This window comes from Nicotiana attenuata, chromosome 7, assembly GCF_001879085.1.
Source record: "Nicotiana attenuata strain UT chromosome 7, NIATTr2, whole genome shotgun sequence".
Lineage (NCBI taxonomy): Eukaryota > Viridiplantae > Streptophyta > Magnoliopsida > Solanales > Solanaceae > Nicotiana > Nicotiana attenuata.
In genome coordinates, this window is record NC_031995.1 from 28,030,324 (window position 1) to 28,102,412 (window position 72,089).

Genomic DNA, 72,089 nt, shown 5'->3' on the forward strand with positions numbered 1-72,089 from the left:
TTTCAATTTCTGCTCTAATCTTCAAAGCTCTCTGTACTCTTTAAGTTCTCTACCTCAAACCTTCAAGATCCATTGCTAACCCCCTTTTAAAACTCCAGATACCTTAACCCCGTTCTTCTTTGCTCATAAAAATGGGCAAAACATCTAAGAATGTTCCGCAGAAAGAGAAAGCCTCCTCGTCTCAGCCGGCCGGCGAACAACCAACGGTGGAGCCACACCCTGAAGAGTTCGTTCTCGGGGGGTGCGTTATTGACTCTGATTTTAAGGTCGAAAAGACCTCCTCGGTTCCGGGCCGATGCGAGCCCATGTTGAGGTACATATGCACGATCACCGGCAGCCTTCTCAATCAAGTCAAAAAGGACTGCAACTGGGTTGACAAGCACGTGGCGGTGCCCTCGCCTGAGGAGTCAATCACTACTTATGTGGAAGGGTTTCTAAGTGTTTACACTTACCCTTTCACATTGGGTCCCTTTGGACCTGGTTATCGTGGACTTCTGCAAAAAATATGAAGTCACCCTCGGCCAAATACACCCCTCCTTCTGGAGGATAGTGATACTGCTCCGTTATTTCATGAGCCAAGTCGACGGGCTTCCTTTCACCCTCGACCATCTCATACGACTATATAGCCCCCAACTTTATCGAGGGGGGCTAATAAAACTTCGGTGTTGGGCCTCCAAGGCAGCTTTCTCAAGCAGAGACGAGGATAAATATCGGGGCTGGATGGGCCGATTTGTCTGAGTGAAGACCTCGGACCTGATCCTGGCCAAAAATATGCCATTCCGGAGAAATGGAATATGAGGCGTAAGTATAACTCCCCTTTCTAGCTTCTGCTTTATTACCTTCACTTATCTTTTCTTATTAGTGTTTCGTTTGGTGCAGTCGTTGCCTGGATGCCGAGTGCTATTCCCCAGCTTGAGAACTGGGTCAGCAGATTGGTGTCGAAATCGACACATGCTGAGCGCTCATGGCGTGAATTGGCGAGATGCACGAAGCCACTGTAGGTTTTCATACAACTCGATAACTCTGACCATTGCTCGAATCTTTTCTTTTATCTCATTTACCCTTTTCGCAGGTCTTAGGAAGGATGCGCCTATAAGGCCCCCATCTGGCGACGAAGAAGATTCGCTCTCTACCCCGAAGCCGGAAAAGGAAAGCAAGAGGAGAAGGGCTTCGACCTCCAAGGGGCCAGAGCCTAAGAATAAAACAGCTCGAAAGTCCAAGAAGGATGTGACTCCCCTATCTACGAAGTCAGTTCAACTCCTAAGAGAGGATGAGGAAGAGGAAGAAAAGGAGGATGATTCTGGTCTGGTGGCTCGAACACGAGCCAACATCGAGGGTCAAAAGGCCACCAGACCAATCGAAACTGAAAATATTCTGCCTCGATCTAACGAGGCCCAAGAGGGGAATTCAGTTGGAGTCCCTAAGTCAACTAGAGTCCAAGGTACCTCTCCTCGGGGTGAGATGGCATTAGAAATGACTGTGGGCGCCGGTCCTTAGGCTCCTCAAAATGAGGAGAGCGTCTCGAAAGATCCACCTGGGGCAATAGAAATCGAAAACTCCCCATCGCTTTCTTCATTCTCTAAAGAGGAAGTTCGGGAGGCTCGGGCCATGAAGACTCCTCAAGTAGAAGGCGCACTCGGAGGGGAGGACCTTTTCCATAGTTGTTTCGCTGGGGTTGACGATGTCACTAGCTTGAGTGACTTAAAGGTACCGAGGAGGATCTTGGACGAATCTTCCTCGAGTTTCTGATTGACCAACCAATTTTCGGCCCCCGGTGTTAATCCCGAGTGCAAGCAGACAATCATTATTTTGATCCCGGAGGATGCACGAGTTTTTGCCACCCCCGTAAGGGTGCCTTGTTACCTTCGAAGTCTGGTCACCGAGGAAGATCAAGCTCTGATGAACGAGGTGGGAGCACCGTATCTCTTCAATGTGGCCCAGCAAGCTTTGAACCGGGTAAGCCCTAACTTTCTTTGTTAATACTAGTCTCCATACTTGTGTTTGTCTCTCCTTGCCTAATTATTTTCCTACTATTTGTGTAGGACTAGGTTCTTCATCATGAAGCTTTCTTTAGGTCTCGAAAAGAGCTGAGCCGATATGAGGCCGAAATTCAAGGGCTTACCGAGGAGAAATATGCTCTCAAGCTTCTCTGTGAGCAAAAAGAAGAAGAAATCAAGGGCCTCCGAGCTGAGCTGGTCGCGGCTCAGAAAGAATAGAGTGAACTGACCGAGTAGGTAAATAAAGTCTTAGACGCTCATGGCCTCGGTTTGGGAGTGATGGCTAATAATTTGATCTCAATGGTCCAGCGGCTACACGAGACGATCAAGAAACTCTGTGGAGAGGTAGATGAGGTAAAGGCGGAGACCATAGTGTGGAAGCAAAATATGGACCGCCTTGCCTCAGAGAAATAGGCTGTTCAAGATCGTCTATCCTCAACTGAAAGCCAACTCCAAGGTATGAAAGAGAAGAACTTGGCACAAGCCAAGAAAATTGAGGAGCTCCAGGCTCACTTGGACACGGAACTTGCAGTGGTGAAATCTAAGGCTGAGACGGCTAAGGCCGATGCTAAGGCGATCGTGGGCGTCTACCGATCTGACGCTGAAGCCGCTCAAGCTCGAGCAAAAGAAGTTGCCGATACTGCTCAGACTCGAGCATACTGGGTTGTTGAGCATGTCAAGTGCCAGTCTCGAAGATAGACTCTCGAGGAGATTCATGCTCGCGGCTTTGATGTTTTTGCCGAGATAAAAAATGCGAAAGAGCTTGAAGCCGAAGCCAAGGCATTGCTCTCTTCTGATGATGATGATTGCGGGAGCGGAGAAGACCCCGAGGATGAAGATGCTGCTTCTGGAGAAGATTAAGTACTTAGGATCTTTTTTGGATTTTTTGCATAGAATTCCGATCGGGCCATATTGCCCATAAATAACTTTTTACGTATATAAAGGTCTCTCTTTTTGTTTTATGCATTTTCATTTCATTTCTGACCCATGAAATTTTGTTTTTCATTTTATACCTTATGAAATTGTTACTCATAGGCTCAAGGCTTAGGCAATTCGACCGAACTGGCATAGTTTCTACGGTCGAGTGAGTGCCTGCTTGGATTAGAAATAAGGGAACCCTTAGGTTTTATATGAAATTAGGACCTTTTTTGGAACTCGAAAAGCAAAAAACAACCCCTACGCTCATAAACAGTCCCCGAGTGAGGATTTATTCGAACTCGAGTTGAAGTAGCCCTTAGGCTTAATGCTCGAACTCAGAATTAGGTAGCCCTTAGGCTTTCTTGTCAAGTGAGAAGGATCTCTCAGACTTGAAGCGGAAGTATCCCTTAGGCTTTTTGTAAGTTTTGTATTCGGCCGATCTGGCCTTTGTAAAACAATCGTATATATAAGGCTTTATATCCTTTGTGGCTTTTAAGGTTTTCCCTTTGTTTATAATTTTTGTTCAAAAAGTCCATAATGCCTTAGCATGAAATAATGAAGTCATTTTCGAGGCTCGATACTATCGGAGCCCTTTGTAACTTTACTGAGGATAGCCTTTTTAACCGGTTTATGAGAATATTCGAAGGCCTATATTATTATGGAATTCAGACGTCTCCGACCCATGTCAATTTGGCCGTAGCCTTTAGTTTGGGATTTGCCTCTTGGGCTCGTTTTCCCGTTATACTTCGAGCTTGTTCGAAGTGTCAGTCCCCGAGTAGGGTGGTCGTAGCCTATAAAAATTGAGGTTGCCTTTTTAAGGTCTTATAATCTCGATATTTTCATAATTCGATCTCGTCTATTTTTTTGGACAGCAGTACCCGAGTGGGGGTTAATTCTTTGAACTTCGATTGCGAGCGGCCCTTAAGACTGTTTATAGACCGAGTATGAAATTGTGAAGTAGAAACTTTTTCTAAGGCATAAGATATTGGCAAGGAAAAATACTTCTTCCAGTAGATGATTATACATGTGTACATATTTGATGTTAGGGCTCGAGTAACCTATATGGGCACGGTTCATTCGACCGTTTGTCCCTTAGAAAATTTACCTATCGAGACCCCGCTGTTACGAAGTAATTTCCTTGCAACAATGTTAACATTCAAGGGTAATGCCCCCCAGTATTTGAGGTTGATTGTTAAAAAGCCTCGGATACTATTGAATTGTTCTAAGTTAGCACGATCAATGGTTGCCTCGTTAAAAACCTCGCCGGAAAACCCCTTTGGGACAAAACCGGTCTAAGGGGAAAAGAGTGCAACGCGTGCCTTCAGACCTAAAGCCTTCGTGTCGAGGAGTCCATTGCTGTCTCCAGTCGATCACCTGCAAGATTTAGTTTAAAATATAAATGAAAATGGAGAAGGTCGTACCTTAGCAGTAGTATCGTTTCAAGTGCGATATGTTCCAGTTGTTCGGTAGTTGCTCGCCGTTCATTGTACCGAGCTTGTATGACCCTTTTTCGATAATTTCGAGAACCTGGTATGGCCCTTCCCAGTTTGGACCCAACTTCCCTTAAGTTGGATTTCGAGTGTTGAGGGTGACCTTCCTTAGCACCAAGTCCCCGATGTTTAAATGTCGAATACTGGCTCTTCGATTGTAGAACCTTTCGACCCGCTATTTTTGAGCGGCTAATCTGATGAGGGCAGCATCGCGTCTATCGTCCAACAATTCTAAGCTCGTATCATGGCTTCGTTATTTAACTCTTCTGTTGCAAATTGAAACCTGATGCTGGGTTCTCCGACCTCGATCGGGATTAAAGCTTCAGCGCCACAGACTAACAAGAAAGGTGTTGCCCCGGTACTGGATTTCAACATAGTGCGCTATGCCCATAGAACCTCGGGCAATATCTCTTTCCATTTCCCTTTGGCATCGGTCAACCTTTTCTTAAGGTTTTGAATAATGGTTTTGTTGGTCGATTTGGCTTGTCCGTTTCCGCTGGGGTGATAAGGTATCGATAGGATTCTCTTGATCTTGTGATCCTCGAAAAACTTAGTCACTTTGCTGCCGACGAATTGGTTTCCATTATCGCATACGATCTCGGAGGGCATCCCGAATCGACATATGATGTGGTCCCATATGAAGTCTATGACTTCGTTTTCTCTGACTTTCTCGAAAGCCTCTGCTTCAACCTACTTAGAAAAATAATTAGTCATAAATAAAATAAATTGAGCTTTACCTGGGGCTGATGGAAGGGGGCCGATGATATCCTTTCCTCATTTTATGAACGTCCATGGGGATAAGACCAAGTGGAGCTGGTCCCCTGTCTGGTGAATCATCGGCGCATATCTTTGACATTTGTTGCACTTTCGGACGAACTCTATGGTATCCTTTTCCATATCAACCCAATATTATCCCGCTCTGGTAACTTTATGAACCAGTGATTCGGCACCGGAGTGGTTTTCACAAGTGCCTTCATGAATTTCCCGAAGGATGTAGTCGGTGTCTCCTGGTCCCAAACATATCGCCAATGGCCCATGAAACGTCCTCCTGAATAGCGTTCCATCCTTGGCCAAGGTAAACCGTGCCCCGTTCGTGCGCAGAGCTCTCGACTCTTTTGGACATATGGGAGCTTTCCTTTCTTTAAGTACTCTATGTACTTGTTTCTCCAATCCCAAGTCAAACTTGTAACGTTTATCTCGGTATGGCCTTCCTCGATCACTAATCTCGAGAGTTCTACGACAGTCCCCGGGTTAAGTTCGTCATCTTCGACCGATGATCCTAAGCTTGCAAGGGCATCGACCTCACTGTTCTGCTCTCGAAGTACGTATAGTAAGGTCTATTCTTTAAATCGGTGGAAAGTTACCTGTAGCTTATCTAAGTACCTCCGTATTCGATCTTCTCATACTTCGAAAGTTCTGTTGACTTGGTTTACCACAAGTAGGGAATCACATTTGGCCTCGATGACCTCTGCTCCCAAACTTTTAGCTAGCTAGAGACCTGCAAACATGGCCTCATACTCGGCCTCATTGTTAGTTAACTTAGAAGGTTTGATAGATTGCCTTATTATGTTACCCGTGAGAGGCTTCAGAACGATGCCCAGCCCGGACCCTTTCACATTCAAAGTGCCGTCTGTGAAAGGGTCCACACCCCCGATGATATACCTGATTTCAATAATAGTTCCTTTTCGACCTCGCGCACGAGGGCTGGCGTGAAGTAGGCCACGATGTCTACCAAGATTTGAGACTTGATGGCTGTTCAGGATTTATATTCGATATCGTACCTGCTAATCTCGATGATCCATTTGGCTTGTCAACCCGAAAGTTCGGGTTTGTGCAAAATATTATGAAGGGGATAGGTAGTTACAACGCAAATCGAATGACATTGGAAATATGGTTTTAATTTCCTAGAGGCACTTATTAAAGGGAGCGCTAATTTTCCTAAGTGTGGGTATCGGGTCTTGGCCTCACCTAAGGTCCGACTAACATAGTTGACAGGGAATTGCGCACCTTGCTCTTCTCGAACTAGGACCCCACTTACCGCTATCTCCGAGACTACTAAGTAACTAGAGTTGCTCGTCCATTTTAGGGGGTGACGAAATGGCGGGCTCGACAAGTATCGTTTCAGTTCTTCTAAGGCCCGCTGATATTCAGGGGTCCATGCAAAAAATTTCTTCTTCCTAAGCAGCGAGAAGAATCGATGACTCCATTCTGAGGACCTCGAAATGAATCGCCCCAGGGCTTCTATGTGCCCGGTTAGCCTCTGTACGGCCTTTACAGTATCTACGACCTTGATATCCTCAATAGCTTTGATCTTATCGGGGTTGATCTCGGTCCCCTGATTGGACACCATAAAGCCGAGGAACTTGCCTAAGCCGACCCTGAATGCGCACTTTTTTGGGTTGAGCTTCATGTTGTACTTCCTTAATATGTCGAAGGTCTCTTGCAAATGTTTCAAATGGTCCTCTGCTCGCAGGGACTTAACTAGCATGTCATCAATATAAACTTCCATTAATTTTCCTATTTGTTCCTCGAACATTCGATTTACTAGGATTTGATAAGTTGCACCAGCATTTTTTAGTTCGAATGGCATTACGTTGTAATAATAGGTGTTGTACTTAGTGATAAACGAGGTCTTTTGCTGATCCTCTAGGTTTATTTGTATTTGATTGTACCTGGAATAGGCATCGAAAGTTGAGAATCTCGTGTCCAGCCGTAGCATCGATCATGCGATCGATATTCGGCAAAGGAAAAGAATCATTAGGACAGGCCTTGTTCAAATTCTTATAGTCTACGCACATTCTAAGTTTATTTCCCTTCTTAGGGACCACTACTACATTTGCTAACCATTCGGGATATTTTACTTCCTGAATGGATCCTATTTAGTTACCTCGTCCTTGATGAATGCATGCTTAACCTTGAACTAGGGACTTCTCTTTTGTTTTACTGGGCGGAATTTTAGGTCCAAGCTCAGTCGGTGTGTAGTGATCTCCGGTGGGATCCCTGTCATGTCGAGATGGGGCCAAGCAAAGCAATTCATGTTAGCTGTAAGAAAATGAATAAAGTTTTTTTTGAGCTCAGGGGTTAGCCCCGTGCCCAGGTATACCTTTCGTTCTGGCTGGTGTTCGGTCAATGTGATTTGTTCCAGCTCTTCGACATTGATTTGGTGGTGCCGGAGTCGTCGGGAACTACGAAGGATCGAGGTATTCCATAATCGTCGTCCTTATCGATCTCTCGCTTCTCCAGTTGGGTCGAGGCCAGCGTCTGTGGTTGCTATTTAGCCTCTTGCTTTCCCTTCAAACATCTCTTTGGCGGCATGCTGTTCTCCGTACACCGTTTTGACCCCTTCAGATGTCGGGAACTTCAGAACTTGGTAAAGGGTCGAGGGTATTGCCCTTATGTTATGGATCCAAGGCCCTCCGAGCAGGGCGTTGTATCTCATGTCGCCCTTAATCACATGGAATTTGTTTCTTGGATGGTCCCGGCCACGTACATTGGAAAACTAATCTCCCCTTTGGTGGTTTGCTCGCCATGTTGAAACCGTTAAGCACTCGGGTTGCGGGCACAATTTGATCTTGTAGGCCGAGCTGTTCCACGACCCTTGATCGAATAATGTTGACCGAGCTACCTGGATCAGCCTAAACACGTTTAACTTGAATTTCATTCATAAGACAGATATTACCAGTGCGTCATTATGAGGTTGTTCGATCCCTTCCGCATCCTCGTCGTTGAAAGACAAGGTTTCCTCGGGCAAGTAGTCTCGCGTCCGTTTTCCCTTGTGATCGTTACCTTGGTGAGTTTAAATACTGGTCCCTAAGGAATATCGACCCCTCCAATGATCATGTGAATCACGTGCTGTGGCTCTTCCTGCTCGTTTTGTCTGTTCGAATCCCTATTTTTGAAGTGGTTCTTGGCCCGATCACTTATGAATTCTCGAAGATGACCCTCGTTGAACAACCGGGCTACTTCTTCCCTTAGCTGCCTGCAATCTTCTATTTTATGGCCATGGGTACCATGGTACTTGAATATTTGGTTTGGATTTCTCTGGGCCGGATCAATCTGCATAGGTCGAGGCCACCTGGTATCTTTGATACGCCCAATGGCTGATACTATGGCGGAAGTATCCACGTTGAAGTTATATTCCGATAATTGAGGTGCTTCTTTGGTCCCGATATCCCTCTCAAAACCACTTTTGCTCATGAGCCCTTGGGAGTCTATCCTCGATTATTCCTTCTATCATTCCGAACTGGGTTGTGCCCAGGCTGTTATTTCTCCGATCCCTACCATATGGATGATATCGGTCTCTGTTCGACCGTGGTTCCCGGTCGACGTTCCTTTGAACTCTGCCTATAGACCTGTTAGGATAAATCGATCTGATTGGAGCCCCCAGTTGATCATCCTCGACCCTGATCTTCAACCGATATCGATTATGTACATCGGCCCAAGTGACAGCTAGATATTCGATCAAATTCTATTTCAACTGCTGTGAATCTACGAAACTTCAAGCGTTGAGACCTTGAGTAAAAGCTTGAACAACCCAATCATCGGTGACCGGTGGCAAATCCATTCGCTCCATTTGGAATCGGGATACGAATTCCCTTAGCATTTCGTTATCTTTCTGTCTTACCTTGAAGAGGTCCAACTTTCTGGTAGCGACCTTAAAGTCTCTGGCGTGTTCCTTCACGAAAGCATCTTCAAGCATAAAAAATGAATCAATAGAGTTAGGTGGTAAGTTATGGTACCGTATCATAACACCCTTCGATAGAGTCTCCCCGAACTTCTTCAGCAACATGGACTCAATCTCGTCGTCTTCCAAGTCATTTCCCTTAATGGAGCATGTGTACGAGGTGACGTGCTCATTTTGATTTGTTGTCCCGTTATATTTCGGGATCTCGGGCATACGGAACTTTTTGGGAATCGGCTTCGGAGCCACACTCGGGGGGAAAGGCTTTTGGACAAACTTTTTTGAATTATGTCCTTTCAATACTAGTGGTTCCCCCGGGATTTGGTCGACCCTGAAATTATAAGTTTCCACTTTCTTATCAGTTTTCTTGATTTTCTTTTCCCCTGTCTCAATCCGCTTCGTTAGTTCTTCGAGCATCTTTACGATAGTAGGATTGGTCTCCAGTTCTCCTCCATTCGACCTTTTTGGAACCGACTCGGCTCTATGAAAAATTTCTAATGATGGCTCGATCTTGATCCTCTTGGTGCACGATTCTGATTTTGAAACTGTGCTATTGCAGCTTGTTGGGTCTGCAACATTTCAAATATCATTCGAAGATGAATACCACATTCTTCGTCGTCTTGGGCATTCTGATCTGCCGTTTGAGCACCTCCGCAGACGCTATTTTCGGGGTCGACGCCCAAATTCCCATTAATGGCAATATGAGAGCTGACGTCGATTGGATCAACGGCCGAAACACCATCGGGATTTACTGGAGGTACTCTGTTTCCTGGGGTGGCTATTTTATTGTTCTCGCCATAGAGACCGTGGCCATTGTCCGTGTGTAGGTGCTACTTGAGAGTTTGACATGTTGGTCCTGAATCAAAGACACTTAAAAGAACAAGTGTAAACTAGTGTGTGTTATGAAAATAGTACCAGGCAATCACTATTATCCTTAGCCCCACGGTGGGCACTAAATTGTTTACCCTAAAAATTGGATAACAATTAAACTTATAGGTGGTCTTAAGGATATGTAATTTCACCTAGCATCAGTTGATAAATAGGATGATTAATAACAGAAATAAACAACAAAGTAAAGCAGACCAGTATTGAAATGCAATTCAACTCTCGAGCTAGGTCACCCTCGAACTGAGTAAGTTATGGAATAAACTGATGAACAAGACAATATAAGAAAAAGAGTATTGTATTGCTTTGGTATGCGTGAATGTAAGGTCGTTGCAAAATGATTAGAATCCTCTTTATATAGCACAGGAATCCTATCGATGATACAATTCTAATTACAGAAGTAAACCCCATGATTAGCTAAATAACCACCCTTGATTTGATCTGTTCTGAGATTTCCACCATGATCTTCGACTAGTAACGGATATCTCGCCTTTCCATTATTATTCTATCTTCGGTCTTGCTCGATGTCTGTCCGTTCGACCTCGATCATTACTAGTTTCGATCTTGCTAGGTACCTTGAATACTGAACTCGATCCCTTATCCTTACATCTCGGCCAGATGTGCTATGGGGTTGATCCTCGATCCATCCCCTTGGTCTCGGTCAATCAGTAAAATCGGGTGGACCGGATTTTAACCGTATACAAGGATCATAGACAGTGGCGAACGCATGATTTTTCGTAAATAAGTAAATAAATCTATTAAAAAAAGAACTCGCTTTGAGTCATATTAATAACTCGAGCATATTACTACAAATTTTCTTTATAAGTTTTCATTTTTTGAAATGCATTCAAAATATACTCATTAGAATTTTTTTTTTTTTACATAAGGCATCAAACATTCAATTAAAAACTCATCATTCATTTGATATCGCAAATTATTTTTATAAATTTTATGGTCGAGAATTAAACACAAAATTGATAAATATTACTAGTTATTATTAATACATTAAATGAATGCTATGTGCATTAGAACTCACGACCTCATTTCTAAAACTGAAGCCCTTGACCAGACGACCTGCTTGGCTCCTTTTGTCAAGTGGTGTCACTTTATTTTATTTATTACAGTTTTTGTTTCAAAATTTAAATCATATACAAATATTTAGTAAAATTTCCTTACGAAGCGGTGTCACGTGACACCGCTTTGCCTAAGGTAGATCCGCCCCTGATCATAGAGTCAAATTCTCATACAATCGCAGCTCAGTTAGTAATATTAATTAAAATCCACTTGAGGCGAAAAGATTGAAAAAAAATTGTAAAGTGAGATACATTGCCTTGTGTATGGAATGCAGATTACGAGGGCTACACTATTGGTAAGTTAGAAAAATTCACGCAGTAGCAGTTAACATGAAAAACTGCAATATGGATAGATGGGTTTCCCTATTGAAACCAAAAAGTAGGGGTGTTCATGGTTCGGTCTGGTTCGGTTTTTCCCTAAAAAGAAACCAAACCAAGTAGGTCGGTTTTTTAAATATTAGAACCAAACCAAACCAATTAAGTCGGTTTTTTCTCGATTCGGTTTATGTTGGGTTTTGTCGGGTTTTCGGTTTTTTTGGTTATTTGTCGATTTTTTCTTAAATATAAGACATACACTACCAAACACATATTCCGGCGACCACATTTTCAACGTAACACTATCAAATCAATTGCCCTTTGAGAAATCTATTATTTACCAAGATATATTGATGATAATTGAATCAAATACTACTGAATAATTTAAGGACTCAATTAAAAAGATATTATTTTTAACACGAAATGGATTCTTACACTTAACAAAAGAAAACTTCCAATCAAACTAGAATGTAAAGGTAAAGAACTATACTAAAAGTGCAAACTATTAATATTTATCATTAAAATTATCAAACTTTGTACAAAAATATACATATATATAGGTGTAATAATAAATTTGAAATAGCTCCTCCTATAGGCGGTTTGGTTCGGTTTTTTTCTGATTAAAACCAAAACCAAACCATATTTGATCGGTTTTTAAAATTCAAAACCAAAACCAAACCAAACCAAAAAGTATCGATTTTTTTGGACGGTTTGGTTTGATTTTCGGGTTGGTTCAGCTTTTCGGGTTTTTATGAACACCCCTACCAAAGAGTATTCACCGCTAGAAATTCGGTCAAAACCCGGCCAACCGACCTACTTCAGTCGGCCAGAAAATCAACCAAAATAGGTAGGTTTTTCACAATATCTTTTTTAATTATGAAACCGACCAACTTCGAATGATTATTTTTTTTTTTTGCACAGAATTACGGAAAATTATTTTTGCATCCCGCAAAATTTATTTTTCAAGCAATCGACCAACTTTGGTCGATTATTTCTTTAAAATAAATTAAAATTAATATTCAAAAAATCGACCGAATTTTTCGATTATTTCGATTGGTCATCTTAAAAAACCAGCCGATTTCAGTCGGTCATTTTATTTTTTTAATAAAATCGACCGAAATCGGTCGGTTATTTTCACGCGAAAATGCAATTAAAGAGTATAAATAAAATAAAATAAAATCTTAAACTAAAATGCACCAATGATCTAGTGGTATAATAACATCCTGTCACACCCCAGTTCGATTCTTACACAGTGTATTATTTGATTACATAATTAACAATATGGACCGACTTCGGTCGATTTGTTCAGTAGATATTTTTCTGGTCATTTATGAAATTTAATTGGTTGACCGAAATCGGATGGAAATACCAACCAGAGTCGGTCGATTAGCTCTACCGACCACATGATTACCGACTGCCATGAATCGGTAGGTTTTTGGTTGATTTTTACCGGTTACCGACCAATATGATCTGTTTTGACAATCAGTTTTTCCCTTTTCTCAGTAGTGATTACAGTAATTAAATTAGACTTGGAATTAAAATGAACCTTGACTCGTAATCCTCAATAAAACAAATGGGAAAATCATGATCGGAAAGCTATCAATAATATATGACCCATGAAAATTCGTCTTCCATGTTGAAAACTAATTCAATGTTGAAAGTAGGAAAATACTAATTATTTAGAATTTGGTATTTGTTTGTTTCTTTGGTTCTCTGTCTAAATAAGATTTGTCGTCAAAATAATAATGAAATAGATTTTCTAGTTTTAGTTAAAGTAGATTTGATATTATTTAAATTAAGGAGCTACTTGTTTGACTCAAAAGTTGTTGAACACTTTCTAAGCAAATCAATCAATATAGATGAAGGGGTAAATCGTAATCGAAGATAATAAACCCTAGGATGATCTTCGTGACTGGTTCGGATAACAATAATACAAATCGGAGAGAGAGAGAAGATGACAATCTTAGAGAGATTGAGAGAGAGAGACAATGTTAGAGAGATGAGAGAGCAAGAGAGTTTGTATATTTAATCAAAAGATCCCCCCCCCCCCCCCCTACAAAGCTCAACCCCCTCTATATATAAGAAATGATCCCTATTTAAATATTAGAAGACGGAAATAAAGTACATGCTATAGAGGGGCCGACGAGATTATGAAGTCGTCCCTCTTATTATTCCTAAGTCGTCCTTATAGTCGGACTCACATATATTCGGTCGATCGTACTGGCTTAGGGACGTGGTCGGTCAAATTCGACCCCATACAGTTAGTCCCTCCGCTCGTCGGGGTCACCGCGAGATGCGTCCTCGATGGGCGGAATCGGTACCTTCGTTCTGGGAGAGTTTGACTTTGTCAAAAAATTGTGACATGACAGGCAGGAGACAGTAATCATGACTGTCAGAGCGTCGAAGCGAAACGCCTTTCCCCGTGTGACGCCAGCGTTCGTATGCGTCATCATTGCGCGTATTCTCGAGACAGGAAATCAGAAGCCTTTGGCGCTTGGTTTCCCGCGCTGATTCGACGTCTGCCTCTTCGATTCTGGCGCCACCCAACCTTATAAATAGGAGAAGGGTTTAACCTGATTCAAACTTTGGTCATTTGTGAGAACATTCCAACCCTTCAGTGTATATTTTCACATTCTGGTGCATTTTCCTTCGATCGAAAATCTCCTTTTTCTTTGCTGGGTTGTGCACAACTTCTTCCTCACTGAGATCATGCCTAAACCTTACCGAAGCGATGAGAGGGTCCCGGCGGCTGCCCCATTGAACGTGCCGCCCCCTTCTAATGATGGAGAGGGGGAGGAGGAAGAGGACGTCAGTCCTCTTACGGTAGAAGCGTTGCTGCCCAAACGTACCTTATCTCGAAGTGACTTCAGTAAGGACTCTCCCACTCCGGCTCCAGAGTTTTCCGAATCGTTGCAAAATCACTTGGATGACCGCCGCGTGAAATATGGCATACCTGCCCACGTAGAAATGGTTCCGGCGGGGAGGGATCATGTGGATGTTCATAGGCCAGGGTATTGTACTTTTTATGAGTACCCCTTTTTGATTGGTTACAGCCTCCCTCTTTTCCCTTTGGCGGGGGAGTTTTGCCGGTTCTATAATGTGTGTCTGGCTCAACTTACTCCGTATACTCTGAAGGTGCTTCGGCTACTGACCAAGTACGCGGAGTTGGCCGGATGTCAAGTCACGGTCCACCACCTCCTACAACTGTTCAGCGCCTGCTATCTAAGAGGGACCATGGTACATTTGCGAGGCCGTGGTACGAAGGGATTGGTGGTCAAAACCGACGACCGGGCGAGTCGTGGATTCTGGCGCAAATATTTTTTCATTGGGACCGAACACTTGGTCTCTAATCCCGTCGGATTCCCAGAGAGGTGGAATTCGAAACGTAAGTATTGCAATTTGTTAAATTCCTTGTTACTCGTGACTGTTGCAATTCTAACCGTTATATTGCAGCTATGGCTCATCCGCCCCGGCCCGTTGCCAAATCTCAGGAGATGGGTTGCCGGCTTGCTTCCCTACGCCGTAGAGACCCGCACACTTGGCCCGCCTTTATGCAGTGTTATGGCCCCAAAGTCTCTTCAGGTAGATTTCCGATTTTTGCTTTGTAAATTCTGCAACCCTGCTCACTTCTTTTCATGGCGACAGGTCGAGGCGCTTCTAGGAAGAGGGCGCCAGTCACCGCTCTCAAGCGATTCGACGTTGCCTCGGCCGCTCATGATATACTGATCGAGTCTGTCCGAGAGGACCTCCCTCCAGCTCCTTTACAAGGGGCTACATCTACGACCATGGTTATGTGGGAGTCGGCAACGCTGGCGCCGGCTCTGCAACCCTTGGATGAACCCTTTGATGGCGAGGAATCGCTAGAAAGAAAACGGAGGAGACTTGAGAAGGGCAAGGGGGTGGCCACCGAAGCCGGAGGAAGTGAGGTGCCTCGGCCGACGCACAGACCTTCATTCATGGCCGACGCCATTCTTTCTGGGAGGTCGGCTCAACAGAGGAGTGCCGCTCCCAATGTTAGTTCCGCGCGTGCCATCGAGGGAGGGTCATCGACCAACGTCGAGGGACCTGGCGAGGAAGCGGAGAAATCGGACTCCGACGTCGCTCAGGGGGATGTTGACGAGTTTGTTGGTGGCCTTGCCCACGTTGAGATGACGACGGATGGGTCCAACCGTCGTATTACGATTCCGGCGGCTTACAACTTGCTTTTGAACAGCGAGCAGGCTTCTTCGGCCCATACCCTGCTGTGTGCCGCCTCCGAGAGCAAGACGCTCAGTACGATGGATGATGCGGAGCTATCACGAAGGGTTTCCGGCATGGCTTTGCAGGTAATCCTTATTCCCTTTCTCCCTTCTGCGCATTGTAAGGCTGACTTGAGGCGTGCTTATTTCTGCTTTTCTTTTTAGACCCTTGTTTTGGAGGCGGAGAGGGGACGCCGTGAGCAAAAACGGACGGCCCTATACAAGAAGATGCTGAAGAAGCACCGAAAGTACCGCTCTAAGCACCAAGCGGTGGTTGAACGGGGGCAGTCCCAGTTGGACCGCAGGGGAGTTGAGCTGGAGGAGGCGGACAGCCAGCTGATGAAGGTCGTGGCCCGTAACAGCGAGTTAGAGGAGCTCCTTAGGGCGAAAGAGGACAAGCTCGAATTGAGTCATGGGGTGGCAGCGGAGAACGTCGACCTGCAGCGGAGGGTGGCGGATCTGACCGCCGAGCTCGATGCCAGGACGGCGGATATCAATAGACTTTCTCGGCCTTCCTAATCGCATCCCTCGCCTGATCAGAGTACGCGTCGTAGTGCGCATGAAATGTGGATTTTTGCGGAGGCTAAGCTCGACGTGTACAGAGAGCTTCATGCTGCGGACCGGGCGACAGAGGAGGAAGTTCAGGCACGGCGAAGCGAGGCTCGCGCTGCTTGTGAAGCTTGTGGTTATTACCCCGACTCTCCCGATGGGGAGGGGCCTGCTTCCGAAGACGTCAACCGCCTCGACTCCAGTTCCTGGTACGATGACGTTTACCTCCCTGGGGGTGACGGGCAGCTATAAACTTGTAATGTAAATTTTTGGCTTGTATAGTGTATTGGAGCTCGTCCGCGGGGACGAATGTATATATATTTTTGTTGTAATATAAATTTTACTTTTGTTGCTTCGTCCATTTGTTGCCTTCCCCTTCTCGGGTTTTCTTTTGTAATGCTTAGCCTCCGTAGAGGTTGTTTTTCTCGTTCGTCAAAGGGTCGTGCCGTGGTTCGAACGAGGTCGAAACGATGTCGATGGCCTTGGCCATTAGGATGTTGATTCAACTGTCGTCGAAGTAGTATCCGTCGTGGTTCGAACGAGGTCAAACCGATGTCGATGGCCTTGGCCATTAAGATGTTGCTTCGACTGTCGTCGAAGTAGTATCCGTCGTGGTTCGAGCGAGGCCGAACCGATGTCGATGGCCTTGGCCATTAAGATGTTGCTTCGACTGTCGTCGAAGTAGTATCCGTCGTGGTTCGAACGAGGTCAAACCGATGTCGATGGCCTTGGCCATTAAGATGTTGCTTCGACTGTCGTCGAAGTAGTATCCGTCGTGGTTCGAGCGAGGCCGAACCGATGTCGATGGCCTTGGCCATTAAGATGTTGCTTCGACTGTCGTCGAAGTAGTATCCGTCGTGGTTCGAGCGAGGCCGAACCGATGTCGATGGCCTTGGCCATTAAGATGTTGCTTCGACTGTCGTCGAAGTAGTATCCGTCGTGGTTCGAGCGAGGTCGAACCAATGTCGATGGCCTTGGCCATTAAGATGTTGCTTCGACTGTCGTCGAAGTAGTATCCGTCGTGGAATGAGGATTAACTCTTGTTCGTGTAATGGAGATTAACCCTTGCTCGTGTAATGGAGATTAATTCTTATTTCATTCAGTGGAGATTTCTGTTCATTCAATGGAGATTTCTGTTCATTCAATGGAGATTTTTGTACGTACAATGGAGACCTGTTCATACAATGGAGAATAACTAGTGTAGTCCCTTCACTATATTGGCCTGCGGACCGTGTCGATTGGCCGATATGGTGAACTTGTGCTCCTGTTCCACCAGGTATCCCCTTTGCCGCCTCGTTAAAAACCTCCCCGAGAAAACCCAATTGGGACAAAACTCGGGTCAGGGTAAAGAGTACGACTTAGGAGATTCCCTTCAGAAGTGGAAGTATTTGAGGTGGGCGACGTTCCAATTATTTTGGAGCGGTTTTCCCTCCATCGTTTCCAGTTGGAATGCTCCTTTATTCGCCGCTGCTATGATTTTGTATGGTCCGTCCCAGTTGGTCCCCAATTTTCCTTCATTCGGGTCTTCGATGCCAGTGTTTTGGCTTTGAGGACGTAGTCGCCAACTTTGAGCAATTTTACTATGGCTTTCTTGTTGTAATATCTTTCTGCCTGCGGTTTTTGGGCTATCATTCTTATATGGGCCATGTCTCTTCGTTCTTCGGCTTCGTCTAGATCTTGTAACCTGCTTTCGTCGTTGTCTGCTCCGCTGGTATGGGAATATCTCAGGCTTGGTTCTCCGATCTCGACGGGTATGACTGCATCGGTCCCGTAGACCAGTGAGTACGGTGTTTCTCCCGTGCTGGATTTAGGCGTAGTCTGGTATGCCCATAATACTTCAGGTAGTAATTCGGTCCATAGCCCTTTAGCTTCTTCGAGCTTCTTTTTCAATATGTTCAATATTGTTTTGTTGGAAGACTCGGCTTGGCCGTTGGCGGCGGGATGATACGGAGTGGAGAGTATCCGCTTGATGTGCCATTTCTCGAAGAATTCAGTTGTTTTTCTACCAATGAACTGGGGCCCGTTGTCACAGCTGATTTCTTTGTGGATGCCGAAACGGCATATGATATTTTTCCATATAAAGGCGATGACCTCTTGCTCGCGTATTTGTGCGTACGCACCTGCTTCCACCCATTTAGAAAAATAGTCAGTCAAAACTAAAAGAAAGCGTACCTTTCCTCGTCCTGCCGGTAGGGGGCCGATTATATCCATTCCCCACTTTATGAAGGGCCATGGCGAGGTGACTGAATGGAGGAGTTCCCCCGCCTGGTGTATCATGGGGGCGTACTTTTGGCACTGCTCGCATCTTCGAACATAATCTGCTGCCCCTTTTTTCATGATAGGCCAGTAATAACTGGCGCGGATGAGGCATCGGACAAGGGCGCGATTCCCTGTATGGGCGCCACAATGGCCCTCGTGCACCTCTTCTAATACTTGCCTCGTTTGATGTGGCCCGAGGAACTTAGCAAAGGGACCACCAAACGTTCTCTTGTAGAGATCGTGATTTATCAGGCTGTACCGGGCAGCTTGCACCCGGAGTTTCTTGGCTTCTTTTTTGTCGCGTGGGAGTGTTCCGTCCTGCAGGTAGGATACAAATTGGTTGCGCCAGTCCCAAGTCAAGTTTAAAGAGAATACCTCGACGTGGTCGACGGCCGAATGGAGGAGAGTGACCACATTTTCTTTGTTGATATTTTTGGTGGCTGCAGCTAGTTTAGCTAGGCCATCTGCCTCGACTATTTTGTGCCCTGGGGATTTGCTCGAAGCGACATTCGTCGAACTCGGGCATCAGCTTGTGGATTTCTGACTGATATTTTTGTAGCCTTTGCTCTTTGATTTGGTAAGTCCCGGTGACTTGATTTACGACGAGTTGAGAGTCGCAGTGGAGGATGAGTCGACGCGCCCCGTATTTGATGGCTAGTTTCATGCCTGCAATCACAGCCTCATACTCGGCCTCGTTGTTAGTCATCTCGGGGCATCGTATGGACTGGCGAATTATTTCGCCTTTGGGGACTTCGAGGATGAGTCCCAGTCCCGATCCCGAGGCATTCGCAGTGCCGTCAGTGTAGAGGGTCCAGAGGTCGGTGTGAGCAGAGGCGCGGAGGGCCTCTTGTTCCACCTCTGGCAATATCCCTGCACTGAAATCGGCAACTAAGTCAGCGAGTACCTGCGACTTGATGGCGGTTCTCGGGTGGTAGGTTATGTCATGCTCGCTAAGCTCTATGGCCCATTTGGCGAGCCTATCCGAGAGTTCGGGTTTGTGTAGGATGCCTCTTAGGGGGAAGGTTGTTATTACCTTTATGGGATGGCATTGAAAATAAGGTCTGAGCTTTCGTGAAGGTACGACCAGCGCCAGAGCCAGTTTTTCGAGGTGTGGGTATCTCGTCTCGGCATCTACTAAAGTTTTGCTGATATAATAAATAGGGGATTGCGTACCTTTGTTTTCGCGGACCAAGACGGTGCTGACAGCGACTTCGGACACTGCCAGATACACAAGTAGGCACTCGCCTGGGTCTGCTTTGACGAGCAGTGGCGGCGAAGATAGATATGCCTTCAATTTCCTTAGGGCCTCGATGCATTCCTCGTTCCATTGTAGCCCATGATCTTTCCTCAGCACACTGAAGAATTTGTGGCATCTGTCCGAGGACCGCGAGATGAACCTTGATAAGGCGGCTATTCGCCCCGTTAGTTTCTGTACCTGCTTCTTGCTGTTCAGAACCTTGGGTATTGTGTCTATGGCCTTCATCTGGTCTGGGTTGACTTCGATACCTCGTTGTGATACGAGAAAGCCTAGAAATTTTCCCGAGGCCACGCCGAAGGCGCATTTTTCTGGGTTCAACTTCATCCCATACTGCCTCAGTATCTCGAAGGCTTGCTTTAAATGGTCGATATGGTCCTCCTTCTTTACCGATTTTACTAACATGTCGTCGATATAAACCTCCATTATCTTACCGAGCTGTTCCTTGAACATCTTGGTGACCAACCTTTGGTACATTGCACCCGCGTTTTTCAGTCCGAAGGGCATCACTTTATAGCAGTACGTCCCTTGATGAGTGATGAAAGTGGTCTTTTCTTGGTCCTCTTCGGCCATTAGGATTTGGTTGTAGCCAGAGTAGGCTTCCAAGAAACTTAGCAGTTCGTGCCCTGCTGTCGCATCGATCAGCTGGTCGATATGGGGCAAGGGGAATGAGTCCTTTGGGCATGCCTTGTTCAGGTCGGTGAAGTCTACGCACATTCTCCATTTCCCGCTTTTCTTTTTAACCATGACCACGTTGGCGACCCATTGGGGGTATTTCGATTCTCTGATGGAACCGTTGGATAGTAGTTTATCTACCTCTTCGCTGACTGCCTCGTTGATTGCGGCGTTGAATTTCCTCCTTATCTGTCGTACGGGCGGATAAAGTGGGTCGATGTTCAGCTTGTGAGTGACTATGTCTTTTGGGATCCCCGGCATATCTGAATGAGAGAAGGCAAATAAATCTGCATAGTTAGTTAAGAATTCGTGGTACTTACCTGGGTCGGAGAGGTTGTGCTCGATGTAGGCTTTCTTTGAACTGTCGGTACCGTCCAGCTGGACCGGGTCGAGGTTCTCGACTATCACTTTGCAAGCTTCTACGACATCTGGGTCCCTAATGACCTCTGTCGTCGGGTTGACTTTGGTTCCCGACATGGCTGATTGCTATGCTTCCGCGCTTGCTCCCTTCAGCTGTTTGGTATGTGTGCAGTCTTGGGCGATTCGGTAACATTCCTGGGCGGTACGCGGCTCACCTCGAATGTTGAATATTCCCTATGGGGTGGGAATTTTGATTACTTGATAGAAACTCGAGGGGATGGCCCGCATGGCCTGTATCCATGGACGCCCTATGATGACGTTGTAGGCTGTTTCCTGATTCATGATGTGGAATGCGGTTTCCAGCGTGACTCCTCCCGCCAAGACTGGCAGTGATATCTCTCCGGAGGTTCGCTCTACTGCATTGTTAAAACCCGTCAGTGTTATGCAACGCGGTATTATCTTATCTTCGAGCCTCATTTGCATGAGGACTCTTGGGTGGACAATACACGCGCCGCTTCCGTCGTCTACCATGATTATTTTCACATCAGTATCAGCAATACGTAAAGTTATAACTAAAGCATCGTAATGAGGGAAAGACAAACCGTCGGCATCAGACTTATCGAAGGTGATACTATTTTATAAGTCATCATACCGTTTGTGAGCGATCGTGCGCTTCAGCTTGTGTGGTGGTGAACTTACATGGTTGATTGCCGAGTCGTCGCCACCACGGACGATCATCTGTATGGTGCGTGCTGGAGAAGGTGGTTTTGGTGGTCCTTGGGATTGGTCGCATCCTCTGGCGAAATTAGCCCTTCCTTTATCACTGAGCAGCTCCTTCATGTATCCCTGGTTCAGCATTCTGACCACATCCTGTCCTAGACCTATGCAACCTTCGGTCTTGTGTCCTCTTTCCTGATAGAATTCGCACAGGACGTTCGACCTCCTTGCACTAGGATCTGATTTCATTTTTTGTGGCCACTGCACCTTCGTGCCCAGCTTCTCCAGTGCGTACACTATTTCTGAAGGGGAGACACAAAAGTTATGAGCGGATAATAATGCGGGCATACCTCTTTCATTCCGAAGCGGGGCGGCATGTCGCTGCACGACATCTAGATGTCTTGGAGGAGGCGGATTGGGAGTTCTGACGTAAGGCTGATGCCTTTCTCTATTGAAGCGTGGGAGTGGTTCCCGTTGTCCGTCGTTGCGTCGATCCCTCTTTACCTCTGATTGTACTAACGTTAGTCATTGGGTTGGACCGTTAAGATCGTCTTTATCTGCTCTCACTTCGGCGCAATAGGCATTATGAATCTCTTCCCATGTGGTGGGGGGATACTTCATGAGTCGGTTGAGCAGCTTCTTGGTTGCTTTTGATCCGTCTCTATTCAACCCGTTTTGGAAAGCTGCGACCGCCATTGCTTCTGATACGTTTGGCAGTCCCATTCTTACCCTGTTGAATCGAGCCAGGAAGTCCCTAAGTCCTTCACCCGTTGTTTGCCTGATGGCGAAGATATCGTTGAACCTAGCTTCAGCCTTCTTTGCTCCTGCATGAGCGGTGGCGAACTTGTCCGCCATCTCTTCGAACGTCGATATCGATCTGGCTGGCAGTTGAGAGTACCATGTTAGCGCTCCTCCTGTCAAAGTTTCACCAAACTTTTTCAGCAGCACGGATGGCACCTGTTCTTTCGATAGGTCATTGCCTTTTATGGCGGTCACATAATGGATCAGATGGTCTTCCGGATCCGTGGTCCCATCGTATATTTTCAAGTACGGTGGCATCTTGAATGTTTTAGGGATTGGGTGAGGAGCAGCTTCCTCACTATACGGTTGCTCGACGAACCTTCCCACATCGCGTTTCGGTAGTAGCTTAGGGGCGCCAGGTATCTTGTCTACCCTTTCCTGGTGCTCCTTCATTTGATCACGAAGCGCTTTATTCTCGTTCTCCATTTCTTCCATTTTCTTAAGGATGGTTGCGAGCGCGTCTTCGCTTGCATTGGTATCGGTGTGGGCGTTACTTGTTCGTACAACATTAGGCTCACCAGCGGCAACGGCGATTTCTGCCGTTGACGAATCTTTGATATTTCCCTGAGGTGGTTTCTCGAGCATGCTACTTAAAGTGTTCGTCAACCATTCCTCTAGTAGCTTTTTGACTACTGGGGGCGTTTCCTTCGCTGCAGATGTCGAAGTCCCTCTTTCATGCAAAATTGTTAGATCTTCGAGCGAAGAGGGCGAGATCTCCCCCTCCTGTACACCACTTGGTGTTACATTCGTGGTATTTTCTCTACCGGCTTCGTTGAGTGGGCCTATGAGGTTGGTTGAGACATCTGCTATCATCTTCAGCCTTCATTCTTTATCTGCCATTTATTAGTTTCTATGAAGTCTGGAGAACAGTGATTGTTGTTTTCGATATCCTAGATGTGAACTATGATTTCGACTACTGAAATCCCCACAGACGACGCCAAATTATTTGACTCAAAAGTTGTTGAACACTTTCTAAGCAAATCAATCAATATAGATGAAGGGGTAAATCGTAATCGAAGATAATAAACCCTAGGATGATCTTCGTGACTGGTTTGGATAACAATAATACAAATCGGAGAGAGGGAGAAGATGACAATCTTAGAGAAATGAGAGAGAGAGACAATGTTAGAGAGATGAGAGAGCAAGAGAGTTTGTATATTTAATCAAAAGATCCCCGCCTTTACAAAGCTCAACCCCCTCTATATATAAGAAAGGATCCCTATTTAAATATTAAAAGACGGAAATAAAGTACATGCTATAGAGGGGCCGACGTGATTATGAAGTCGTCCCTCTTATTATTCCTAAGTCGTCCTTCTAGCCGGACTCACATATATTCGGTCGGTCGTACTGGCTTAGGGACGTGGTCGGTCAAATTCGACCCCATACACTACTAGAGATCCTTTAAAGTTTGACTAAAAAAAATCGAACATTTGATTTATTATATATTTATATTACAGTAAAAAATAAGAGTTACCAATATCAAGTGGTTCTGATGGCTGTAAAAGATGAGGTAGCAACAGTTTTAGTTTCACAATCAAAATTGAAAGGGACAGTGGGTAGATAGAAGTTGGTGCGGAGAATAATTGTACTTTACTCCTTTCATATTTATTTGATATTATTTGGTTGTGTAAAAAGTTAAAAGTGTTAACATGCCTTATTAAATATAATAAGTAAAAATGAAATATTAAAATAATAGTTAGTTCTTACTACATAAGTTTGATAGACAAACATCATATCATAATTAAAAATTTAAATAATGTAATAAATATAAAAATATAATAGTCTATAAAGTTGTATTCCCCTTATGTGACACTATTACTATTTAGTGAAATAACATTAAACGTGATGCATGTTATAAAGAAAAGAAAATGATAAACATTGGACAATATACTGGACACACAAAACAAAAAGAAAAATATAGAACTTTCAGAATTTAATTAAAAAAAAAAGAAGAAAAACTTAAAGTGGATATTAAATTAGTGAAATTCACGAAACACCTATGAATGCAAATATTTATTTGCACTTTGTGTTTACATTAAATCAAATGATTCAATCTTAACCATTAAAAGTTACAGCATATTCAACTATGGTTAAAGAATGACGGTGTATATGCAAGATAAAATCTTGTATTCATTGGTTTAGTTTAACAATAGAAGTATATCCTAGTAAATATTTACCACCTATGAGTGTAATGAGATGAATGATTAGGATTTCGTCATTCTTGAAACGGAGAACTATTCAATAGGATGAATTTGGGAATGTAATCTTGGGAATTATATACATATTTTTCCAAAATAAAGTTGAAAAATATGTTTTGAAAATGTATGTCCAAACACATTTTCATCTTCAAACCAAACTTCACCAAAATTAGTTTTTTTTAAAAATAAATTTGGGATCTATGGCCAAACGCTAGCTTCTTATGTGGTGAGCAGTTTACTCGAAGTAAGATAGTGCGAAACTAAATTAGTTAAGTCTTAAAACAACTATTGAACACAAAAAAAGTAGGCAAACTAAGGGTGCACTTTAAGGGGTATAATATAGGCAACCTACCTCGATGTCAGGGGTTTTAAAAGGCGTGGACGCAAAGCGAGACGTTTTACATATGCCTCAACGAGGCGTAAGCCCCATGAGTATTTAATTTTTAATATTTTAGAAAATAATATAATTACAATAAATATATTTAAATAGGTAAAATTGCATAGAAAGTGAAGAAACTATAAATAAGTAAAATCTATACATACATATATATATATATATATATATATATATATATATATATATATATGCTCTCGTCCCCACAAAAAAATTAGTTAAAATTATTCATTATCTGCTACTTGCAAGCACAAGTAACTTGAGTTGAAAAGAATAAAGTTTTCTATATGAATGAACAAAAATGATGACTAACTTGCAATTTGAACTTTAAACTTGCTGTCATGTCATGGGGGAGAATGAAGTTTTCTTTGTATTTGTAAAAAAAAAAAAGAAATAAATGTTCATTGCTTTTGGGAGATAGTAGCAGACTAGTGGACAAAATAAAAAAAAATGGGAAAGACCATAAATAAGGGCTTCTAGCCATAAAAAAGGTATTGACTTCTAAATTTAATGTTTCTGTTCCTTTTTAAAACTTTTGAGTAATTACAAGCTGACTTTTGAAAATTAGGGTATTATATTAAGGACTTATTCAACAAATTTTATTTTAATTTAAAAAAGTATGTCGAGCTTACGACTCACTTTAAAAACATGCCTCAACGCTCAGGCGTATGCCCCTTATGACTTTCGCTCCCCACAATTGCCTCAGGGTAATTTTGGTGCGCCTCGCCCCGAAAACACCTTTTAAAATACTGCTCGATGCAAACATCAATGTCTTAATCCACGACTCAAACCAATAACCTATAGATTACATGGAGATAACTTTACCGTTGCTCCGAGGCTCGCCTTCCAACTATCGAACACCTGATAATAAAAAAAAAGTAAATATAAAATTTGAGAATAATATAGCCAATGAAACTTGGAATAGTGGAGGATTAGTTAAATAAAAGAAAAATCAGCAAACTCAACACGCAACCAATATTAGGAGGACTGCAACACACTTCCCGTTATTCAAAGCCGCGTCCCATGTCTTCTTCCTTTCCTCTGTACATACATACGTCTCTATCTCTCTCCTTATAACACACACACACACACACACAATTGCCTAATTATTTTTTCACCAGCCCAAATTTCTTTGATTTGCGGTGCTCGCCATGTTACTAATCTTTGAGGTAATTAACTAGTTTCATCTGGGTTATGTATTCTTATACTTTATACTGTATTGCATATTCTCTAATTGCGTTTTTTTTCTAAATCTCCTTGTTTTTTAATTATTTTTGGGGTTTACTTTAAGTTTTAGGTTAATTTGATTTGGCAACTGTAGCACATCATTTAGATTTGTGTTCTTTTTTGGTTGATTTCATACATTTCTTAGCTAATGGGTGTTTTGGGATTTTTTTTAATCTCTGTGTACCACGTTCATGAAAGCACTGTTGTTTAAGTCTATAATATATTATTCTGCTCAATTTATGTGACGATTGGCCACGGAGTTTAAGAAAAATGAAAAAACTTTTTAAAACTTATGGTGTAAAAAATACATTTTTGTGACTTTAAATAAATTCATTAGGGGTAGAATACGAAGATTTTAGTTAAATTATTTTTGAATATAGAGTAAATTTAAGATTTTAAGTTAGTGGATGCAGATAGCAATTATGCTACTTTTAGGGGTCGTTTGATATGATGGATAAGCAAAAATAGTTCTGGGATAAAAATTTAGTATCGCCTTATCCATTGTTTGGTTGCTAATCTCGGGATAAGTATCTCAGGATTAAAAGTAGTACTGGGATAACTGGCCATCCTTGTTCATAGTGGTTGGGGAGCTCTCTCCAAACTACTAGGTCGAAGGTTCAATGCTGGTAAACGGTTTAAAAAAAGTAGTATTGGGATAACTTATACCTGCCAGAGAGTGGAATAGTAACCACAGATAAGTTATCCTAGGATACAACAACAACAGACCCCGTATATTCCCAAATCCCCACCTGGGAGGGTAGTCTGTACGCAGACCTTACCCTACCACTACCTAATGAAGGTAGCTAATTATCCTAGGATAAAACAGTAAATTTGACTATTCCAGGATTAATACAACATACCGAACAGTCAATAAAAAATGATACCACGATAACAAGTCCCAGCATAACTAATCTTCAAACCAAACGACCCCGTAATGTTTTCCTTTTGCGCTGAATAAGGTTTCAATAGTTTAATGTGGTTAGTATAAATTGGAGTTCACTGAGTTTCCTCTACTTTGCTGAAGTTTATGTGTTGTATTTATATTTTAATCTCAATGACAGTGTCTCTAGAGATGTCATACCAGTGATCATTGTGTTTTGTCTTATTTCCTTTTTGCTAATAAAAGCTTGGAACTTTACTGTGCATACTTGGGTGAAGTCCAGTTTCGCGTATTAAGACCTTTTCTTGAGAAAGAAGATTAAGAAAACCAGATGCAATGAGTTTATGAAATAAAGTTTTTTCTAAAACTGATCTATCAAATGGATATGGGTGAAAGGGGATAAGATTGAAAACAAATGAAGAAATTTTAAAAAGTGGCAAATGTAGTGGAAAGTAGTGTTTCTTGTATGATCATTTATGTGAACTTGATTAAGCTTGCTCCAATGCTTTACTATACTTATGGAAAGAGTGGTGGAAAGAGAGGAAAGTCTGAGCTGAACCATGAATGGAGAAATAGACTCACATGGGTGATTCCAAGTTAATGGATTAAGGTTTAAGTGGTTTAATTTAATTCATGTGGTCATGATAGTTCTATTTAACTGTGTATCTACGTGTGTTTATCTTGTTTACACACTTTAAAAGGTTGTCTTGACATTGGATGGACTTCACAAAAGTTAGGCCTTGGCCTCGGTAGTTTGGATTTTTCATTTATCCCCTATCCCGCATTGTTTTGTCGTTGCTCTTTCCCTCATATTTGGCTTTGGTTTATAAAGCCAAGACTAGAATGGTTAAAAGTTGTTATTAGTTGTTGTTTAGGGTCATGGTCTAACTTTTGTTTGTATCTACTGATTTATAGAAATCATTCTCTAGCTAATTAGAGCTGAAGCAGAGCTTCTGTCAGACAACTAGGAACATCCTGTAATATCTCTGCATATATAATCAAAGCTGAGAACGTTTTCAACTAGAAAGTATAAGAGAATCTATACAGTATTTGTGCGGCGTGGGTGGAAGGTGTGATTGTCTATAATGCATTCTGACTGAGGTAACTGTACTTGTTCTCATTCATAATGGAATCTTAGATGAATATTAGGGATATGTCTATATGTTTGTATGCTTGCAGTCCCATAAGCATAAAATTAACCTCAGCTACATTCTAGTTTTTATAATTTTAGGATTTGTTAGTCATAGCAATGATGTAATCTTAGGTTGTGATATTTTTTCAGTGACAAAGATTGGCATCTTTGCGCGTGTCCCATTCTCTTCTCCAACCCTGTTGAAAAGGTTTACTATTTCAAAATTATACTTGAAAACAATGATGGAGGTTAAGCTATGGAATGACAAGCGTGAAAGGGAAATGTATGACAACTTTGGTGAGCTCTTTGCGATTATCAAAGCGACAGAGAAGCTAGAGAAGGCTTATGTTCGTGACATCGTTTCACCAGCTGTATATGAAACTGAGTGCCAGAAACTGATTGCTCAGTTCAAGACCTTATCTTCTACATTGAAAGATGCTGTACCTAACATTGATCGATTTCATGACACCTACAAAATGGATTGCCCTGCTGCACTAAACCGGCTTGTGACCTCTGGTGTGCCAGCTACTGTAGAGCACCGAGCTGCTGCTTCAATGTCAGCTGTAACTTCAGCTGCTGTTGTGGCCGAGTGTGTGCAGAATTTCATCACTGCAATGGACTCGTTGAAGTTGAACATGGTTGCAGTTGACCAGGTCCATCCCCTGTTGTCAGAGCTCTCATCTTCCCTCAATAAGCTGTCGATTCTGCCGGTGGATTTTGAGGGAAAGACAAAGATGAGAGAGTGGCTTTCAAGGTTGTCGAAGATGGGGGCTGCAGATGAGTTGACAGAACAGCAGGCTCGTCAACTCCACTTTGATCTGGAATCCTCATACAATTCTTTCATGGCAGCACTGCCCACTGATGGAACTTAGTTGACTATTTCAATAGGTGGTATGTTTGTATATAAGAGTGTTGTTTCATTTAGCAAGCTCTTAACACACATGATTCTATCTTTGATTGGAGTGCTGGTGACTATCTGAGTAGAATAGCCATCTATATTTTGGGACTTCCATACTTGTTAGATAATTGTTAGACTGGTGGTGGTACCATTTTGGATACTATGAACTCATTATGGATCGCTCTTATATCAGTCTATATGCTGCTTGTGCTAGTTTAGTTATATTCTTGGATTCGAGAGAGCTTTATGCTTTTGTATATTAATGGTAAACTCTCTCTTTTTATGTTTTGGGTGGTGATATTGACTTTGCACGAGGCTTGCAAAAACTAGTTTGCTCTTGAATTGTTAAATGATACTTGCATTGCTGCAGTCCCACTGGGTTGGTGAGTTGATAGTTTTCTGATTTATTGTCGTTACTAGAGCTTAAGTTTCTCAGTTACAACACAAAAACTTCAGCTCTAGAGCTGAAGTTTCCCAGTTATAACACAAAAACTTTAGTTCTAGAGCTGAACTTCAGGCCCGGCTACTAGAATGCTGAAGTTTTGCATGATTGTCTTTGCTACTTCAGCCCCGTGTGCTGAAGTTATGCGAAAAAGCGGGTACACTTGCAACTTTTTTTTTTGCAAAGCGGGCAAAAGTTAAAATGTGGCACAAAAAGCGGGTATAGATGCAAATGCCCCATAAAAGACGGCTAGTAGACATTTATCTAAGAAATAACATATAGTAGACATACTTTCATAAACTGTTGAATGAGGAGGGGGATAGACGCATTGTGCTGGGTGAGTTGGAGCACTCCGAGAGTCGGCGGGATTTTGGGTACTGTAGGCGGATTACGGTAGAGGAGGTGGAAGGAGCGATGCGTAAGATGTGCAGGGGCAGAGCGACGGGGCCAGATGAAATCCCGATGGAATTCTGGAAGAGTGCGGGGCGGGCAGGTTTGGAGTGGCTCACTGGGCTGTTTAATGTTATTTTTAAGACAAAGAAAATTCCCGAAGAATGGAGGTGGAGTACGATGGTTCCGCTTTACAAGAACAAGGGTAATATCCAAAATTGCAATAATTATAGGGGTATCAAGCTGTTGAGTCACATTATGAAGGTTTGGGAGAGGGTGGTGGAGGCTAGGGTGAGAAGGTGCGTGTCTATTTCCGAGAATCAGTTTGGATTCATGCCGGGGCGTTCGACTACGGAAGCAATTCATCTGGTAAGGATACTAGTGGAGCAGTATAGGGAGAGGAAGAAGGATTTGCATATGGTGTTTATTGACCTTGAGAAAGCACACGATAAAATTCCAAGGGAGGTACTGTGGAGGTGTTTGGAGGTTAGCGGTGTTCCTGTAGCGTACATTAGTGTGATTAAGGATATGTATGATAATGCTAAGACTCGGGTGAGGACTGGGGGTGGTGACTCGGAGCATTTCCCTGTGGTGATGGGGTTGCACCAGGGATCGGCTCTTAGCCCATTTTTATTTGCCTTGGCGATGGATGTATTTGTCGCGTCACATCCAAGGGGAGGTGCCTTGGTGCATGCTATTTGCCGATGATATAGTGTTGATTTACGAGACGTGTAGCGGAGTTAACGCGAGGTTGGAGGTTTGGAGACAGACCTTGGAGTCTAAAGGTTTCAAACTGAGTAGAACCAAGACGGAATACTTGGAGTGCAAGTTCAGTGACGGGACCCACGATGCAGACGTAGAGGTTAAGCTTGATGCTCAAGTTATCCCTAAGAGAGCGAGTTTTAAGTATCTCGGGTCTATTATCCAGGGAAACAGGGAGATTGATGAAGATGTCGCGCATCGTATTGGAGCGGGATGCATGAAGTGGAGGCTTGCTTCCGGTGTTTTGTGTGATAGGAATATGCCGCTAAGACTAAAGGGTAAGTTTTATAGAGTGGTGGTTCGACCGGCTATGCTGTATGGGGCTGAGTGTTGGCCAGTCAAGAACTCCCACGTGCAGAAGATGAGAGTAGCAGAGATGAGGATGTTGAGATGGATGTGTGGGTGTACCAGGAGAGATAGGATTAGGAATGAAGATATCCGGGACAGAGTGGGAGTAGCCTCCGTGGAGGACAAGATGCGGGAGTCGAGGTTGAGATGGTTTTGACATGTTCAGAGAAGAAGCATTGATGCTCCAGTTAGGAGGTGTGAGAGGTTGGCCATGGAGAGTTTGACAAGAGGTCGAGGTAGGCCTAAGAAGTATTGGGGAGAGGTGATTAGGCAGGACATGGCGATGCTTCAGCTCACTGAGGACATGACCCTTGATAGGAGAGGGTGGAGGTCGAGGATTAAGGTTGAAGGTTAGTTGGTAGTTTATAGTTGTTCACTGATAGTCTTAGTAGTAGGCGAGTCCCTTCATAGTCTTAGATTTTAGTAGGTTATGTGGTTTTGTTCGCCTCGGGTATTGTATTCCCTGTTGCTATTATTTGGTGCCACTTATCCTTTTTATTTTACTAGACTCAAGGTACGCGCGATGCGCGTGTATTCTATCTCAATGAATACTAATTGATTCAAAATTTATGTTTAAATAATAAAATAAAAGTATAAGTTCCTAAAGATAATTATATATGTTAAATGTGCATAATAACTCAATAAATAAAGAAGCTCTCGTAAAAATCCTCAATCATAAGTCAATAACTCAACTTAAACATTATTTCAGTTTAATAATATTATAACTTTAATTTCACAAGTTATCATGCTTTCTTTTTCAGTTTCAGCAAGAACAAGTCCTTAAAAACCTTAGAACTTTAATTTCACAAGTTATCATGCTTCCTTTTTCAGTTTCAGCAAGAACAAGTCCTTAAAAACCTGAATAATGCTAAAGGATAACTTAAAATATATAATCATGCAAATAATAATCTACAACTTTCATATGATCACAAAATCAAATTAAATAGCAATGAAAATTAAAAAAAAAATACATTTAAAAGGATACTAAAGCAAGCTTGTGAGAGAATTTATAATTGAAAGAAGACTTTCCATGACATATTAACTCCAGAGAATGACTTAGAATTAGGATTAAAAAAAGGGTAGTCCCATGCATAAGACAACCCGCATAATTTAAGTGAATGATCTATATAAAGCAAAATTTTAATATTTTAAAGTTCTATGTATTAGAAATTTTAGTCCAAATAATAAAAAATAGTTTTATTAATTTTTAACTTCTAATAATTATAAAAATAATTAAATGAAGTATTTTTTTATATAATAATTAACATTAATTTTCGTTTTTGCTTATAAAGATCAATTTTAAAATGGAAAAAAATGTTAGTTTTAAATTTTAGTCTTTTATTAAATAATCTAGAATTGAAAATATAATAAGCACATTATCCCTTATTAATAAAAGAAATGAAAAAACAAACGTGATAAAAGTAAGTCCTATAAATTAGGATTCATACCTAGTTTAAACAAGGAAGTATTTACTATACCAAAAATAGTTAATTTTGAAGCCCTAAATTTTAGGCAAATAATTTAAGTTACTATTTTATCCAATATATAATATATTTTTAAAGGGCCTTCGTGCTTTTAATATAGTATAGATTTTATTTTATTTTTTATTTTTTTATTTTTTTATTTTTTATCTTCCATCTTTCTTCCTCCCTTGCTTTCCTCTTCTTCTTCTTGCCCTTCCTGAGCCGAGGGTCTATTGGAAACAACCTCTCTACCTGAATTAGGTAGGGGTAAGGTCTGCGTACAGACTACCCTCCCCAGACCCCACTTGTTGGGATCAAACTGGGCTTGTTGTTGTAGTTGTCTCTCTCTATATATATATTAAGTCCGACACATGAGTTTTAAGTCTGAGGCCGTAGACGTATTGTAGACATTTAAAATGTATTGAATTTAGAATTCATAAATTAAATTTGGACTATATTTGAAATTCATGATATATTAGTTCATATAAATTTATTGGGCTATATAATTGGACTATATATATATATATATATATATATATGGATTAAATAAATAAGTCCAAATACATTGGGTTAGCCCATTTAATTGGACTAAAAGTGATGAGCCCACTTCATTAAGCCCAAGATGACATCTTCCTAGAGGCCTAGTTTGGTGCCACGTGTCAATTGACGTGGCGCGCCAAGTCAAACGAAAAAGCCAATAGGATCATGCCACGTGTCAAAATGACAAGGCATACCAAGTCACATTAGAAGGCCCATGAAACCGCGCCACGTGTGCAAGTGACATGTTGTGGCCAATCAAATGCGGCCATGTCACACTTCAATTTGATTGGTCGGAAAGAGTTTGTTCTTATCACAATTCCTCCTTTCCACAATTATAAATAGGGGTCTTCATAACTCAGAAAAGACACCAGAAGTTATAACAAGAAGCAAGAGAGAGCTCGTGGATCAAACGCTGCAGATTTCTCTAAAAGCTACAAGCATTTAAGTGTTCTAAGGATTAAAAGATCAAGACGAAGATTCAAGAAGAAGTTGCAAGCCCTTGGATTAAAAATACGTTAAGATCAAGATCAAGCCTCAAGCACTTGGATTAAAATAAAATAAAATTCAAGATCAAGCTCGAAGGCTCTTTTATTTACTGTTGAAAAGTAGAATCAGAGGAACCATAGAGATTGTAACACTCAAATATTCGAAATAAAATACTACGATTGTTGCAATATTTTTTGGTCTTGATTTTATTTTTTTTGTTGACGCAATTGTCTACAAATTCTGGAACGCCCAGTGGGACAATCTCTACCTCTCATCTCAACTTTTCAATCACCAAAGTTCAAGAACATCGAAATGGCTTCAACGAAAATCAACTCCACTTCAACTTCCACCAAGGCTGCTAATTCCAGGTTCTATGTTGATGTGGAAAACATACTCGAAGTTACCTTTGGAAGCTTTGGACCAATTACGAGGAGCAAAGAAAGCACGTTAGGACAACAAGAACCCCAAGTGTCATCCGCATCTACCCCTGTTTACGGATCTTCATCTTCAAAAGGAGCAAGATCTTCCATAAACGTACCCGAAGGAGGAAGCGATCTTGCTGAAAAGATCAAGAAAACTCTTGCTCTGCTTGACCTCTCCGGATCCAAGCACTATGATGTGAAGGAAGATGATGATGCTTCAAGTGATGGATCCTCCCCACTTACACCACATAGAATGAGCCAATCAAGGATCAATCTGTGTGACAATCCATGCTACTCTCCATCGTCCACAACAATCATGCAAGCCATGGTGACAAACACTTCATCTATGGAGGAGCAGTTGCAAACTTGACGGAAGCAATCGCTGGCTTGACCAAATGCATGCAAAATCAAGATGCTAGAATTGACAAGCTAACAGACAGGGTGGGAATCTTGATGGAAAAAGAATCCACCCATGCACCCAGCAAATTCACAGAAGTTCAAGAGATTGATCCTCCACCACGACAAGTTGCATCCATTAAGGAAATTCCAGTCTCTTCGGAAGGGATAATTCCAATCAATCAACTAAAGGAGTTCATTTAAGGGACTATAAAAAACAAATATGAAGTCGCTTCCAAGTCCTCCTTTACCTACGCAAAGCGGTACACTTCAAGGATCGATATGTTGAAGATGCCTGCTCGCTATCAACCTCCAAAATTTCAACAGTTTGATGGCAAAGGCAATCCTAAGCAACTTGTGGCGCACTTCGTTGAGACATGCAGCAATGCTGGGACTTATGGAGATTACCTCGTCAAGCAGTTTGTCCTCTCACTAAAAGGAAATGCTTTTGATTGGTACACAGACCTCGAGGCTGGATCTGTTGATAGCTGGGATCAACTAGTGCAGGAATTCCTCAATTGCTTTTATAGCATGAGACGTACTGTGAGTATGATAGAACTTACAAATACTCGTCAACGAAAGGGTGAACCGGTTATCGACTTTATCAATCGTTGGAGGAATGCAAGCCTCAACCGCAAAGACAGGCTTAGTGAAGCTTCGGGCATAGAGATGTGCATCCAAGGCATGCATTGGGGACTACGCTACATCCAGGGGCGGCACAACGAGTTTTGTGGCCTAAGCCAAATTTACGAGGGGCCTTAACTTTTTTTTAAAAAATTATTTATTTATTTGAAGTCTATTTTTCTAGAGTTTCTTCGATACGAAGTTATTAATAATTTTCTTATAATCAATAACTCCTAATAAGTCTTTCTTAATTGACAATATAGCTAATCGATTTAACCTTTATTGCAGTGGCGAAAGAAGGAATTTTCTCAAGGGTATTCAAATTTGAAAGAAAAAATCCCGATAAAGGGTCTTAAATATATGTTATATACCTCTAAAATGTAATATTTTACCTGTATACACAACGCAATTTTTCGACGAAGGGTGGTCAATTTGACCACCCTTGTGACCATGTGGCTTCACCACTGCTTTCTTGAGACATTGTTGATCTTAGGTAAGATTTTATCAATTTTAATTTTGAAAACTTCGTTCCGCTGAAGCGACGGTAACAAGAGCTATTAACATTATTCCATAAACAATATAGGCATTGGAAAAAGAATCAAATCTTTTAATTTGACCAAGTGTATCAATTAAACTGTTATCTTCCAATTGCATTATTTTCCTTAATACTTTTAATTCCGAAAATAAGCTTAAACCATCAATATCGAATTGATTATTATGCTTTAAGGAACATTCAAGATTAAGGCAATAGTTTTTCAAATTTCCATTATGTAGTGATCTTAATTTTTACCGCTAAATAGAAAACCACAGATATTTTCATATGCTTCGAATAGTTCAAATCTTATTAGAAGTGAAAAAGATAGCTTTGTCTACTATTTATAAAGTAATCAACTCCAAAGGACTCTTTGAATGATTTTGAGATTTTACTATCAACATTCTCATAAATTGTTACTTCCTATATATCACACGTTTCTTACGAAATTCGGGTTCGATATTCATTTCAAGTGCAATTTTCTTGGCAGAAATTATAGCACTTGCAACTCCTTCTTCTCTATACTTATTAGAGAAAGAAATCAAATTTTTTCACTTCACAGAACTTTTTTAAACTTATACATAGCCTATTAGGCGTAACAAAAAATGGGGCCCCCACAAATGTGGGGCCTAAGGCAATTGCTTTACTTGCTTTATTGAAGGGCCGCCCCTGGCTACATCTTGCAAGGTATCAAGCGTAGCACATTTGAAGAACTTGCGACTCGTGCCCATGACATGGAGTTGAGCATGGCCTCCACTGGAAATGAAAGGTTGCCTATCTGTGAGCCTCGCAAAGGGAAGGACAAGCAAGAAGTCAAGAAATGGGGAAAGTTCATACCCAAATGTGAAAACAAAGAAGCTATGAATGTCAACACATCGCCTGTGAAGTTCACAACGAAGTTGAGCAAGAAGAAGAGTATGAAATCCACTTCTTTTCAAGATAAGCCAAGTGGAAAGTTGACTCTAAAAGAAATGCAAGAGAAAGAGTACCCATTTCTGAATTTTGATGTGCCAGCTATTTTTGAAGAGCTCCTCGAGTTAAATCTCATTGAGCTTCCGGAGATGAAGCGACCAACTGAAGCTGGGAAAATAAATGACCCAAATTACTGCAAATACCATCGACTTGTGAGCCACCCTCTGGAGAAGTTCTTTGTCTTCAAGGACAAAGTTATGGACTTGGCTCGCGAAAAGAAGATCGTGCTTGAAGATGAGAAAGCAAGCGCAAACCAAGTCTCTATCACCTTTGGCTCATTCAGTCCAGATGAATTATGTGGTTTTAAAGAAAGTAAAGATGAAGAATTACTGGAGAACGACAAAGTTAAAGTCAATCAACCTGATGATGATGAAGGTTGGACGTTGGTGACTCGTCGTAGGCACCAAAGAAGGAGCCCACGAAAAGAATCAATAGAACAACCAATAATGAAAATGATGGTAAAAAGACCAAGGAAATGGAATCCAGTTAAGCACTTAAAGAGAGCAAAAGTGGAGGTACACCACTCTCAAAAGCCACGAAACCCAGTGACCTTGGAGGAGTTTTTACCAAGTTGGTTCCGCACGAAGATTTCCCATGAAGGTATCGATGCCTCTTATTGCCATGATGACAAATGGGAAGAAAAGAGTGATGACCTACCGTTGGCACCATCTTCGGAAAAGCTCATCGATTCCACTCCTCAAGAAGTTAATGCTTGTGAGGAAAGAGTCACGTTCACAAATGATGATATTCTGCTAGGTGACACTCTTCATAGCCGCCCATTGTACCTGATTGGCTATATGCGTGATGAAAGGGTAAATCGAATTTTGGTTGATGGAGGGTCCTCAGTGAACATTTTGCCAATTTGCATTGTGAAAGAACTTGGTATTCCCATGAACGAACTCTCAGAAAATCGTGTGATGATCCAAGGATTCAACCAAGGGGGGCAAAGAGCCATAAGCGCGATCGGGCTGGAAATCACCATTCAAGATATGCAATCAAGTGCATAGCTACATGTGATCGATTCAAAGACTTCATACAACGTCTTGCTTAGAAGGCCTTGGATACATGAGAATAAAGTAGTTCCATCTACCTACCATCAATGTCTAAAATACTATGAGGGAGAAGTCGAGAAGAAGATAGTTGTTGATGATGAGCCATTCACCGAGGCTGAGTCACACTTCGCCGATGCAAAGTTCTACTTGAAGAACCGCATTGTAAAGGAGCTAAAAGCTGATGATGGCATGAAAAGCAAGAATGATGAGCCCGCAACTAAAAGAGCAGAGGTAACTACTGGTGCAGCCAAAGCTGTTACTGAAGAGGTACAACCCAACGCGAATAAATCTTATAGAGGGAATATTTCGTCTTATGGCAAGAAAGTAAGTCATGCGCTCCAATATGTCCCTAAAAGGAAGAAAGATGAAGGTGAATCATCTAATCTTCAAACTAACATGCTAAAGGAGTTAACTCTTCCGGTAAAACGAATTGAGGCAGTAAAGTTGTCCTCAAAGCCACTTGCAGGGTTTGTGGCCCAAAATCGTTTGCAGAATGTGGCACTCCCTACAAAAAGAACAGATGAAGGTTTTGATCCTAACGCTTACAGGCTATTTGAAAAAGCTGGATATAGTCCTAATAAGCCGTCAAAGTTAGGGAAGCTACCATTAGAAGCTTCAGCGAGACAACCACGTGAAGGTTTGGGATACAAGCAACCGTCACTAGTGCGCATCTCCATAAGAAGGGCGAGCAGCAATTATATCACTGTAGAAGATGAATCGATCGCTTCTAACAAGCCTCCTGTCTTTGATCGACTTGGAAAATCACCTGTGAGGACCACCGTGTTTGAGAGATTGGGTCCATTAAAGAAGGGGAACAAGTTCTAGAGAAATTTTCAAAGAATAAGAACACCCGCTTCGCCCAAAATCTAGAAGAACTCTAAGGATTTCCAAAGTTTGGTTCCTTCTAGAATGAGGCGACAAACAAAACTTATGGTTTCATGTAAAGAAGTACTGAAGGTAAAGCCATATACTGTGGTCTACACTAAGGAACGTGACGAAGATGAAGAAAGTGTGGGTTCTTCGTATCATGTTACTGTACAAGGCGAGAATGGTGCTCCATCCTCAATGGAGGATAATGCAGAATTGGAGGATGTTTCACCGTGTTATCACATATCCTTCAACGATGGGGACCCTCAAGAAGATAAAGATGTGAAAGATGCTCCACCTGAACTTGAAGAAGGAGTGAAGACGACAGTTGATGCCTTAAAAGAAGTTAACCTTGGCACCGATGAAGAACCAAGACCCACCTACCTAAGTGCTTTACTAGAAGTTGATGAAGAGAGCACTTATATTGAGTTACTCAAGGAGTTCAGGGATGTCTTTGCTTGGAGTTACAAAGAGATGCCTGGCTCAAGCCCGAAAGTAGCAGTCCATCACCTTGCAGTCAAAAATGGCGCTCCCCCTGTTAAACAAGCTCAAAGGCGCTTTAGGCCGGACTTGGTTCCCCTGATTGAAACCGAAGTTAAAAAACTCATCGAAGCTGGCTTTATTCATGAAGTTAAATACCCAACATGGGTTTCAAGTATTGTCCCTGTAAGGAAGAAAAATGGCCAGATTCGAGTGTACGTTGACTTTAGGGATCTTAACAATGCGTGTTCAAAAGATGAATTCCTGCTTCCCATTATAGAACTGATGATCGATGCTACTACTGGGTACGAGGCAATATCATTCATGGACGGTTCATCAGGCTATAACCAAATTCGTATGGCGCCAAAAGATGAAGAGCTTACTGCATACCGTACCCCCAATGGTATTTATTGCTACAAAGTAATGCCTTTTGGGTGCTACTTACCAAAGAGCTATGCAGAATATCTTTGATGACCTTCTCCACAAGAATGTCGAATGCTATGTTGATGACTTGGTGGTAAAATCAAGAAAGAAAAGCGACCACTTGAAAGACTTGAGAATGGTGTTTGAGTTGCTTCGGAGATACCAACTTAGGATGAATCCATTAAAATGTGCCTTTGGAGTTACCTGCGAAAAGTTCTTGGGTTTCATTTTCCAACATCGAGGGACTGAAATAGATCAAGCTAAAGTAGATGCAATCTTGAAAATGCCTGAGCCCCACAATATTCATGAATTGAAAAGTCTGCAAGGAAAGCTAGCATACTTTAGGAGATTCATCTCAAACCTAGCTGGGAGGTGCCAACCATTCAGTCACCTTATGAAGAAAGGTGTCCCTTTCAAATGGGACCAAGCGTGTAGCAATGCCTTAGAGAGCATTAAATCCTACTTGATGAAGTCTTTGATTTTGGCAGCCCCTATACTTGGAAAGCCGCTGATACTATACATTTCAGCACAAGAAAGGTCTGTTGGAGCGTTGTTAGCCCAAGAAAATAGTGAAGGGAAAGAAAACTCCCTTTACTACTTAAGCAGGATGATGACACCAAATGGGCTGAATTATTCTCCAATTGAAAAGTTATGTTTGGTGCTAGTCTTCTCAATCCAAAAGTTGAAGCACTACTTTCAAGCTCATGTCATTCGTTTGGTTTCTAGAGCAAATCCCATCAAGTTCGTGATGTCAAAACTTGTCCTTAGTGATCGACTAGCAAGGTGGTACCTCCAGTTTCAACAATTTAAAATCATGTACATCCCTCAAAGGCTATAAAAGGACAAGCGTTAGCGGACTTCTTGGCAGATCACCCTATACCTGACGATTGGGATCTATCTGACGAACTACCTGATGAGGACGCCATGGCCATTGAAGTTTAGCCTCCATAGAAGATGTACTTTGATGGTGCTGCACATCGCGGAGCAGCTGGTGCTGGTGTAGTATTTGTCACTTCTCAAGGTGAAGTTCTTCCCTACTCTTTTACGTTGATGCAACTCTGCTCTAACAACGTTCCTGAGTATCAAGCACTAATATTTGGGCTCGAAATGACTGTCGAAATGAAGCGGTTGCAATTGCAAGTCTTTGGTGACTCTCAGTTAGTGGTCAATCAGCTTTTAGTTAGTTACGAGGTCAAGAAGCCTAAACTACGCTCATATCATGATTACGCTAAAAAATTAATGGGGTGGCTCGGCGATGTGACTATTCAACATGTGCCAAGGAAAGAAAATAAGAAGGTTGATGCTTTAGCTGCCCTAGCTTCATCTTTAATCCTGCCTGATCAAGCGCAAGTTACTGTCTGCCAAAAATGGGTAGTACTGCCGCCAAATAATCTGAAGGTGAAAAAAATGAACTCAAGCATCTTGTCGCTGTTTCTGAAGTTGAGAAAGAAGAATGGCGACAACCCATTATCGACTACTTATGCTATGGGATACTTCCAGCAAATCCGCGGAGAAGGACTGAAATCCGTCATCGTGCACCTCGGTTCCTTTACTACAAAGATACCCTATACAGAAGATCATTCGAGGGAGTACTCTTGCGATGCTTAGGGGACTCCTTTACTACAAAGATACCCTATAAAGAAGATCATTCGAGGGAGTACTCTTGCGATTCTTAGGGGAAGATGAAGCACTCCAAGCTTTGCAAGAAGCGCATTCTGGAGTATGTGGGTCACACCAGTCTGGACCAAAGCTCCACTTCCATATAAAAAAGATGGGATATTATTGGCCAATGATGGTAAATGATTGCTTGGACTACGCTCGAAGATGCAAGGCTTGCCAATTCCATGCGAATTTCATTCATCAGCCTCCTAAAGTGTTGCACCCGAATGTTGCACCCTGGCCGTTTGACACTTGGGGATTGGATGTTGTTGGACCACTGCCAAAGTCCTCTAGTGAGCACCTATACATCTTGGCTGCAACTGACTACTTCTCAAAATGGGCTGAGAATGTGGCTTTTAAAGAAGTAAAGAAGGAAAATGTTGCAAGTTTCATCCGAGTAAACATTATCTATCGCTTTGGCATTCCTCGTTACATAATAACGGATAATGGGAAGCCATTCGATAATAGGTTGATGAACAAGATTTTTGATCTCTTTGGTTTCAAGCAACGTAACTCTTCAATGTACAATGTTGCCGCCAATGGTCTAACTGAGGCATTCAACAAAACTCTATGCAACTTGTTAAAGAAAGTCGTCTCCAAATCCAAACGAGACTGGAATGACCATATGGAAGAAGCTCTATGGGCATATAGGATCACTCACCGCACGCCAATACAAGCTACTCCTTATTCACTCGTTTATGGAGTCGAAGCCGTCTTGCCACTTGAGCGTCAAATACCTTCATTACGACTGGCTATTCAAAAAGGGATCACTGATGAAGAAAATGCTTGACTTCGATTAGCAGAGTTGAAGGCTCTTGATGAGAAGAGGTTGGAAGCTCAACATAGTCTTGAATGTTATCAAGCTCGATTGTCTCGCGCCTTCAATAAAAGAGTTCGCCCGAGATCCTTTCAAGTAGGAGATCAAGTCCTTGCCGTACGAAGACCCATAATTACTTCCCATAAACCTCTAGGGAAGTTCACTTCAAAATGGGATGGGCCATATGTCGTATAAGAAGCTTACTCAAGTGGGGCTTACAAGTTGGTTGATACAGATGGCATGAGAATCGGCCCTATCAATGGCAAGTTTTTGAAGAAGTATTATCCTTGAAGTTACAACGCTCCTTGACGCATGAGCCTAAACTGCATGTTCCTACACTCCTGGCCCGCATGAGTCTAAATTGTGTACGGCCCACACAAAAAAAAGAGTCCGCTAGGTTGAAAACCTCGAAAGAGGCGGCCTAGGCAAAAGTTAGGACATAAAAAATAAAAAGAAATAAAATCACTCATTCTGAACTACGGTATGACTTGATCCTCTTCACCTAGGTACGTTAGCCGGTTAGAGTTCCATTCTAAGTTCAGTCGCATGATTTCAAAAGATACATAGTGCCCTAATCGTTGTTCGAATGAATATGATGGAATGTAATTCATTCAATCAACACTTGAAAATCGAGCTGAGATACAATTCTTCTATTAAACTTTGGATCCCATTTGATTTAAAGGGGGCAAGCCGCTATGGTATATTGATGTCTTCAATGAAACGATGACAGTCTTTTAAGAGGCTACAAAGTATTTGCATTGAATTCTAAGGATTCGCTATATCTTCATGTTCGCATAAAGTTCAAGTTTATTGGCCTTCATATCCACTCACTGCCCTAAAAAGGGAAGAGTGACAATCGTGATCTTGAAAGAGAGCATGGATAAGTAAAATTTTTGCCTCAGGCGTAAAAAAAGGGATGTCTATGTCGGAATTTTTTTAAAAAGGTTTTCATTGCGAACTTTTAAATGTGTTCGTCTCGAACTTTTAAAGCCATTCAAATTTTTAAAGGTTTTCGTTGCGAACTTTTAAAGGTGTTCGTCTCAAACTTTAAAGTCATTCAAATTTTTAAAGTTTTTCGTTGTGAACTTTTAAAGGTGTTCGTCTCGAACTTTTAAAGGCATTCGGATTTTAAAGGTTTTCGTTCCGAACTTTTAAAAGGCGTATGTTTCGAACGTTTAAAGGTCTTCATCGCGTGCTTTTAAGGGTCTTCGCCATGAACTTTTAAAGGTCTTCATCGCGTGCTTTTAAATGTCTTCATCGCGTGCTTTTAAGGGTCTTCGCCACGAACTTTTAAAGGTATTCATCGCGTGCTTTTAAAGGTCTTCATTGCGTGCTTTTAAAGGTCTTCATCGCGTGCTTTTGAGGCTCTTCGCCACGAACTTTTAAAGGTATTCATCGCGTGCTTTTAAAGGTATTCACCGCGAACTTTCAAAAGTCTTCACCGCGAACTTTTAAAGATCTTCACCGCAAACTTTTACGCGAACTTTTAAAGGTCTCGACCACGAACTTTTAAGGATCTTCGCGCGAACTTTTATGAGTCTTCCCCGCAAATTTCAAAAGGTATTCGTCGCGAACTTTTAAAGGTATTCGTTTCGAACTTTTAAGTACTTTGTAGTTCAACAAAATTACTACTAAAAAAAATGAGACAACAAAGTGAAAGAAAAGGGAAGAAGAAAGCACAAGAAAAAAAGAAGAAATTATCTTCGCGTTAATGCTTTTCGAGTCCAAAAAATAGACTCAAGTAGTTTGCAAATAGTGCAAATGGATAGTTTAGAGGGAAGAGCATACGTCTATATATATAGACGTATTAGAGGGAAGCGGACAATGGATTAGTCGATGTGGGATCAGTTGCTCAGAGGCGGTGAGCTGACTCTTGTGTTCCAGTAGGACTTGGTTAGAGCTATTTAGTTGTGATTAGAACATGAAAAACGCCGCTTTTTTCGGAGGTCTTACAATTGGTCTATTTCCAAAGAATACATCTATATGAAGTTTGGGAAATCATTTTGTGCTACGTGGCTAACATATCTGGAGAATTCAAAGCATACTACTTATGTATTTGTTTTTATACTCCATTTAATTGTCCCCATGTGCGTTTGGTTAAAATATTTTAGCTCTTATTTGGCTCAAGTGGGCCATGTCAGAAAGAATAGAGTTATCATGCTTTGGTGGTAAGTTATGGTATTGTGGAATGCATTACGTATGTAACCAATTCCATTAAGCCAAAAGATGAATGACTCGCAACTTAACGAAATATATTAATCGTTCAAAAATAAAGGAATGCAGGAACGATGGAATTCATTAAACTAGGCAACTTTGAAGTTTTGCCAAGCAGTTAGTACTGTAATTTGATACGAGAGCTCAAGTATGACTATTTGATGTTACTCCAAGCCTTGCCTCTCAAGTTCAACGAGTTTACACCCGGACAAGTCTTGAAGTAGGGGCATTTGTAGATCGTAGTATTCTAAAAAGTCAAAAAGATCGTAGTATCAACTCGAACCTGCAATTCTCCAGCGGAGTCGTCAGAGCTGTCACACCCCCTTTTTTACAACCTCACTAACCCCTCTTAAAATAAATAAAAGAGATTTGTAAAGCTCAAAAGGGTTTTCAAATTCGAAGTGACAAAAATATTGTGTTTTAAAAGATCTTTCAAAGTCGCGACCTGGCATTTGATTTCGGTGTGTCAGGTCACCGTTTGTAGAAATAATTTCTCCTTTAAAATACTTTGGACTCCAAAACTAAGTCTACACCAGAGAATCAGGGTAAGGGGGTTCATTTGACTCGGGGAGAAGGTGTTAGGCATTCCCCGAGTCCCGTAACTAGTACGGTTGCGTACATGATCAAGTTGGCTTTCAAGGATATTCCAATTGAGGCAAAAACACACAAAAACGAAATAAACACACAAAAGGCTCGAGGTCGTCTCCACCTAATAAAAGAAAGATGAAAAAATAAAAATAAATAAAAATATTGCAAGTTCTACTTTCGGCCTCCGAATACAAATACTACGGGGCATACCTCGGATAAATATGTACAAAGTCTACGGAGCATTTCCCCTGCAAATGAACTAAAGGGAACGACCTCTCACCTTTCAAAAAATAGAAAATCCTCAAATTGCCTACCAAAATGTGGTCGGCGTAAACATGGTACTAGCGATTTACGCAATAAAATAAGACTAAACAAAATAGGAATTTTTACCTCCTACAGCAAAGATTAACACCTTATTTATGTTAAATAAATACCATTTAAAAAAATTATATTCTATAGATACCATTTAAGGTTTATAGCAAAATATTTAATTTTGGTTACCTCCTAGCCCTAAGCCACTAAATACGCTAATCAGTTACACTATTTTCTTTCTCTCTCTACTTTGATACATCCCATTGTAAAACATAACCCTTTATCTTAATACCCTCCAGAATTTCTGCGGATTAGTTCTGCCATTCAAGCCCCATTGAAACAAGGATGAGTTTGGAGAAGAGGTGAGGACGAAATATGGAAGCAACAACACCGGTCATGGAAGATAAGGAATGTCCTAAGTACATACAACAACTGATTTGAAGCTCCTCCAAAATGGCAAGTAAATCGTAGGCATAACCTTCAAGGGAAGAGTATCGATCAAAATCGAAGTAATCAGGGGTCCAGAACCCATGTTGTCGTGAAGTACAACTCGATATTTAGAGACGAGGTAAGATACAAGGTGTTTCCAGACAGATTGGTCAGTGCCATCAAAATCAAAGCAACGGCCACGGAAATCAAGCCCTAGGAGTGGAAAGGCCTCATCAAAATCGACGGCGTTTCCGATCGAGTAGTCCAGCCTGAAATCCTCTGTTACAAAGCTTACGAACCAATTCTCCTCTTAGGCCTCCACAGATTCGCCGGAGTGGCTTCATGTATTTCATTGTATTCATTGTCTTTTTTTCATTGTAATTCAATGTATCTCGTTGTATTCCGTGTATTTCATTGTATTCACTGTCTTTTTTTCATTGTATTTCAATGTATCCCGCTGTATTCTATGTATTCATATATTTTTTCAATTAATATAATTTATGTATTCAGATGTATTATATAATTTCTCTGAAGATTGCTATGTTTTTGGGGGTTTTTCCAGTTGAGAAAATTTTTTATAACCGGAAATACAAGTTTTGTGTGTTATAATTGAGTTTGTTGAGTTATATTAGTAGTCTATTATGTTAATTGATACACTTTCTGTTTTAAAACAGTGTAATCCCTTGTTTCACGCCGTGAATACAGTCGAATACATTAATCTGTCCAGCTGTAATCCCATGTTTCACGCCATGAATACAGTCGAATACACTCGAATACAACAACTAATTAGCTGGACTTCCTTAATTCACGCCTATTTTTGCTACTGTATTCATGAATACAATAGCTTAAATACATCAAATACATCATATAGCCACAGAAAAAGTATCTATAACCCGTAATATAGCAAATGGTATCTATAGATGGCTAACTACTACTAAAAGATAGTGCTTTATGAAAATTTCTCAACAAAATATTCATGTTCTAATCTCTCTTTCAAATTAAGTTTCTAAGCCCACGACCCATTTGATAAAACAAGAATGTGAAGTTAATCCCAATTCCAAATTACTTCATCTTAAATTCAAGTCTAATTCTCAAATTGCACACTGTTCATCACATATGTTATTTCATCAATTTATATCCCAAATGTATCCAGCCAATGAAATTCATTCAATTAAACAAAAGACTAACTGTAGCTCAATCACAAGAGATTCGACCAAAATAACACATAATTAGCATAATAACAGAAGGAGAACGAGATGGACCTTCAATATAATTTGAAATTCAAACGCTCGGGCTGCTTTGGAGCTCACAAGCAATAAAATCCCGAACAAAACCTCAGCAGGCAACGGACTGACTGAATTTCGTCCGAGGAATTGGAATCTCGCCGACGAACTCGAACTCAGCTCAACCTCAATCGAACCCCGTAATTTTGAAACAAAAAAAATATTAAAATAGTCCAAAAGAAACGAAGCAGCAGCAGCGGCAAATCTGAAGTCGCCTAGGCGACTCAAATGTATTCCATTAGGTGAAACAAAATCCAAAGAAGAAACTGAAATATTTTTATATAGATCTCTTTCTTTCTTTCTTTTTTTGCTTTTGAAATGTAATCACAAAACTAATACTCAAACAGAGAAGCTATTTTGTATTTTCTGAAATCTTCAAGAAACAGAGAAGAGAATCTCTCAAAACTTAGACTATTTCCTCACTTATCTCTCCCTCTCGTTACTGTTGTTGCTCCATCCGTCTTCCCTTTTAAACGTGAGTCCTTTTTTCTCAAGTGAGGAAAATCAGAGGGGTGGCTGAAAATTTTGAGGGAGTGGGGCGACTGGAGCTAGAGGAGTGAAGTTGTTAAGTTGGAGAGTGAGGTTGGGTGGCAGACTCGCAGGTTTGGACGGAGTTGCTGGCATGAAGAAGCAGCAGCCGCTCCTTGTATGTTAGGTTCTAAGGTCTAGGAATGGAGGAGAGTCGCTGGAGTTTTTTGGGATAGAGAAGCAGCGACGATGGATGTGGTTTGTCGCTGATGATGATAAAAACGGCTGGGGGCTGGCGGCGTTGGCTGTTTCTCGTCTTGGAGAGGAGAGTGGCGTTAGGGTGTTAAGAGAGAGAGAGAGGGAGGTGGGCGATGGTGGGAAAAAATGGCTGGAAGGGGGCGTGATCTCTAGGGTTCGTTTTCTTAAAGAGGGGTTTATTTGTCAAAATAGCACGGTATAGCCAGTTTTCGGACTGGTCATTCAAAAATAACCAGCGTTTACGAAGTCAATAAAAAATAGCCTCTATTTTGCTGCAACAGAGACCGGTCCAGCATAATATACTGGAGTTCGGTGCACCTGTGTATGAACTCCAACATATTATGCTGGACCAGTATACTTTGCTGGCTCCAGTATAATATAATGGAGACTGGAGCACCGGTGCTCCAAACATCAGTATATTATGCTGAACCAGTATACTTGCTGAACTCCAGTATATTATGCTGGAGTTGTGGTGTGCTTATGCTGGAACTCCATCATATTATGCTGGAGTTCCAGCATACTTATCCTGGAACTCCAATATAATATGTTGGAGTTCAAGTATACTTATACTGGAACTCCAGCATAATATACTGGGGTATTTTTCGGGTTTTGAACAGTGTTTTTGCTCAGATTTATCTTTACATGAAAAGTGGCTAAATTTCGATTACTTTTGAAACTGGGCTATTTTTGAACGACCAGTTGTAAATCTGGCTATTTTTGAATTTCACCCGTTTATTTTAGGTTTTTAAAATCTGATGGGTTAAGGTATTAGGCTTTAAGGTATTAGACCTAAACTAAATATATAAGCACTAAATGGTGTAAAACCTCGGGGAGGGTCAAAAATTACATGTCTACAGCTGCCCTTCTTTGACTGGAAACACGTAGAGTTTTCAGACAAAGAACGACGAGACATGTTTTTTGACCCGACCCTTATTTAGAGAGACCAAAAACTAAAAGAAAAGAGAATGTGACCGAGCCCTGGTATCTGAGCTGCCTACATATCCTTGGCTATAAAGGAATCAGGCCACATGTAGTTCAAAAGTGAAAAGAGTGATGGAGTACTGAGCTGGAGAGCCGATTGAGGTACCGTCGAGATTCCGGTCCGCGGTTCCTGCCACTATATCAAAATTAAAGGGAAAATTACTGAAAAAATAAAAGAAAAATGCAAAATCCTATCTACTCCTTGTCTTGAATCTCCACTTGCTCCTTCAATCATGAACTGAAAATTCACCCTATTCTTCAGGTGGGCATCCTGCTGACTTGAATTTGAAGAAAACTGGAACTTGACCATGTTCTTCAGCCGGGCATCCTGCTGCTTGCACTTGAAATAAACTTGAACTTGGAGTAGACTTGAGCTTGCAAACCTTGTCCTTCAGGCGGCTCGTGCTACTTCCGATTTGACTTAAAGACTGGAGGTTGACCTTATTCTTTAGGCGGGTTCCTGCTGCTTCTGACTTACACTTGAAACTGAAAGTTGACCCTGTTCTTCAGGCAGGATTCTCCCGATGCTTCTTGAACTTGTAAACCGAAAGTTAACCCTGTTCTTCAGGCGGGATTCTCCTGATGCTTCTTGAACTCGAAAATTGAAAATTGACTATGTTCTTCAGGCGGGGTCTTGATGCCTCTCTGGCTTGAAATTGTAAACTGAAAGTTGACCCGGTTCTTCAGGCGGGATTCTCCTGATGCTTCTCTAACTTTAAACTGAAAGTCGACCCTGTTCTCCAGGCGGGCTTCTGATGCCTCTCCGACTTGAACTTGTAAACTGAAAGTTGACCCTGTTCTTCAGGCGGGCTCCTGATGCCTCTGACTTGAACTTGAAAACTGAAAGTTTACCCTGTTCTTCAGGCGGACTCCTGCTGTCTTTGACTCAAATCTTGAAAACTGAAAGTTGACCCCGTTCTTCAGGCGGGCTCCTAATGCCTCTGACTTGAACTTGAAAATAGAATGTTTACCCTGTTCTTCAGGCAGACTCCTGCTGTCTTTGACTGGAATCTTGAAAAATGAAAGTTAACCCTGTTCTTCAGGCGGGCTCCTGATGCCTCTCCGATTTGAACCTGAAACCAATTTTTGAAACATTGCCCTTCGTTCTCCAGGTGGGTGCCTGCAATCAAAAACAACAAAACAAACAAAATTTTCTGCCCCAGTTTGCACTAGGAATATTTTTGAGTTGTTAGCAAAACTGTAAATCACCTATGCTATTGATGGAGGATGCAATAGTGAGAGTAAAATTAAAGACTCGACTAGGATGTGCGTCTCCTGTGAGATTAAGCTTAAGGAAAACTATAAACCGAGCTTAACTAAACTAAGAATTGACCCTATTCTTCAGGCGGGACCCCTGAACTTTTAAGAAAAAATAAAGGCTAACAACTTAAAGAAACTAAAAACTAACCCTATTCTCCAGGCGGGAACCCTGAACTTTAAGAAAAACTAAGGCCTAACAACTTAAGGAACTAAAAATTGACCCTATTCTCGGACCCCTGAGCTAAAGAAAAACTAAGACTGACAACTTAAGTTAACTAAAAACTGACCCTATTCTCCAGGCGGGACCCCTGAACTTTGAGATTAACAACTTAAGAAAACTAAAACTGACCCAATTCCCCCAAGCGGGACCCCTGCACTTAAGGAATGCTAAAGATTAATAATTTAAGGAAACTAAAACTAACCCTATTCTGCAGGCGGGACCCCTGAACTTAAGGAAAAACTAAAAACTCTTCCGGCTAGGGAGAATGCCTAGGAGGTACGGTTCTTCTCAACTAGGGAAAATGTGTAGGAGGTAAAAATCTTCTCAAACAACCTTTGTGCTGACAAAATTTGGGGCGCTGCACTTGAAAAATTCAAGCTTCCGAGCTTTGATTTGGACATAGTCTTCGTCCCTGTTTCAAACAAAGAAAACTAGTGAGTTTAAACATGGTGGTTGGTTTGTGGCCTTGACTTTGAGGGTGATTGCTCCTTCACTTGCCATGATAACTTTGATTTCAACACCTTGCTTGTTTATTGACTAACCACTTTCTCTGTCACCCTTATCACAGAAAACACCTCTAATCCGTTCAAACCCAGTACCCTCTATCTGTTGCATTGTGCTCATGAATTGACCTATCCCAAAGCACGCCAAACATCGGCAACTTAGAACGCATACTGCTCTTTCTTGACTTATACCACTTTGATGTGCTAGCCAGACTCCGCTTTGTGCAATTGGAAAGCTGGTAGCAGATTTTGAAGTCATTTCTTACTTTTTCTGACAAAACAGACTCAAGAGGACTAAAACAAAGTAAGAAGAACATAGTTAAGGGGACAACGGAAAGAGATGACATCTAACAAGAAAATCACCAAGTAGAAAATTATCAGATGTGGATACCAACTCTAATGACCATGACATGCATTTTGGATTAAGTGGCCTGTTCTATCAAGCAAGTCTAATGTTCAACTCTTGTTGTATCTTTAAGCCATGAAACTAGGCTTCAATGCTCTGATTATCCTTTCTGATTCACGATCCTTATTTGACTTGTAGTGCCCGAAGGGTTTTCACTATCAAGCCTCTCTCATTTTGTTCTTTCTCTCAACTCACCGTCGCCTTGTGGTGCCTGTGAAGGTTTTCACCAATAAGACTCTCTCATTTTGTTCTTTTCTTCTTATTTCCTCTGATTCTGCAGATGACAAGGCATTAACCATGGTAAAAATATCATATGCTCTTGGCATGGCTAACTCAACACTCTCAAAGATTATCTGGGAAGTCTTTTTTGGACTGTAATGTGCCTTTTGGACAGGGTTAGAAAGAAAGGATATCATAAAGGCTTAAGATAACTAAGATAACAGGGTTAATTTATTTACAACTTTTGGAATCCATTTTAAAACTTTGCCCCAATTTCTAAAATAAGAGAATTTGATTCTCTTTTCTCTCTTTTTTTGAGATGGAATTTCTAAGAAAAACTGCCCCACTCTTGACTTCGTGGGATTATGAAATATTTTATTTTGTGCGACCGAACCGTAAGGCTGCCTACGTATCTTGTGGTGACAAGAATCAGGTCGAACGTAGTTCACACTAATTCTTGTTTTATTTTTTGTTGCTCTTTTTCTTTTCTTTTTTTTTCTTCTTTTTTTTTCTTTTTTTTTCCTTTTCTCTTTTTTTTTGGAATGAACTTTCTAAAACAAACCTATGGGGACATGAACATTTTTTCTAACTTGATTCCAAAAGAGGGGAGGTCGAGGAAATCAGCATAGGCTCAAAAGGGTACCAAAGGGTATAAAGTGTTTGGGTAGCTGAAAGAGGGCCTCCCAATCTCTAAGAATACCAAGTATAACACATGCAACTTGAATATGAAAAATGAAGATCATGCATAACATTTCTTTTGCAACATCGGCATTGGTATCATAGATACGCCTTCCACCTTTCTTTAGTGCCTTGTCAAGTACACAACTCTTGTTGGGTGATTTCTTCTTTAAAATGGATGTGCTCCGCCAGTTTGGAGCAAACTCTTTTGGCTTTATCTTGTAGCTTGAGATGCATTTGAACTGAAAGTTTCTCGCTTCAAATTGTTCGGGGCACACTCTCTCATGACAAATTCTTATCGTCCTATTAACTTCCCAAACCATCTGCCCCAGTTTCACACAATTCACGTTTTAAATAATCTCAAAATGTCTAAATCTTTACTTATTTCTCTCAAATGTCCCTGTCATCTTCAAAACTTGTTTCATTGTTTCATGATTAGACTAACTTTCAAGAACAGGTTGAGAATTCTGCGCGCAAGTCATGTCACTAAAGTCAGCATGAAAAGAAGTATAAAAGAAAAAGAGAACTAAACAAATATGGACTAGAAATAACAGAAAATAGGAGATTGAATTAAACAGATGGTGAAAGGGTTCGAACAACAGGACAAACAAACTAAATTGGATTTACAACCCTGGAACAATCCTAGATAACATTAAACGAGTTACTACGACTAAACGAACTAGTCAAAATAAAAGGATAGAAGGGTTTGAGTCACAAGACAATATCCGAATTACAACCTTGAAATAAACCGGACAATAGAAATGACAACAAAATAAACCACCAAGACTCCTCCCTGGCTAGCCAAGAAAGTAGCATCTTTCCAATCACCAAGCTCAACATCTTAGCCACTGAGTTCCGCATCAACAGTACTAGGACCTTCATAAGTCTCCATCACATTGACCTTAGCAAATTTCTTTTGGGTCCCTTTTTCCAGCTCGTTCTTAAGATCAACTTTTGGAACAGAGACTAATAGCGCTGAAAGCTTTACGGCAAGTGGCCCTCCGAGGATCTCAAAAGAGTTCTCATATTCCTTTTCAACACAAATCATACCCACCATATGCATCTCATTATGAACAGGTAATGGACTCTGGCTAGTGTCTACTGCATCTAGTTTTTGCACGACAATGTCACCTGCATCAATAAGCTTCTGAACTGCTCTTTTCAAATGCCAACACTTTTTTATGCTGTGGCCCGGGGTATTAGAAAAATATGCGCACCTTTGAGAATAATCAAAACTCTTTGGAAGAGGGTTCGACTTTTTTATCTGAATCGGCTTCAACGTGTCCAATTGCCTCAACCTTTGGAACAAACTAGCATATGATTCTCCACTAGGAGTGGAAGTCTTTTCTTTTTCATGTTGCCTTTTCATTTTGTACTCTGGCCTCGGTTGGAACCTTTTGCGGGTAGGCGGTTGATATGCTTGAGGAGGCGGGTAAGACATTTGCAGAAGTGGTGCAGGCCATCGCGGGTCCTGTGGATGTGGAGCATATGGTGGTGCATTGTGGATGGAGTACTGGGAAGGTGAGGTATGCCTTTGGGGATTTTGTGGAGAGAAGTAGCATTGGGGAGGATTATCTAGAGAACAGGGATATCCATAGGGTCGATATTGAGGCTGAAAGCGTTGAGCAAGAATGCCCACTGGATCCTGTTGTTGGCGGGGCTCAACAACATCTTTTCTATTTTTCTTTCTTCCACCCAAACTTACTGAGATGTTCTGAATGTCTTCTGTAGTATCTTCCAATGCAGAATAACTCATGATTTTGCCTGACTTGATTCCCTCTTCTACCATCTTTCCCATTTTTGCCACATCATTGAAAGTTTTACCCAAGGCCGGGATCAAATGACTGAAGTAGGTGGGCCCCTGGGCTTGTAGGAAAAGCTCAACCATTTCTTCTTCACCAATCGGGGGACTGACCCGAGCAGCTTTTTCCCTCCATCTAAGCCCAAACTCCCTAAAACTTTCCTTCGGTTTCTTTTCCATCTTAGATAGGGAGGAACGGTCTAGGATAATGTCTAGATTGTACTGAAAGTGTCGAACAAAATCTTGAGCCATGTCATCCCATGCATGCCACTTATTGATATCTTGACAAGTATACCATTCCAAGGCTGCCTTAGTCAAGCTCTCACTGAAATACGCCATAAACAAATCATCTTTCCCGCCAACGCTTCTCATTTCACTACAATAACCCCTCAGATGGGCTACTGGATCTCCACGCCCATCATACAAGTTAAACTTTGGCATTTTAAACCCCGCGGGAAGATGAACATCAGGGAACATACACAAGTCATTGTAAGACATGTTAATCTGATTTTTCATCCCTTGCATGTTCTTTAAGGACTGTTCTATACCTTTTAACTTTCTGGATATCTCATCCCGCCCTTCTTTTCCTGCAGACTTTTCATTTTCAACATAAGGATCATTCTGAGGGTTACGATTATACGAGTTCGGGACCTGGCGGGCCAACTTTGGAGAGTAGTATTGGGCATCATGAGGTTTAAACTGGTATTCGCTGTTGGATCTAAGGAGGGGTTGTTGAGAGGTTGTGATGATGGAGGTAGTGGATATGACAGGAGGGCTATTTTTGGGAAAGGTAGTTGGAGGACGAGTGATGGAGCTATTAGGGAGGTTGGGAAAACTGTGATAAGCGGGAAAATCTAGAGAATATGGGGGATCATCTGGCACTATGACCGGAGCTTGGGTAAGGGTAGCATTTAGGAAGCTAGATGGTGGCGGGGGTGGTGCCTTCCCAGTCATCCAAGCCTGATACATGTCCGCCATGTGTTGTCTCAACATCCTTACCTATTCAACCAACCCATTGTCCTGTTCAACCAATTGCTTTTGGGCACCAATATCAACCAACTCAATTCTGTTGTCATCTGCCATTGCCTTTCGACTTTATGTTGTAGAGAAGAGTTACCACTTTAAGAACCACAAACCAACCACCCTTCTGCTATAATGAAGATAACAAAGAGGAACAAAATGAAGTCATCATGTTAGCGTTAGGGCATTTAACATAAGATAACCTCACATTATGTGCAATGCACCTAGTCACAGTTATTGGTTCTAAAATGACTTCGAGGGTATGAAGGTCATATGGCATCATCCCGATTTCACTCTTTTTGCCCCATTTCCTTCTTCATTTTCTTTTCTAGCACCGCTTGGTTTTTCATTTCCTTCCCTCTCTTTTCTTTCTGATTATCGCTCTTTTCTTTCCTCTCATTTCTCACGTCCCACAACTTCATTTTTTTTCTTTTCTTTATTTTTTTTCCTTTTTTTTTGTTTTTTGTTTTTTTTAATGATGATTCGATCGAACCCTATGTAGGTTGCGTACGTATCAGGTCCCTTATGAATCAGATCAAGCGTAGTTCTGGAAAAGTAATGGACAAAATAAACTAAAAACAAAATTTTTTTTTTGGATTTTTCATTTATAATTTTTTGGTTTTCCAAATACAAAACAGAAAGTACGATAATGAAAGACTCGACAAACTCAAATAGACTATGATAGTCTCTGACATCACCTAAAAGACGCAGTACTACTTGACAGGACTACAAAGGGAAAGACAAACATAAAAACAGACTCTAGAACATAAAAAAGGCATCCTTAAGCAGCTCCTGAATGCAATGGTCCTGGGGTATCTGTCATGCTCGAGCTGTGGTACATGGATCCACACCTGATTGAGAAATATAAGACCAAATAGATCAGTGACTCAAGACACTATGCGACACCACAACACCTCCTATTGGACACATGCAAGACACGTTTGGGCTATTTTTGAAAATTAACCTACGTGGCCAAGGGTGGCTATTAGTGCAAACTCTACAAAGGTGACCTCAAAGACAGGAATATACCTCACTAAGGCTTATATGGATTCAAACTCCCAATAATCATGGCCCAAAATTAATTTGCAGAAATGACTCATTTTGCAAAAATGGCCGATATGGCCAGAAGTGGCTAAAGATGAAAACTCAAAAAGGACGGACATTAAAGTAATATGACACCTAGTTGTGGACTCAAGATCCTAAGACATGGGTAATTGAACCACTTTTGCGAAAATGGCCCCATTTTGCAAGAATGACCGATGTGGCCAAAAGTGGCTAGACATGCAAGATTTGGCTAAGACCCTGCAAAGCCAAGAACATAAGACTCACTAGGAAGACCGGACCCTATGTGGGCTGCATACGTATCTCGCCCCGAAAGACGAGAATTAGGTATGCGTAGTTCGGAAAGATTGGACATAGGAGAAAGCTTTAAAAAAATGCAACTAATTTGGAAAAACTATATATTTTTTGTCTCTTTGAAAAATGATGGAAAATGGAAAATCTTTTTGGATTTCCTTTTTCTTCTTTTTTATTTGATTTTTTTCCGGAAAATGATGGGAAAGTGTAATTTTATTTTTTTTAATTTTTGATTTTTCATTTTGTTTTGGTCTTTTCTTGAAAAAGTTGTGAAAGAAAAATATAACTGGGCCCTACTTGCTTCACTTCTACACTTCACCCTCTTTCCCAAACATCATTCCGCCAAATGACATTTCTACCCTCAAAGATGCAACATGTATCACATAGGGATGATTGAATGTCTTTTTGGGCCACGGGTCCATTTTTGGCAAAATTGGATAGGCCTCCTACAAAGGGACACGGTACCTGGGACCGAACCCTGCTAAGTGTAAATGACATGATGCAAATAAGCATGACCTAAAGGCTGACCTTGTCACACCCCCTTTTTTCTTACACCCGCAAGGGCATAAAGGAGTTTTTCCACTTAAAGGACAGTCAGAACGGGATTTATTATTAAGATTTCAGAGTCGCCACTTGGGAGATTAATGGTGTCCCAAGTCACCGGTTGAATCCCGAACCGAGGAAATTATGACTCTGTTAACAGTCCGCGAACCAGAAATCCGAGTAAGGAATTCTGTTAACCCGGGAGAAGGTGTTAGGCATTCCCAGGTTCCGTGGTTCTAGCACGGTCGCTCAACTGTCATATTTGGCTAATTTATTTGATTTCAGTACATGTTTTAGCTTATGCTTTTTAACTTTGAACCGCTTTTATTTTTATTATTTTAAGAGAATTGCAACGTCGTGAAAACACGTCTCGAACCGTGTCACATAAATGCACCCGCGATTTTTGACACATTTCGACTTCGTTGGGATTTGGATTTGGGTCACATAAATGTGCACCCGTGTTTAGGAAGGTAAAATTATTTAAAATACATGCCTAAAGTAACTAACGTGTTATTATCTTTGGGGAAAGCCGTGAAATTCGCTAAACGGCTCATCCCGAAGTCTAAGTATTTTAGTATAAGCATTTATCGAGGGCCCCGTAATTTTGCATTTTATTGGCGAGGCTCATCTCACTTTATTATTTAAAAGGCAAACCTAAAGTAACTACGATCTTCTATTTCACTTGTCTCCAATGAAAGAGTCCTAATGAATTTATTGCTGGATTAAAGCACACCGAAAGGAAAATTGCGTTCAGGTCTACCTCAAAAGAGTGGCTCGTCACAAGCCTTGGCCTAGGTGCAAACGTACACGGGCGCACGAAATGAACCTGGGCCGCTCATTAAAGCAATGAAGCCTACACTTTTGACAATGGGCTGTTGAACCCAAATCATCAAGACAGACCAAGCTTCACTTCGATTTACGCAAGCAGCCACTGAAATTGCTTCAATTTGTTCTACTCAAATCTAGATGATACTGACTGCTTTAATTTTAATTTTATACTCGGGCTTGTGTATGACTGAACGGATCACTGCATTATTCTGAATGTGTTGATCAAACTAAAGTATCACTAGCTAAATTAAATCTTCAAACTTAATGGACTAAATTGACAAACGTGAACATTTGCTATCAAATTCTACCCACACTCTAATGCTCACCCAAAAATACTAATTCAATTTCATACATCAAATAGATTTGGAGCAATTAGTCATGTGAGGCTATTTAAACTAAGGAGTAATACAAACAGACATAAAATGCCATGATTATCTAAGGTGACTAATAACTAAATCATGCAGTCAGTTCCAGTACTTGAAATTATCCCCTAAATTCGAAAGTTGACAGCGATTCATTTCCACATAAGCCTGTTGCACTATATACTACGCTAAAGTATTGGAATTACCATCTAGGCAGATAAATCACACAGTCCAGTACAGCCCGTGGAGTTTCAGTTAATACAGTTCAAAAGTTGTTTACACAATTCAATTATACAGTTAATACTATGGGTAAATGCAGAAAAGTAAACAAGATCAGCAGGTGAAGAATCCGCGAGGTTCCATTCCAACTTCTTAACATCATGTATTACACCACTAAGGTTCGAGACATGTACCTGGAATTCGAATCAAAATTGAAGAGATAGAGGTCAGTAGCAGCGACAATGACCCAGCAGCAGTAACCAACAATCAATCAGTGACTCGGAACTGAAGTTTTGACCCAGAAAATGACGTTCCAACCAAATAACAGCTAATTTCAGAAGAACTAAACAAGTAATAAACCAGAATAAACTTCGAACAACTCAGCCTTGACTTGAACTCCACTAGAATAGCTCAATCACATCCAAAATTGACTCAAATCGACATTCAGGAAATCCCTAAAACTTCAACCACCCGATGTTGAACTAGAAGATGTAAATCAAATACCAAAACTCGAAATTAACCTAAGGCTGTCAATGAAACAGTTTTTTTTGGATTTTCTATAGCTTTTGTATTTTTTTTTTTGAGATTTTTTATGAAGAAAAGGAGATTTCAGATCTAGTGTTCATCTGAAATTCAAATTCCGTATTCTGGAAATATAAACTACTTTGAGGGGGAATTTTTGGGCTTTTTCCAAACTTGTTATTTAAGGCACTAGAGGCTGCCTTTTATAGGCAAAGATGAGGGCAGCCCCCAATTTTCTATTTTCCTCTTAGTCCCTATTTTATTTTCAGCTTAGTCCTCTCTTTACTGACTTGTTTCTCAAGTTAACGCACTAAAAGCTACTGAAATTCAATTTTAACCCCTTCTAGGTGCTTCTAGCAACTTCTAAATTCAGTTACTAAATGGACTTCTCTAAACTACCCTTCTCACTAGCCTGGAATTACTAATTCAAACCCCAACCTTATTGACTAATCATGGTTAACCAGCTAGAACCAGGTTCAAATTCAGATCTTAAATCAAAACTAACTACTGAAGTTCAAGTTACCAATTACCATCAACAATCAGACCAACTAATCAATTTGACTATATCATCGGTATGAAATTAGAATACTAATCACAACTTAACTAACCAAATTTAAACTAATTAGACAATCCAAACAAATACATATCAGAACATAGAACTAACTCAAAATGCAACAGCAACCCTAATTAATTACTTGAACTCGTAACAAGATGAGAAGAACTAATCATGAATCAACACCGAATGAAGTGTAAAAGCATGAACAAAACTAAGCGAGGAAAAAGAACAAAACATGAATCAAAAATGGAATCAAGACTAATCCTAAACTAATCAGTAAGCTTAAACCTATACTGGTACGAACAAACTTTGAAGAGAATAGAATCAATGCAAGATTAAACCACAAAAAACCAAAAGCAGGAACCCAGATTCAACTATAAACGGAAAACAATTGAACAAAGACGAGGGAACTTACTGATTCGGCCTCTACTAAGTGCAATACACCAACCGCACCAAGCCGAAACTTCCGACACCCAGAAGAAACTTGAACCTCCTTAAACCCTAGATTTGTAATTCCATCAGCGCCGGTTGGATTTGGGAAAAATGGTTTAGGGATTCTAGTAGAGGAGGGTGAAGAGAGCGTAGAGTGTTAATTTGGGCGGATTTGGAAGAGATGGGGTTTTGGCCGAGTTTTTGATTCAATATTTGAGCAGTTCCGGCCATGTTCGAGACAAGTGGCTATGGGGGTTGGGTAGAGGAGGCTTGGGCGGTTCTGTGGTGTGAATTTTGGTTAATTTGGGACAACTGATGTCGTGGATGGAAAACTTTAAACCGTTATTCGAAGGGTTCGACGTTGATTCGAGGGAAACCAAGGGCAGGGTTGGAAAGAGGGGAACGGGGAGAACCGGTGGTGTAATTTTGGGGTGGTTTGGAAGTGGTGGCGTTCACCGGCGGCGGTGGTTCCGGCGGCTTAACTAGGGTTCATGGCCAAAAATCAAGATTCGAATAATCCTAGGTGTGTTCAAAGGAAAATAACTGTAGATTATGGAAGAGGAAACCAAGGGGGTTCTGGGGTGTATTTTTGGTGGCCATCGGAGCCGGCGCCGCCACCGGAGGGCGGAGGGAAATGGTGGCGGCGGCTTGATTAGGGTTAGGGTAACTGGTCGTTGAGAGATGGTTGAGAGGGGGTGGGGGGGGAGTTCGGACATATTTATACATGGAGAACCATAGTTCTCCACCGTTGATCTGAAGAACCTCGACGGCCAGGATCTTTTAAAGGCGAAACGGCGTCGTTTCACTTGGGAGAGGGTGGACCGGGTCAGGGAATGGGTTGGGCTGGGACGAACGGGTTCTGGTGGGAAATTGTTTGGGCTGGGAATTAACTTAAAATGGCCCAATTTTCCTCTTCTCTTCATTTTATTTCAAAGCAAACAATTCAAAATTCCCTTTTTCTTTTTCACTTTCTCTTTTTCTCAAGATTTAATTAGAATCAAAATTAATTCCTAGAGCTAAATTAACTACTAAAAAAAAATTAATTAAACCTAAAATGATAATCAACACAAGCAAATTAACAGAAAAACTATTCGTAAATCAAAGCTAACATTAAAAGTGCAAATTAACTATCTTTGTGATTTTCCATTTCATAGGACAATTGATTACTAAATAATTCTTAAGATGCAAACTAACTTCTAAATGCACCTGCAACACATTTTTGTATTTTTCCATGAATTAAAATGCACCAATGGAAATGCAACAATTACCAAAAAATGCCACAAAATTCACGAAAAATTACAAAATACTAAAGAAATTGTTTTGTTTGAAATTTTGGGAATTATTGCTTAGGGCAAAAATCACGTACTCATAGCTAAGTTTGGGGTTCACTAGACGAGGCAATTCGGGGCGGCACGTGGTCGATGGCGGCTGCTCTAGCTGTCCGCCTACTCCAAGCTTCCACGCCACCCTCCTAAAGACACGGGTGACTCATAAAAAGGCCGTGTACGCTCAAACGTACTCCGGAAGACTTGTTGCAGAAAGAAGACCCGGGGTTATGCAAATGATGACAGTTATAAAGCAGTAAACACATAAAAAGAAACTGTAAACACATAAACAACTAGTAAATAACAACAAAGTATAAAAACATAATCAGATAAAGCTAAAAAAAATATAAAACCTAAACCGAATATTCTAAAAAGCCAAAAAGATCGTAGTATCAGCTCGAACCTGCAATTTCCCAGCGGAGTCGCCAGAGCTGTCACATCCCTTTTTTTACAACCTCACTAACCCCTCTTAAAATAAATTAAAGAGATTTGTAAAGCTCAAAAGGGTTTTCAAATTCGAAAGTGACAAAAATATTGTGTTTTAAAAGTTCTTTCAGAGTCGCCACCTGACATTTGATTTCGGTGTGTCAAGTCACCGTTTTTAGAAATAATTTCTCCTTTTAAAACACTTTGGACTCCAAACTAAGTCTGCACCAGAGAATCAGGGTAAGGGGGTTCATTTGACTCGGGGAGAAGGTGTTAGGCATTTCCGAGTCCCGTAACTAGTACGGTTGCGTACATGATCAAGTTGGTTTTCAAGGATATTCTAATTGAGGCAAAACACACAAAAATGAAATAAACACACAAAAGGCTCGAGGTCGGCCTCCGAATACAAATACTACGGGGCATACCCCGGATAAATATATACAAAGTCCACGGGGCATTTCCCCTGCAAATGAACTAAAGAGAACGATCTCTCACCTTTCAAAAAATAGAAAATTCTAAAATAGCCTACCCAAATGTGGTCGGCCTAAACATGATACTAGCGATTTACGAAATAAAATAAGACTAAACAAAATATTCATGTTCTAATCTCTCTTTCAAATTAAGTGTCTAAGCCCATGACCCATTTGATAAAACAAGAATGTGAAGTTAATCCCAATTCCAAATTACTTCATCTTAAATTCAAGTCTAATTCTCAAATTGCTCACTGTTCATCACATATGTTATTTCATCTAGGGGTGTGCATTCGATTTATTGATTCGATTTTGACCCTTATCGATAATTACTTATCGATTATCGATTTGTACATATGTTTATCGTTATCGTTTCAATAAGGTTTCGATTTTTTCGATTTCGATTTATCGATTTTTGGGGCTTATCGATTCGGTTATCGATTACACCAATAAGAAAATTTGCGGGATTCCACGAAAAGTATATCGCTATAAACACGCCTAACTAATATGGACAAAAAGAAGCTAAAATAAGACGAACACCGTTTATAACATAAAAATTGTGTCAACAAGCACATGCAACGAAGCTAAAGTAAGGGATCAAATGTATGCCACCTATACTCCAACGGTATAAAAAAAATACATCATCACGGCTAATTTTGTTTTTCATTAATTTGAAATTCATTCCCTTGAGCTTTAAATATGATCATTCCTTAAATGTGGTAGATGAAATAATAGGGTTAGGGACTTAGGGTAAAGGAAAGGGTATTATAGAATAAGGGTAAAAATAAATAAATAAATTGTCTTCTTAGTATATATTATCGGTTTATCGATGAACCGATAATCGAAGAGGACAAAATCGAAATCGAAATCGATAACTCAATAAGGAAAATTTCGAAATCCAAATCGAAATCGATAAATCGATAACCGATATCGATAAACCGATAACAAATAATCGATTCGATTTATCGATAAACCAATTCGAATGCACACCCCTAATTTTATCAATTTATATCCCAAATGTATTCAACCAATGAAATTCATTCAATTATTGAAAAGACTAACTGTAGCTCAATCACAAGAGATTCGACCAAAATAACACACAATTAGCATAATAACATAAGGAGAACGAGATGGACCTTCAATATAATTTGAAATTCAAATGCTCGGGCTGCTTTGGAGCTCACAAGCAATAAAATCCCGAACAAAATCTATGCAGGCAACAGACTGACTGAATTTCGTCCGAGGAATTGGAATCTCGCCGACGAACTCGAACTCAGCTCAACCTCAATCGAACCCCGTAATTTTGAAACAAAAAAAAATTAAAATAGTCCAAAAGAAACGAAGCAGCAGCAGCGGCGAATCTGAATTCGCCTAGGCGAATCAAATGTATTCCATTAGGTGAAACCAAATCCAAAGAAGAAACTGAAACATTTTTATATAGATATATTTCTTTCTTTTTTTTGTTTTTGTTTTTGAAATGTAATCACAAAACTAATATTCCAAAACAAAAATCCCAATTTCCCCAAAAGATGAAACTGGGGCAGATGATATAATGGTTCGGCCATGAATCCGCCGAAATAGTTCCAAAGTTGTAGTTCCGCCCAAAATCCTTTTTACCCCAAAACCTTGTCCAAGTCCTTCCAATCAATTGACAAAGGCATGGAAGTGGCAAACGTCATTGTTGGAATCTGACACAATGCAAATTGAGATAAATAAAATGAGAGAGTCTTACCGGTGAAAACCTTCGGGCACCATAAGGCGATGGTGAGTAGAGAAACTGAAATGAGAGAGTCCGCTTAGTGAAAACTCGCAAAGAGCACTATCGGGCGACGGTGAGAAGAGAAATGAGAGAGGTCGATTGGCGAAAACCCGCAAAGGGCGCTGTCGGCCGAAAAGAAGACATCTCACCACTAAAAGAGTCCTGGCAAGTTTCCCTGGTGTTGAAATAAGGATCAATGGGTTCACGAGAAACTGAAAAGTTGGTGTGGGTCGGGCGTCCAGTCCAAGAAGCATGTCATGATCATTTGAAGCCAGCATGCACCCCAGATAAGTCCTTCTTTTTCCCCGAAAGGGACGTTTCTCTTTAAAATCATATGCTTGCCTTTTGTATAGTTCTTCTTTGAATCCTTTTCGGTTTAACTCTGATTCTGAAAATACTACAAAGAAAAGGTGGCAGGACTGGTTCTATAGGGCTCCGCTGGCAAAAGCCAAAGAAAATACCCAGACTCAGCAGGTGCGTCAGTCCAGTCCCGATTGACCATGGTGGTTGATGCTTTCAAAGCAAAAACGTTGAAAAGAAAGGAAGTCAAAGGCAAAGGTCCCAAGGGCAGAATAAAGTGAAAAGGCTAGATCCCACAAGGGCGAGTCATCATGAAGTCCTAAGGCTGAACCCGGTCGGTTTGAAAAAAGATTCACCCTCAAGGCAAATGAGCAGCGAAGTTCTCAACAGGAAGGGGGTCGGGATCACGCGATTGGGATGATCAAGGCCACAAAACCAACCACCGTTTCAAATTAACAAATTGTTCTTTGTTGAAAACAGGTTTTATTCAGAGCAACCGTGCAAGAAGCAGGTGCAACACGAAAGAAATGAAATGCGCAAGCGCTGAAACAGCTTTGCAGCAGGAAAACGACCAAAAAGGAAGTTTCCCCTCCCCAAATTCTTTCATGTTTTTTGCTAAATAAAAGGAAAACATATAAAGAGGAAAACAAAAGAAAAGAAATGAAAAAAGAAAAAAGAAAGGAAATAAAAATGAAAATCCCAAAAGAAAAACAAATCATGGTAGCATAGGATCCCATTCCTATCCCGGCCAAAAACCGAGGATCTCCCGGCCAAAAAACCGAGGAGCTTTTTCTTTCCAAATCCCGGCCAAAAAATCGAGGATCTCCCAGCCAAAAACCGAGGAGCCTTCTCTTTCCAAATCCCGGCCAAAAAACCGAGGAGCCTTTTCTTCCAAATCCCAGCCAAAAAATCGAGGATCTCCCAGCCAAAAAATCGAGGAGCCTTTTCTTTCCAAATCCCGGCCAAAAACCGAGGATCTCCCGGCCAAAAAATCGAGGAGCTTTTTCTTTTCAAATCCCGGCCAAAAAACCAAGAATCTCCCGGCCAAAAAAAAACCGAGGAGCTTTTATTTCTTTCCAAATCCCGGCCAAAAACCGAGGATCTCCCTACACAATCCTGGTTTGATCGCTTAGATATGTGTCACAACTAACTCACGAAATTTTCCTAGTGAAAACCGGGGCAGAAAAATTTCGTTCGTTCGTTTGTTTTGGTGTCTTAAGCAGGTCTAACACCGGGGCATAGGGGTGCGAGATGACCAATGGAACGAGTTTCAATCCAGAATCAAGAAAAGAAGAAAAGAACAAAAAGAAATGAACTCAAATGTGAAGCAAGCAAGGGTGCGGATTGCTCAAAATCTGATTGAAGCCACAAGCTCCGCCGATCCCGCTTTGACCCAATGCTGCAGAAAGAAACAACACCTACAACTTGCGAGCATCAAGATTCAGATCGGAGTTCACAGCAAAATCAGCTAAGACTCAAGATCAAGCTTCAAGAGATTTATAGATAGGAATCTTGTAACTCATAGTTGTTAGGCATAGCTAGCTTAGTTCTGATTTTCCTTTTTGGTGTAATAAGGAGGTCAGCAAGCAGTACCAGCAGCAACAGCAGTGGCAATCACAGCTCCTGGTAGTCCCAGCTACCAAACCTTCCAGAACTACACTGACCCGATTCCTTTATAGCCAAGGATATGTAGGCAACCTTTGAAGCAGGGTTCGGTCAGACGGGTTTTAAATGCTTCTCATGGAGTGTTGAGCAGACAAAAATCCTTCATGGTGCTCATTTATCTTTGCCCGAAAACCCTACGTGTCATCGAGCAAAGAGGGGCAGCTGTGAGCACGTGATTTTTGCCGCGCTTAAATTACTCCTATAGAATTCATTAAAATTAGAATTTTTCTTTTAATATTTGAATTTTAGGAATTAATTGCATAATTTTGTGTTTTGTTTGCATTTTATGTGAATTTTTAGTTGTCATAAAAGTAAAAAATTTACAAAATAGCATACCTGCATTTAGGACCTAATTTCTAGATTTTTTTTAATAATTAAACATCATTTAAGAATAAGAGAGAAAATAACAAAAACAATCCTTTTACATTTTTAATTCTTTTAATTTCACTTTTGTTTAACTCTCTTCCTAAAATTAGGATCTAGTTAATTCTAGGAATTTAATTAGTCTCATTTTAGAATTAAATTAGGTTTTTGGCTATTCTAATTTTGCATTTAATAAAATCCAAAATTCAAAAATACAAAAGAAAAGGAAGAAAACAAATAAAAGGAAATTGAAATAAGGAAGTAGGCCATCAATTTTGGGCCAAATCAGGTTGAAATGGCCCAAGACCCCTTATAAACCCACTTCAAAATCGGCCCAGATACCTTTTTACCCGGTCCAATCTCCCAGTTTCTCCAGACCATTAAACGACGTAGTATCATGACAATACTACGTCGTTTTGAGATGTTTAGATTCAAATAAATCTCATCCGTTTATCTTTTATCATCCAACGGCCCTTAATTGATCTTGGTTTTACATAAAAGTGTCCTAAAATCAGAAAACCCTAGAGACCAAACTCTCTTTCCTCGTACCCCTCTGCTTCTTCGCCGGCTCCGCCACAACCCCACCGTGTCTCCGCCGCCTTCCACCGTCCGCCGCCGGCCGGAAATCGCCTCCGTCGGCGGCGATGTTCCAAATCCGCCCAAAATTACACCGTAGGATCTCCTCTTCCCCCTCATCTCAAATCCGGCTTTAGCTTCACTCAAATCATAACCAAACTTCTCGAATCTTGGATAAAAAATTCGGACCAAAACGTAAAGTTGTCCAAACGACTCCAAATTCACACCCCATACTCCCCCGACCTCCCTCATCCCTAATCCCTAACTGAAATGCTTCGAACATCACTGGAGCTTTTCGAATTTTAAATCGAAAAATGGCCAGAAACCCTAAGTCCGTAATATTGGGATTTCTTTTGATTTTGGGCTATAATAGCCCTTAATCATGTGTTTTCTTATGAAAACACATGATTAAAGGCAGTTGTGATCCAAAAATGCCAAGGAAAACCCGTCAATTTCGAAGTCGGACCATATCAGTGGAGTTCTGTTTCTTTTCCTTCTTCTTTGTTTAATTTTTTTCTTTGCTTATGTTCTCATAATTGTTAATTTCTGGTTAATTTTCGTTTCTAATTTTGGTCAATTTGGTTCTGATTTCATGTTCTGATTTTGTGCTTGATTTTCTTTCTGATTGTCTGTGTGATATTAGTTCGTTTTGATTTCTGATTTTAGTTTGATTTTATCAAATTAGGATTTGTTTCGATTCTTTTTCTGTCTTGAAATTGTTCTATTGTTAGTTTAATTCCGCTTCATTTAAATTTTAGATAATAGTTTACTCTTTTATTTTCAGTATTCCCTTATGATTGTTACTAGTTACTAGTTTAGTATTCTTATAGTTCAGCATTTAGTCTTAATTAGTTATTAATTTCAGTTTAGTTAATTTGATTATAGCTGAAAGTCTGCTTGTGTTAATCAGAATTTTAGATGTTCATATTAGATTGTTTGGATATAGTTGAACCAGGATTGTTTGCTTCAACTATAGTTAAACTTTAACTAAGGTAAAGAGGTTTTGATTGGGTTAGTAATTTCAGGGGCAATCAAGGGTAGTTTAGGTATCCAAAACGGGCTGGTTTGTTAAGGGCCAGTAATTTCAAAACAAAAACAAGGGTAGTATAGGTATTCCATAGGTAGAAAAACACCCTAGGTCCTTCTAGAAGGGGACCTTAGTGTAAGTTTCAGGATTCTTAGAGCAGTAACTTGGGCAACAAGCCATAAAATTAGGGATTAAGGTATATTTTATGAAAATAAAAAGGGGGGAAAATGAGTAAAAATTTCCAGAACATTCTGCCCCCCTTCCTTGCCTATAAAAGGCAGGCCTAGTGCCTTATTTTTCAAGTTACACACCCTTGAAAATTCCCCAAAACTCTCCAGCTCTTAGTTTCCCCCTCAAAATCCTCTTCTTCAAGTCTGAATTTCAAATTTGAATTTCAAAATCCTAAGAGGTTCAAATTTGAAGTCATCTAGTTCTAAAACCTTCTTTAGATCCTAGTTTCTGTAAAAAATCCAAAAACAAACGAAAATACAGTAGAAAAATCCAAAATATATACTGTTACATTGAAGTTTTTTTTAGTTTAGCTGGTTAATCTGAATTCCTAGTGTTCTGGACTCAATTATAAGTCATTTTGAGATTCATTCAAGTTATTTTGGGTGCTCTTAATTGCTGAAGGCTTTCTGGATTTGCTGGGTTCAATTTCAAGCTTATTTGGGCTCATACAAGTTGTTTTCTACTTGATCTTCTGATTCCTGTTTGGTTTAGAGTTTCTCCTTCTACTGTTGGATCTGTTTCTGGGTTGCTGTGTGATCTCTTGCTCGTTCTTGCTGCTGATCTTTCATTTTCTCATTTTTCAGCACATTTTCAGGTACATTTTGACCTCCAGTGATGTATGAAGCCTGAGTTGAATATATTCTCAAGTGTGAAGACAATTATATTTGCTTTCCCATGAATTCCTGTTGTTTCTGTGTTAGTTTGATGTGTAGCGTAATTGAGATTTTGCTTTTTAATAATTGGACATTTGGACTGTCATTCTAGATTACGTGGAGGCTATCATGTTATTTCAAATTTGATATCATGTCACTGTGAGAACTAGATTAGGATGAGAGGCTGAAATTGACTCAAAAAATAGCATGTATATTTTATATTCATTTGAAGTTCATGTTAATTTAGAGTTTATGAGTTGCTTTCAAAGGCAATGGTTTAGAAACAAGCATGTAAACTAAAAGCTTCAACAGTTGTTTAAACTATATTGACCAATCCTTAAAACTGTATTGATTAAACCCAAGTGATCGATACAACTCCAGATTGATTGAAATAAATTGCATTGATTAGCATGCTTTCGATTGAGATAAATTGTCTATTCATTCCCCAGAATGTTTAAGCCCAATGTGACAACACCGGTTTAAAACAAGAGCTGGGCCTCAAATCATTTAAGGCCCAAATGCTGGTTAGCTCATTATAGGGCCACTCGAACCCTCTTCTTCCTGGGCTGCGTCCCAAGCTCCAGTCCGCTGGGCCACTCTGCCTTTGCTGAATTTGTTGGTCTGGACCATTAACATTGAGTCACAAGGCGTTAGCCCAACTCTGTCCAATTGAACTGGCTTTTTCTTAAAGCTGACCATCTGCTTTCCTTCTTTGGAGTTATTTTGAAGCCTCAAATGCTGAAGGGTAGACTTTGGCAGGAGTAATTTCGTAATGTGGGTTTAGGGCTCGTCGGTTAAGTAGCATGCTTGAATTAAGAGGTTCTCCTCTTGTTCGAGTGTGGACTTGAACTGGAGGCCCAAATCCCTTAATTACTCTAAATATTAGCAATTAATAATATCAATCAACTAGGATTCTTTAGAGACAAATTTAAATAGAAAATCGTAGTGCGCTCTAGGATGGCCTGTAAATAAAGATGAGATGAGCCTCGCCAAACAAGATACATAAATTGCGGGGCCCTCATTAAATGCAATTAAAATACTTAGAATTCGGGGCGTGCCGTTTAGCGAATTTCACGGCCCTGCGCAAAGATAATAACCCGTTAGTCGCTTACGTGCGCTTTTAATAATTTTACCTTCTTAAATACGGGTGTGCATTTCATGCAACCCAAATCCAAATCCAAAAACATTGAATAAGAATGTGTCGAGGATCCGGGTGCATTTCATGTGACGTGATCAAAAAATACGTTTTTAAACGACGTTCACTTTCTTAAAAAATGACTAAAAGCGGTAAAATAATCCTAAAATTGCACTGTAGGTTGGAACATGTATAAAATTAGATTTTAGCCATTTATAATAATTTAAGCGACCGTGCTAGAACCACGGGATCCGGGGGTGCCTAACACCTTCCCTCGGGTCAACATAATTCCTTATTCAGAATTTCTGGTTCGCAGACTCCAATTGGGAAGTCGACAATTTTCTTCGATTTGGGATTCAAGTTAAACCGGTGACTTGGGACACCAAAAGCCAATCCTATCCCAAGTGGCGACTCTAAAAAATCAAACAAATAATCCCACCTCGAATAATGTCACTTTAAATGGAAAAACTCCCTTATACATTATCCTTCGGGGTAGGTGTGTAAAAAGGAGGTGTGACAACTAATACTCAAACAGAGATTCTATTTTGTATTTTCTGAAATCTTCAAGAAATAGAGAAGAAAATCTCTCAAAACTTAGACCATTTCCTCACTCATCTCTCCCTCTCGATCCGTCTTCCCTTTTAAACACGAGTCCTTTTTGCTCAAGTGAGGGAAATCAAAGGGGCGGCTGAAAATATTGAGGGAGTGGGGCGACTGGAACTAGAGGGGTGAGGTCGTTAAGTTGGAGAGTGAGATTGGGTGGCGGACTGGCGGGTTTGGACGGAGTTGCTGGCATGAAGAAGCAGCAACCGCTCCTTGTCTGTTAGGTTCTAAGGTCTAGGAATGGAGGAGAGTCGCTGGAGATTTTGGGATGGGGAAGCAGCGGCGATTGGTTTGGTCTGTCGCTGATGATGATAGAAACGGCTGGGGCTGGCAGCGTTGGCTGTTTCTGGTCTTGGAGAGGAGAGTGGCTTAGGGTGTTGAGAGAGAGAAGGAGGTGGGCGATGGTGGAGAAAAATGGCTGGGAGGGGGGGGGGGGGTCTGATCTCTACGGTTCGTTTTTTTAAAGAGGGTTTATTTTAGGTTTTTAAAATCTGATGGGTTAAGGTATTGGGCTTTAAAATTGGGCCATCTCTTTGGACCTCTTGAATTAAGACTAAACAAAATTGGCCTCAAATTTCATACTCTTTCTTCTAAAAATGATATAAAATTTATAATATAAAATATAAACTAATTCTAATGAATTAAAATAAATAATATTATATTGTGAAACTATTTTGGTATTTTTTCAAGATCTTATAAAAATAAAAATCCTAGTAAAATAGTATGACTACAAAACATTAATGAAACTATTTTTGTAATTTTTGTTTTTTGTGATAAAATAAAGTAAAAGAGTCAAAACTAGTTTAAAATAGCGATATTAGACCTAAACTAAATATATATGCACTAAATGGTGTAAAACCTCGGGGAGGGTCAAAAATTACATGTCTACAGGGGTCTTCATAACTCAGAAAAAGACACAAAAAGTTATAACAAGAAGCAAGAGAGAGCTCGTGGATCAAACGTTGCAGATTTCTCTAAAAGCTACAAGCATTCAAGTGTTCTAAGGATTAAAAGATCAAGACGAAGATTCAAGAACAAGTTGCAAGCCCTTGGATTAAAAATACGTCAAGATCAAGATCAGGCCTCAAGCACTTGGATTAAAATAAAATAAAATTCAAGATCAAGCTCGAAGGGTTTTTTTATTTACTGTTGAAAAGTAGAATCAGAGGAACCATACAGTTGTAACACTCAAATATTCGAAATAAAATACTACGATTATTGTAATATTTTTCGGTCTTGATTTTATCTTTCTTGATGCAATTTATTGTCTACACGTATATACTGTTCCACATTACTTATATGCTTGATCTGTCTCTATTTCGGAATATGAGTTGCTTCTTCAGGCTAAACAAAAAATAAAATTTTCCTGGATAGTTAGGTGCATATTGCATAGTCATAAGTAGTTGTTTCCACACAGAAGATTAAAGAACTTGAGAAAATTGAATTTCTCATATTTAATATTTAATTCTGGAAAGTAAATTTTGTGACCAACCCCTTTTAACAGTACTGTAAAATCTAACAGGTCAAAGAATTTGAAAAAGCTGAAGAAAACCTAACAAGTAACAACCCCTCATTTCTTCTTCTGATGAGTCAATTATTTGTCCCTCTGCTATCGAAAATAAGTTAATTTACTCTCCGTTCCATTAGTTCCCCCGTCTGAACTTTTAAAAAAAAAAAAAATCCACATGGCAAGCGCGGATTCAATGCAAAAGACCCGCCCTACCCTACACATATATGGTTGATATTGAAGGTTTTAAATTAAATTATTATATAAAAAACATCATTCTTTTTTAAATAGACTAAGAAAAGTATCCACAACGGTTCTCCAACAAGAAGTTGAGGCGAATTTAGGGTGGCTTTGTATAACCTAATACTTTTCAGCTCGAGTTATATATATACGTGTGTTTAAGTTTGTGTATATACATATACAAAAATAATTAAAATCTACGGTTAGATCTCTCTATAACAGTATCCCTATATAACCGTCATTCACTATAAAAATCAAATTTTTCTTCGAACCGATTTGTGTGTTATGTTATACTCCCTCCGGTCCAAAATAAGTGATTTTTTGGATGTTTTCACACAAATTAAGAAATTCACCTTTTAGCATTAATTAGCAATGGAATTGACCATATTAACCTTTACTATCTCACATAAACACTCTTAACACATATTCCAACACCATTTACTTCAAGGACAATGTAGGAAAAAAATAATTAATTCATTCTTGAAATCTGAAAAAATCACTTATTTTGCACCACAAGAAAAAGGCCAAAAAATCACTTATTTTGGACCGGAGGGAGTAATATATATTTTTTATAATAACACTATAGTAGCCAAAAAATATCAGAACAAATGAGACTGTTATAGAGAGGTTTGAATAAAGGGCAGCCTGGTGCACTAAGCTCCGGCTACGAGTGGGGTCCGGGAAAGGGTCAGACCACAAGGTGATCTATTGTACGCAGCCTTATTCTGTATTTT

General features: G+C 40.7%; 1 protein-coding gene across 2 annotated transcripts; it reads left to right on the forward strand.

The window, feature by feature from the left end:
• On the forward strand, window positions 25,786–29,230 carry LOC109228867 (vacuolar protein sorting-associated protein 28 homolog 2-like). Of its 2 annotated transcripts, XM_019394105.1 has the most exons (3): window positions 25,787–25,974; window positions 27,828–28,013; window positions 28,195–29,230. In XM_019394105.1, the coding sequence occupies exon 3, from the start codon at window positions 28,284–28,286 to the stop codon at window positions 28,914–28,916; it is 633 nt and encodes a 210-aa protein (XP_019249650.1). In that variant the 5' UTR covers window positions 25,787–25,974; window positions 27,828–28,013; window positions 28,195–28,283; the 3' UTR covers window positions 28,917–29,230. The 2 variants fall into 2 exon arrangements, with proteins under 2 accessions (XP_019249651.1, XP_019249650.1); XM_019394106.1 differs by lacking the exon at window positions 27,828–28,013 and having other exon boundaries at window positions 25,786–25,974.

What these genes read in the sequence shown, in the direction of transcription:
- LOC109228867 (XM_019394106.1), top strand. Translation starts at nt 28,284, where the DNA reads ATGATGGAGGTTAAGCTATGGAATGACAAGCGTGAAAGGGAAATGTAT.